Consider the following 72,089-nt stretch of genomic DNA (forward strand, 5'->3'; position numbering starts at 1 on the left):
ATTCCAGGGAACCCTTCACTTATCGGGAATACAGCTTGTTTCGTACGTTTAATCTCTCGATCTATGATTTCGATTGGTTCTTCCATAGGGTTCAGACTTCCATTGATTTCGATCTCATCAAAGAGATTACTAGGGTTTCGTCGGGTAGGCACTTCTTATGAATAAAGACGTGGAATACCGGATGGATGCTGCTAAGTTCTGAAGGTAGTCGGAGTTTGAAGGTTACGGAATCGATCCTAAAGTGGATCTCGAAAGGTCTAATGTACCACAAGTTAAGTGTTCCGCGCTTTCCAAGGTGTACCATGTCTTTCCAGAGTAAGACCTCCAAAAAGAGGGTACATCTTTCTGTGTCAGAATGGTTAGGGTTTTAGCGACTCAGGAAAAGTTCTGGATGAACCTGCAATAGTAGCCAGCGAGACCCAAGAATTGACGGGTTTCTGTGGGTACCTTCGGTGTCGACTAATTCTCTATTGCTTTGACCTTAGGGGGATCCCATATGTATGTCTTCATCGTCTACTACATGACCAAGGAAAATGGTTCGACCGATGGGCATCACTACGAACTTATAGCGATCATATCGAGTCCAGCATACTGTCTATGGAACATCACTCTCATGGATTTGTAGCTGACGGTACATTGACCTAAAGTTTATCTTTGAGAAGTGGCTGGTTCTCTGAAGTGGATCGAAACGGTCATCTATTCAAGGAAAGAGGATATCGGTTTTGACGGTCAACTCATCAAGCTGAATGGATAACTCCTGCATTTCTGCTGGAGCTAGGCGATACGGAGATTTGGTTACTGAGGTAGTTCCAGGAATTAGGTTGATGCGAAATTCAACCTGATGTTTGGAAAGAATTCTCGGAAGCTATATAGGAAATACATCAGGAAAGTCACAGACTTCGGGGACGTTCTCAAGGTCTCTAACTTCCTTTTTCTCGCGGATCACATGGGCTAGGAATGCATGGCACTCCTTTCGGGGAAAACTCTTGAGTTTTGATGCACGAAATGATACGAAGGTTGGAACCGAATTTATCGCCATAGATCATGAGGGTCTGACCAGAGAGGAGATTGGGACGGATGGATTTTTCAATGCAAGGGTATCAGCACAATTGGGACTCAATCCAGTCCATGCCACAGATAATATCAAACCTATTTATGGAAACTGACATAAGATCAATGGATGAAGTATGGTCGTTCAGAGTAAAGGTACAACCTATGGATGTATCGAAAAAGTTCTCTTTCCCACTGTTAGTTGTCTCGATGGTAAATGTTTCATTTACTAGCGAAGGGCTAAGATTAAGAAGATATATGAATGAATAGTTAACAAAATTTTCTTTTAGCACTAGAATCGAAAAGGATTGCAGGCGTAAGAGTTGTTGAGGAGGAATATACCTGAGGCGACGGTGGGACCAGCGGTTGTCTCCTCTCGTCCTATTGCTAGAACTCTTCCGGTGTTGTCAGTCGTTGCTGCCTTGGGGCAGTTTCGCTTAAAATTCCCGACTTCTCCGCAACCATAGCCGGCCTGACCAATTCCCGCTCCGAAAGCCTGATTGGTTGATTGAGTTGGTGTCTTGCAGTTCTTCGCAGTGTGACCCTTTTGCCACAACTGTTGCAAAACACCTCTCGACATGGGCTGGAAGTGAGGTGATGATAGTTGCACTTGTCACAACTAGGGAGGGTTCCAGCATACCTACCGGTAGGTGTTCGAGCTGAGGATCCAACAACAGAAACAGCTACAGGGGTAGTAGCAGCGTGAACTGCCACAGTTTTCTGCCTCTTCGAAGACTCCTGCGATGTCTGACTTTTCTTCTTCTTCCCAATTTTTCTTTTCTCGTCACTCCTCTCTGTCAGCTCAGGAGTGGTAGCTGCTTCCTCAAGGTCATCACTATGGTTGATTAAGGTTTGTGCTAAGCATTTGGCGCTGTCGTATGTATCCGGCCTCACAGCTAAGACGTTTCCTTTTGTTGGCTGGGTCAGCCTCCAGATGAATGTCTCTATCTTCTTACTCTCTGGGGTAACCATTCCCGGGCAGAGTAACGCCAAGTCATCAAACCTGGAAGTGTAAGCGGAAATATCGAAACCTTTCATCTTCAAGTTCCAAAGTTCATGCTCTAATTTCTGCATTTCGTCCCGAGGGCAGTACTCAGCCAGCAGAAGTTCCTTCATGGTTTCCCAACCCATGGCATTGGCTACAGGTAAAGTTAGGGATTTGACTCGGCCGTTCCACCAAGTCAGGGCTTTGTCGATGAAGGTGCAGGCGGCGAACTTTACCTTATCAGATTCTGAATAGGCACAAATTTCAAAGATAGATTCGATTTTCTCGAACCATCGGGTGAGGGAAATGACACCTCCAGTGCCATCAAAGGACGTGGGTTTCGCATTCATAAAGTCCTTATAAGAACACTCCTTCCGGTGTCCCTGACTACCTTCTTGGTTTTGGGGCTGGGGACCACCTCCTGGACCACCGGGGCCAACGGGATTCCTTTGAGACATGGCGGCTACCACTGCGGCAGCAACAGTTGCCCGGAACATTACGGGATCAAATTGGGGAGGAGGTGGTCGCGGAGGGTTGTTGTTCTTTGAACTGGGTCTTTTTCTTGGAGGCATCTTGATCTATAAAGATCAGGAAAGAGAGGATGGTAAGTCCTCTGAATTGAATCAAGAGATATGACAGATATTGAATTCTACTAAGCGATAAACCAGGAATGAGTTATCAAAGTAGATAAATTATCGCTAAAAGAATGATCGAGGAGCAACGTTGGAATGAGGATTTCTCTAACGAAGTTGGCACTAGAAATACTCCCATAGTATTTCATGATTCGCTGTGATGACGGCTCGTTGTTTGGGTATTGGGTATGTTTTAGGCATGCTGAACACCACAGTCACTCCCATGCACATGTTGGCCATGTCTCGAATGAATATAGTTGGCCAGGCTATATTGATCCTAGACACGACTACATAACTGCCCAGGTTTAACCGCAGCGTACAACACCCATTTACTTATGTTTTGTTCTACTTGTAGTTACGGATTTCGACGATTAGGTATACTTGTATACTTTCGAAAATACTTATATTTTAAGGTACACTTTTAGTTTAGAGCACTTAGGCCCCTTTAATGTTTATAGTCTTATACCATGTAAGGTTTGGTATACTTAGTTCACTATAAACAAGGGCTCTGATACCAATCTGTCACACCCCGAAACCCAGGGCGGAAACGTTCCGGGGCGGAGGTGACTTCTTGTTGAATATCATAACCAATGTACATAGTAAGCAAAGTAAACAACCATTACATTACATATGAAAAATTTACATTCGTTTGAAAACCAAGTGTTACAAGTGTTATACATAAGTATATACTAACAAAAGTAAAGACGTGACTTCTAAGCTCCGTCGTCTCCAAAAGATCACAGGTACCTGTCTAATGTGGACCTGAGAATACAAGCAGTTTAAAAATCAGCATAAAGCTGGTGAGTTCATAAGCGGTTTTGTTTTTTTGCAAATGAACAAGTTTCCTTCCGGTTTTCTGAAAAAGTTACGAACCCAAGAAAATCCCATATTTTCTTAAAAGTAAAGTTTACTTACCCGTTTGTTACTCAGTTTGATTAAGAACCGTTTGTTATCTGATTTTTTTTACATACTCTGATTAAGAACAAGTTCAGTTATCCATAGAAAAACCCTTATTTTCCAAAAATGTTTGTGAAGTTTTATCGAATCTGGAAGTAACGTACAAGTATCTACCATACTTAAAGTGTGCGTGTGAAGTTTCCTGAAAGTTTGGTTACCTTTAAATGTACATTAGTTTTAACACGTATATAAAACTAATAAATAAGTATAAAGTTTTCATAATCTTGATTGCGAGTTCCATAACCATACTACAGACTAGATATGACTCGGAACGGGGCCAATACCTGTCCTTCACACTCGTATCTAGGGGGTGTTTTATTAAGGACAATACAAAAGTTCTATGATTTCAAACAGTAAATGTATGAACAATCAATTGCGAAGTATAAAGTCTAACACTATATAATAAGAATTGAAATCGGTTTGAAAAACAACTCTGCAAGTCAAACAGTTTGTTAATATGTTTTCAATTCTTAAAAGTGTACGGATTATGAAACCATTCAAAGGAAATAATGAATTTAAGTAGAAGATATTCTTGTACTTTTTCTTGTATTCCCCCCTTGAAAACATTGACAAACATTGAAAAAAGGGTAGGGGTATGAACTCACCGGACGAGGAGTGTGTCGAGTAGGATGCTAAACGTCGGATCGAGGCTTGAAAACGTGCGAGGTTCCTATGTAATATTAAATGATACACAAATTTATCTAATTAGACTTTGAATCACTAATTAGATATGATTATACACTCCAAGACGTGAAAACACTACAAATCAAGTGTTTGGAGTGACCCGGGTGACATCTACGGACGTATAGGGCTTAGGTAATGAGTTTTCTCTTCAAGAGTCAACTCCTTAGGGAGTTTATGGCCCTAATACTATGACCACATGAGTTCACGGCCGTGAACTCATGGTTGATGGGTTTTAAGGTTTTAAATGGTCAAATATCACTTGGGGAAAGTTGCTAGGATTTAATCTAAGGCATAGGAAGAAGTTAAACCACCAAAGGAATCATCGAAGGGAGTTTACGGCCCTAAACTAGGATTTTACGGCCGTAAGCTCCTATACCTTCCTGATATGAATGATTTGGTTGCCTTAGATCAATCACATGTGATTCAAACTAATTTTACAAGCCTTAGAATGGATTTAGGGCATCATTTGACTTGTGTATCTGAGTTTACGACCCAGGAACCCATCCTTGGGGGGTTTATGGCCATGAACTCCTAAAGGGGAGGTTTTCATCATGTTTAAGGCCCCTAAATTGATTGGGGATGGTTCTAGACTTTAATCCAAGGCTATTGGTGTGTTTAAGTGGCATTTAAACACTTGAAATTGAGTTTACTACCCATGATAATGAGTTTATGGCCCAAGCATGTTCTTGGGTAGTAAACTCAAGTTTACTACCCCAAAAGTTAAGTTCAAGGTGTTCTAAGTCTGTTCCATTAAGTCCTTAAGTCGAATCAAAGCTCCATAAGTGATTTGGGAGGGTTTTTAGGCTCTAAAACCCTACTTATATGTGTTCACGGCCCAAGAGCATTCAAGGGCTGTAAAATCATGTTTATGGTCCTAAATCATAGATTAAACATGGATTTGGAAGCTAGAAAGCTTCTACAACAAGTTAGGAAGGTTACCTTGATGATTTGGAGCTTTAATTTGATGATTTTGGACGTAAAGCTTGGATTTGAGGATAGAGGTTAGAGAGAGAGTAGTGAGAGAGTACAAAAGCTTCAAAATGAAGTCCTTTGGGTTTCAAATATGTTCTAAGTTCGGGACACGGTGGAATTCTACCCGATACTGATGTTATACGATGCTTTTGGTCGCACCCGATAAAGTTGTCGTAACCCGGCGAGAATCGAATCTAAAAATTTTTTAAATAAATAATTTCGGCCTTTTACATGAGTTTCTAAGGAGTTTGGACACTCATGAGATTATAATAAACATATAAATTTAAATAACTTAGCACAAAAACGAAATCGGAACGAATTGCTAAAGACAGGTTTTACGGGCGGAACGGGTTACGATGATAGAACAACTTCGGTTTGTCACAGATTTGTACTTTGATAATATGATACAATGTACTCTTTTGATTATTTTGGTATCAGTTTCTTATGAATTAAATGAATTAAAAACAAAATTTTATCTGTTTTTTGGGGGATGTTACAAGTTCGTATCAGGGCCTTGGTTTGAGGAATTTGGGCAGACTCTCGGGTGTGCCTGGACTCAAATCGAGGGTTTTGTATGTTTTTCACAAAAAGAAACATTTAAATCTAAGGATTTTAATAAATGATAAGGGGTGTGATGCGTGCAATATGCTGAGATCGAGTAATTTTTCCCGAAAATACCCATACAACTTATATGTTTTATGTTATGATATGAGAGTTGCATGCTAGAATAGGGGCTAAGGGTCTACTCAGGATGGCATGATAGAATGATAGGATAGATGACTTTATGTGCCTACTTGTATCAGCTTTTAGACTTTCATGCTAGTATCAGATCTGTTACTTGTTAGGATAGCTTATATATGGTGTGTTTTGAGTTAATTTACCTGATGCTTGAATGTTGCATGCTTTGTGCTCTAGGAAGTCCTGTTGGTACTAAATAGCTAATGGATAAATACATTGGTTTACATATTACTGTGATTGAATAATTTTAGAAGGATAGGTTTAACTCTATTACGCAGCTCTTGCTTGAATTCAACCATTGTAGGGTGGAACCTGTCATTCGAAGAATTATCTGGTACTAGTAGTATGTAATTGCATTCATACAGTAGTTAGGTAGTACCTGTAGAATTTCCTTCTGTAGCTGACATCGTAGAGGGTGAGGAAGGGAGTCTTAGGGAGTCCCTATGAGATGTTTGGTGCATAGGATGCTTTATAGTTGAAAGGGTATTAGTTTGGAAGAGAGACTTGGAGGAGTCAGGGTAGTCCTTGAGGAGGGTCTAAATAGGTGTGGAAGGTAGTATTGGGTCCGTACTACTGAAAGCACATGATTTATATCCGATGCCACGAACACCATGATGAATCGGGGAAACTCGAGAGCCTAAACCTTCTCGTGTGTATGATAATTGTTTATGTGGTTATGTTTTAATAAGGTGATGACACATCATGGTGCATGAGGTTCAGGATCTGGATCTGGATCTGGTTCGGGTACGGGCTCCGGACCAATTGATAAGGGTTTGCGAGAGTTCATTACATCTGAGATTACGAGTGGCATCCTTGATGTGACCCTTGTGACGTTCCAGTTGATCAAGGAAGGTATCAAGGAGTTGATGGAGGATCGTCTTTTGGTCTCCAAGGTCGATCTGGCTACTAGCCAGTTGGGGGCCCACATACTCTCCAATAAGGATTTCAAGGGATGTGAGGCACTAGATTTCTTTGGGGGGGGGGGGGGGAAGGACCCCATCCCAGCCTGACGTTAGATAGACAACATTAAGTGTGCTTAGATGACGAGCTTCTGCCCCGAGGGGTCGAAGGTCAAATGCATTGTAGGATATTTAAGAGAGTGAGATCAGGATTGGTAGGAGGAGGTCGACTATACCTTAGGAGCCCTAACCATTGAGGCCATGAACTGGTCAGACTTTGTTACCAGGTTATGAGTAGAGTTTGCACATGTTGTTGCGGTGCAATAGCTATCCAGGGAGTTTCTTGATATGAGGAAGACGATTGAGACTGTGGCGGAGATCGCCGTCAAGTTTAGAGATAGGGCATTGTTGGTACCCCAATATGCAGCTGATGAAGAGATGAGGAAGATCTGATACCATGATATATTGAGAGACAACTTCAAGGAGTTTGTTAGCTTTTCTGCCTGGCTGACACTGGAAGATATGATAGCCATGGCACGGGAGCGAGAGATTGACCTGGGCACATAGGGAAGAGGAAGGCGAAGCCTAGGCAAACAGTTGGGGTTTCAGTGAAGAAACCCAAGGGTTTCGACTCTTGGTCGAAGGGCCAGCAAGGCTAGAGCTGTTGTGGAAAATGCGGCAGGTCACATGATGGGGTTTGCAGGGAGGGTGGTTGAGGCTGCTACAAGTGCGGAAAGTCAGGGCACTTTAGCAAGGATTGTATTGCTCCTATCCCCACCATCAAGACATCAGACCTGATTTGCATCCATTGCAATTAGAGGGGACACAAAAGGCCAAATGCACAAGTTTAGCAGCGGGAGGACCAGTGACAACACCTACTCCAGCTACCCTACATATCACTGATGGCCGCCAGGGCAAGGCGGATGTGCCAGTAATGAGGACCAGAGCCTTCCAGCGGACTGCTGAGGAGGAACGTGTTGCACCAGATGTTGTGATGGGTATGTATCTTCTCATTAACTCTTTATTTATGTTGATTCCATTGCTAATATTTTGTGTTTTTTGTTTTAGGAATGTTCCTTGCAAATGATATCCCAACTTTGGTATTATTTAATTCGAGGGCTACTCGATCTATCGTATCTCTTGTGCTTAGAAAGAGGTTTGCTAGATCTTCGAGTGAGATAGATCATCCATTATAGGTTGAGATTGCAAATGATCGATCAGTCTATGCATCGAGGACTCATCAGGATTGTGCTTTGGGGATGTGTGGCGAGCGGTATCCAATTGATTTGGTTCCCATTCCTCTATGCGGGAACAAGGTAATAATGGGGATGGACTGGTTGAGCCCCAATGGGGCAATGATTGATTATGAGCTTCAGCTGGTATGTGTTCGGACCACAAGTGGGGGAGACTTGGGGGTCCATGGAGAGGGCGCTCAATGCGGGCCAGTCGTATGGTCAATCGCTAGGGCCAGACACTACCTTAATCAGGGTTTTTCTAGGTTCATTACCAATGTTATGGATACCCGAGTGCAGGATAAGGCTTTGATTGATAATATGTCGGTTGTGTGGGATTAACTGGATGTATTTTCGGAGGATTTGCTTGGAGTGCCTCCGGAGAGGCAGGTGGAGTTTCAAATTGATTTGGTTCCTAGTGCAGCTCCGATAGCCAAACAACCATATTGATTAGCTCCACCAGGTATGCAAGAGTTGTCTACACAGTTGCAGGAGCTGTTAGACAAGGGATTCATCCGGCCAAGGGTCCTGTTTGTGAAGAAGAATGATCAGTCACACCGGATGTGTATTGACTATCGGGAGCTGAATAAGGTAACGGTAAAGAATCGTTATCTACTCCCGAGGATTGATGATCTGTTTGAACAACTTTAGGGTGAATCTTGGTTTTCCAAGATTGATCTTCGTTTGGGTTATCATTAGATGTGGGTCACAGAGGACGATGTGCAGTAGACCATGTGTGTCGACCGATGTTGGATCGGTTCGTAATTATATTCATCGATGTCATCCTGGTCTATTCCAGGACCCGGGAGCAGCATGAGTAGCATTTGTGAGAGGTGTTAGAGACCCTAAGGAGGGAGATTTTTTATGCGAAGTTCTCCAAGTGCAAGTTCTAGTTTCATGAGGTTTAGTTTTTGGGGCACTTTGTCAACCAGAATGGTATTTTGGTCGATTCGGCCAAGGTAGAGGACGTGATGAGATAGGAGGTTCTAAGGTCTCCATCTGAGATTCGGAGTTCCCTTAGGTTGGCAGGATATTATAGGAGATTTATCAAGGATTTTCCCAAAATATTTGTTCCCCTGACCCGACTTTCGAAGAAGACTGCCACTTTTTGTTGGGGGCCTAAGCAGCAGGAAACGTTTGAGACCTTGAGACAGAGATTGTGCGAGACAATGATTCTGACCCTGCCATAGGGTATCGAGGATTTTATGGTTTACTGTGACACGTCTTTCACAGGAGTGGGCGCAATCTTGATGCGGAGGGGTCGCGTTATTGCTTATGCCTCGACGTAGCTGAAGCCTCATGAGGCGAACTATCCGACGCACGATTTGGAGCTGGGGGCTATTGTTTTTGCCCTCAAGATTTCGTGACATTACCTCTATGGTGTCTGATGTACTATTTACACGGATCATAAGATCCTGAGGTACTTGAGGGATCAACCAAATCTAAACATGAGGCAGCGTCGGTGGTTGGATGTGGTGAAGGTTATGATTGCGAGATCCTTTACCATCCGGGGAAGGCCAATGTGGTGGCCGATGCTCTTAACCATAAAGCAGTCGTGACTCTCATCAGGGATATCTTTCTGAGGATGAAAGTGATTACTCTACTTCTGGAGCGGATTTGGGAGGCGCATATTGAGGCTATGAAGGAGGACCACCATGTGAGTGCATTGTGGGCAAGGTGGCTTCCTTTGACTATGATAGTCGAGAATTATTGACTCTCCAATGGAGAGTGTAGGTTCCCTACTGCGGTGGTGTATTCAAGGTTCTGATGGACGAGGCGTACAAGTCGAGATTCTCCATTCATCCCGGGGCGACAAATATGTATAAGAATCTTCGTCTTGATTATTAGTGGCCCTGCATGAAGCAGGATGTAGCTTGGTACGTGGAGAGGTGCTTGAATTGTAGGAAATTCAAGGACGAGCATCAATGACCTTACGGCAAGGTGCAGCCTTTGGATATTCCCGTTTGGAAATGGGAAGAGATTACTATTGACTTCGTTACAAAGTAGCCTCGGACTGCGCGCGGTGTGGATTGATTAACCAAGAGTGTGCATTTTATCCTGATCCAGAAGAGTATCTCTGTTGAGAAGCTGGCTGAGGTATACATCAGGGAGGTCATAGCACGGCATGGGGTGTCGGTTTCTGTGGTTTCTGACACAGATGTCCAGTTTACTTCTAGATTTTGGAACAGATTTCACAACGAGTTGGGTACTCGTTTGCATTTCATCACTGCCTTTTACCCGCAAATGGATGATCAGAGTGAGTGGACTGTCCAGACATTGGAGGATATGTTGTGGGCATGCGTTTTGGATTTCGGTGGTAGTTGGGATATGTATCTTCCATTAGCGGAATTCTCATATAAGAATAGCTACCATGGCAGTATCGATCGACCTCCTTTTGAGATGATCTATGAGTGGAAATATAGGACCCTGATATACGGGGGCGAGGTCGGTTTGCGAGTTATGAGGAGTACCAAGGTGGTACTAAAGATGACCAAGCTGATTTAGCAGGTTCGTAGCTGGCTTTAGACAACTCAGATTTGACAAAAAAATCTATGCTGACAGGCGCATATCAGACTTGGAGTTTTAGGTTAGGCATATGGTTCTCCTAAAGGTTTCACATTGGAAAGGTGTCATCCAATTCAGGAATCGGGACAAGCTGGGCCCTAGGTATATCGGTCCTTTCAGGGTTATAGCTCGGGTGGGCAGGGTGGCGTATCGATTGGACCTTCCGGAGGAGTCAGCCAGATTCATAGTAATTTTCATGTCTCGTAGCTGCGGAAATGTTTTGTTGATGATTCTATAATTGTTCCATTGGAGGACATTCAGGTTGATTACCGCCTGAACTATATTGAGAGACCTATGGCAATCCTTGACAGGAAGACGAAAACCTTGCGGAACAATGTTGTTGATCTGGTTAAGGTGCAATGGCAGCACCACAAGGTTCAGGGTGGACGTAGGAGCCGAAGGATGAGATAAGGGAGCACTATCCAGGATTATTTGGAGTAGAGGACTTCGAGGAAGAAGTCTAATTCAAGTGGGTGAGAATTGTAACATTCGGACCTTGTAAGTTTCCTTTTAACCCTCATTACACAAAATCTTTGCACTGTTGGTCCTCTGGATAGTACATGGGGTGTACTCTATGACTACGCTTAGCGTACTAGCTGGACCTTCATCGCAGACATCGCCCACATATGTTGGGCGTATATGGGGTTGCGCTGGGCGTAATCATGCCATGGACAAACCCTAATTTGGGAAGAAGCAAGGACAAGGATGGAGCTTATAGATCCATAAGTTTGGCACCATTTCTAGCTCTTTGAAGGTATAAAGTTTGAACTTTGTCCATTATAAGAATAGATCTAGGTTTAGGATAGAATATGGCATCATTTGGTCCCATGGTTTGACTTCTTACTTTATGAGCAACTTCAGACCATATGAGTTGTCCTTTAGGACTCTTGGAGGTGTTTTGAGTCATAAAAATCTTATCTTGATGGTTACGTCTCAACCATGCAAGATTTAAGAACCATCCATGTATGCTTATGGACTTAAATCATGGTTTGAGTCCCATCCATGCATGCAAAAGCATAACGTTTACAACTTTATGGCTTAGGACGTTTTTAGGGGCTTGGATCTAAGTATTGGACGTTAGGTCTTAATGGAATAAGTCATTATGGTGATTTTGGGTTGGGAGACCATTACGCTGGGTATACTCCCATGTACAATGCGCGTACTAGGTCAACACCCTGACTTTTGGTCAACACCAATGTATGTTGGGTGTACATGCCAAGTATGCCGCGCGTATGCAGACAGTGGGCAAAAAGGATTATGGGCTCTTGGTTTTGTTGGTCCTTGGAGTTGTTTATGTTGGGCCTCAAGCCTACCTTGTAACGCCCGTAGATTCGTGCTACTCAATTTAGGGATAATAGAGGACGAAAATGACTTTTCAACAAAAGATTATTTAGAAAAAATAATTATAACCAAGTTGTAGAATATGTCTCAAGGGTTCCATACATATAAAGTACGCTGAAATTCGAGTTATAACGAAGAAGTTATGACCCATCAAAGTTTGCGACGGAACCGACACGGCACCGGGAAGCGTAAATAGTAAATTTATGGTAGAGCGCTTTTTAGCCTTAGCGATCTAAACTAAAGTCGTAGAATACATTAAACCAAGAGCGTCCATAAAAAGAACGCCCAAATCTAACTTTATATGAGGAAGTTATGATTTTTCGAAGTTTCGGCTTAGCAAATTATAGCTCGAAATTCGAATATTAGATCAAGCGGTATTTAGCCGACAGATGCTAAACGAGAATCGAAGATCTCATTAATATTAGCGTAACAATAAAAAGATAGATGAAAACGGATGTCTGATGAAGAAGTTATGGATTTTTAACGAACCAATCCTATCCTGGACTGTTAAAAATATAAATTTTAAAAATAAATCAAAATTAGCCAACGGAGTCTAAACGAAAGTTGTTGAGTACATTCCCGCCTACACGTGGATATAAAGAACGTCAAAAATGGAACTCCTATGTGAATGTTATGAATTTTTGAAGCTGGGAAGGAAAATTGCGAAACCTGATGCGAACCGATGACGTGGCCGCATCTTGGCCATTGCTTGCTGAACACGGTCTGACCTTTGGATCTTGACACGTCACATCTCGGACACCCAACGCTCGCATCAGACGCCCCACGTACAAGTACGCCTTGCGTACAAAGTCCCTACGCTGCACGGTCTAGCTTTCCTCGGTACACAAGCCTCCACGTCGCCCCACCGAAGTGTTGCCACCTGTCCGACTTATCCAAAGCTACGCCCTGCATAGCGCTTCTGAACACCCAACGTAGCAAGGCCTCTCGGCCTATAAAAGGGAACCGAGGGCAGCCTCATTTCTTGCACCTTTCCACCTTCTTTCTCTCATTAGTTTCTGTAACACCGTAAAAATTAAAACAATTTTTCGCATTTGAAAAACACATTTTAATTAAAACCATTCAATCATAAATTGTCATAACATCATGTTTTTAAATCACAAATGTCTCCCAAGATCAAAATACATCCAATCCCATATGGTGTACGAATCAAGCCGGCGCCTTCCCGCAGTCATCACTGGTACCTGAAACACATAACACTGAACGCTGACTCCCTTCGATCCTCTCTTGACACATCGAGTACTTCCCTAACTCGATGAGTTCCACCTGGCATGAATCGCGGGGCCACCACGAGTCAACTTGCCGAGTCTCAAGAACAACACGGCGAGTTCCGGCTTGACTCAGCCCCCCTGACTTTCCCTGACTCACTGAGTCGACCCCTCAACTCGACAAGACTACTCGCTGAGTGGTTACGGGCAAACTTCATGCTACTCGCCGAGTCTGTTCTTCAGACTCGATGAGTCCATGCCATGCATAAACTCAAACTCACTTCTGAGGTCAGATCTGTTCCATAAAATCATAGATCTGGCCTCCCCAAGCATGATAATCACGTAAAGTCCAAACCTTGGTGCTCAAACAACAATTATTTGCTCCTAAATGATGTTTTAGCCCCATATCTCATAAATCCAGGTCAATACTCCCATGAATCCTCATAAAGCTTAAGGAATAAAGCTTCTCTGGACCTCTATGGATCTCATCTCAAGCCTCATCACAAATAGGGACGAAATGGACATCAAATCTAACGAACAAAGGGGTCAAGAAACCCTAAACCCTCATGTTCATCATAACAACAGAAAAGGGAGCCAAAATATACCTCCAAAATGATGCTCTGAGCTCCAAAATCGAAGGATGTCCACCTCCCTTGCCTCCTCTTAGCTAGAATCTGCTTTGCCTTGCCAAACAAAGCTTCAAAGGTCAACAATGGCCTCTTCTCTCTCCCAAAATCCTCAAATCTCTTTATGGTTTCTCTCTGGGGTTGGTGGCCGCAAATGACGGCCATAAGCCCCTTTAAATAGGTCTCAAACCCTGGAAATTAGGGTTTCATTAAACAGCATGGACACGTCGAGTCCAGACGCGAACCCGCGCACAAAACCACGATCCTACTCGGCGAGTTTGGACTCCAACTCGTCGAGTCTCCTCACAAATCACCCAAAATAAAAGAATAAAATACTACCTGGGAATCCGGGGTGTTACAATTATCCCCCACTAGAATTAGACTTCGCCCTCGAGGTCTCGCTCTGCAAATAACTCCGGATGTTGCTCACGCATCTCACGCTCCGGCTCCCAAGTTAACTCTAACCCTTTCCGATGCTTCCACTGGACCTGCACCAGTAGCACCTCTTCATTCCTTAAAACCTTAATCTTTCGATCTCTGATCGCTACGGGTCTCTCAGCATAATTCAGGCTCGCATCCACCTGACTATCCTCCAATGGCACTACTGCTGACTCGCCGGCTATGCACTTTCGCAACTGCGACATGTGGAAAGTGTCGTGAATCTGACCCAACTCTGCTGGCAACTCCAAACGATAGGCTACCCTTCCTAACCTCGCGACTACCCTGAATGGACCAATATATCGGGGCCCCAACTTGCCCCTCTTCCTGAATCGAATCACTCCTTTCCAAGGAGAGACCTTCAGGAGCACAAAGTCGCCGACCTGAAACTTAAGCTCAGACTGGCGTCTGTCTGCATAACTCTTCTGACGACTCTGAGCGGTCAACAACCTCTGTCTGACCTGTTGGATCTGCTCTGTCATCTAAAGCACGATCTCAGTACTACCCATAACACGCTGCCCGACCTCTCCCCAGCAAATGGGGGTCCGACACCTCCTCCCATACAACAGCTCAAAGGGTGGCATACCAATGCTCGAATGATGGCTGTTGTTGTAGGAAAACTCTGCCAAGGGCAAATACGTGTCCCAACTCCCCCCGAAATCCAACACACATGCCCGGAGCATGTCCTCGAGTGTCTGAATCGTCCGCTCACTCTGTCCATCAGTCTGGGGGTGATATGCGGTACTAAAATGCAGCCTAGTACCCAAATCCTCGTGAAACTTCTTCCAGAATCTGGAAGTGAAATGCACATCTCGGTCTGAGACAATCGAGATCGGCACTCCATGCCATGATACCACTTCCCTCACGTACATCTCTGCTAACTTCTCTGCGGAAGAGCTCTCACTGATAGCAAGGAAGTGGGCGCTCTTTGTCAACCTGTCCACAATCACCCAAATTGCATCGACTCCCCTAGCAGTCCTTGGCAATTTGGTGATAAAATACACGGTAATCTGCTCCCACTTCCATTCGGGAACCTCCAATGGCTGCAACTTACCATGCGGTCTCTAGTGCTCGGCCTTAACCCTACGGCAGGTTAAGCACCTCTCAACAAACCACGCGACATCCTTCTTCATACAGGGCCACCAATACTCTCTTCTCAGGTCTAAATACATCTTAGTGGCCCCAGGATGGATCGAGAATTTCGACCGATGAGCCTCTTCCATCAAAATGGTACGCGTCCCTACCACAAACGGTACCCAGATACGCCCCTGGAATGACATAAGCCCCCGACCATCGGTAGAACTCCGAAACCAACCCAACAACTCGGTCTTTCTTTTGCATTTCAGGCTGCACAGCCTCAGTCTGTGCCCCACGAATGGTGTCCAACACTGGAGCTATCACAGTCAATCTCAAACATACATCTCGCAACGGGGTGTTCTCCGCCCTGCGGCTCAGTGCATCAGCTACAACATTAGCCTTGCTCGGGTGGTACAGGATCTCACAATCATAATCCTTGACCACATCCAACCACCTCCTCTGTCGCATGTTTAGGTTGGGCTGATCCATCAAATACTTCAGGCTCTTGTGGTCCGTGTATATCGTACACCGAACCCCATACAGATAGTGACGCCAAATCTTGAGGGCGAACACCACTGCCCCCAACTCTAGATCGTGGGTGGGATACCTCGTCTCTTGAGGTTTCAGCTGCCTCGATGCGTATGCTATCACATCCCCTCTCTGCATCAGCACCGCTCCCAACCCCAAGATCGACGCATCACAATACACCACAAAGTCCTCCATCCCCTCTGGGAGGGCTAACACTGGGGCTTCACATAGCCTCTGGCGAAGCGTCTCAAAGGAGGTCTGCTGCTCTCGTCCCCATGAAAAAGCGACACCCTTCCGGGTTAATCTGGTGAGTGGCACAGCGATCTTGGAGAAATCCCAGATAAATCTCTGATAATAGCCTGCCAACCCCAAGAAACTCCTGATCTCGGATGGTGACCTCGGCACCTCCCAACTCATCACTGCCTCCACTTTGGCCAGGTCGACCAAAATCCCCTTCTGGTTAACGAGGTGCCCTAGGAACTGGACCTCTCGCAACCAGAAATCACACTTGGAAAATTTGGCGTAAAGCCTCTCCGATCTCAAAACTCCGAGGATCTCCCTCAAATGCTCCTCATGCTACTCTCTGGATCTCGAATACACCAAAATATCGTCGATGAACACGATCACCGACCGATCCAACATCGGCCTGCACACTCTATTCATGAGATCCATGAACACTGCTGAAACATCCCAAGAATACGACCCGAAAATTTCATTTTTAATTTTACCAAAAATCATAAAACTGAGTATCATATAGTAAAACCATACGCTACTTATCTCAAACCATACTAAAATACTGTGAGAAAACTGAGTCACAACCGTATCAAAACATATCTAAGAAAACTGTATCAACTCCCAGGACAAAAACTGAAGCTGTGGTATGTGTGATGCCATCATCCCGAGCTCTTCCCTTTACTTGCGGAAGTACCTGAAACCAAAACTGAAACCGTAAGCACGAAGCTTAGTGAGCTCCCCCAAACTACCACATACCATACAATACATATAAAGCACATACTGGGCCTTGCCCACTGCATCGGACCGAGGTCCGGACTAACTGGGGCCTTGCCCCCTGCATCGGACCGAAGTCCGGAAACTGACTGGGACCCCGTCCCCTGCATCGGACCGAAGTCCGGACTAACTGGGGCCTTGCCCCCTACATCGTACCGAAGTCCGGAAACTGACTGGGACCCCGTCCCCTGCATCGGACCGAAGTCCTGAATAACTGGCGCCTTGCCCCCTGCATCAGACCGATGTCTGGAACTGACAGAACATAGCATAGCATAACATATCAACTAGCATAAACACATATATTGCATACTGCATCGGGCCGTTGCCCGGAACACATAACGCATAACACATAATCCTGTCTGAGCCACGAAGGCATCAAACATACTAACTACTGCATCGGACCAAAGTCCGGAAACTACTGCTAACTGAATGGGCCGGCATTGTGGCCTTAGACCCGTTCCTACTGGAAGGAAACTCACCTCGTGAACTGGCTGCTGTGTGAATGGCTCTGGAAGCTATCTGCTGCTGCTCTGGTATCTCCCTGGCTACAATTCCATAAACACACTCAACCAAACACTAATCACTGCATTGGGGTAAAATGACTCTTTTACCCCTGGTCCAAGTCAACTCTCCTAGTCAAAGTCAACCTACAGTTGACCTGACTCGCCGAGTTGGGCCGCCAACTCGCCGGGTCTCTATTCTCACTTCTCAACCCTACTCGTGGCTACTCGTCGAGTATGGCATCAACTCGACGAGTTCCCTTTTGATTCTAAAACTCAGGAAATCTGCATCCGACTCGCCGAGTCGTACGAACAACTCGACGAGTTGTTCTTCGAGCTAAGAAGATTGCCTTGGACTCGCCAAGTTGTATGAACAACTCGTCGAGTCCCTCCATTACTGAGTCTGACCTCCAACTCGCTGAGTCCACTCTACTACTCACTGGTCCCCACTCGGCATCACATAAAAGGGGAAAAATCAGGGACTCGCGACTCGACTCGCCGAGTCGTTCTTCCGACTCGCCGAGTCGCTTGCATGTAGCTACTCTAAACTCGATTCTGCTTGAATCCAGCATATAAAACTTATAGATCTGGGCTCCCTTAGCCCGATTAGCACGTAAAGATTCTATCTTTACGTGTCCATAAGCATCCATGAAGATAATAAGGCTCAAAAAGCATGATAAAGGCTAGATCTAGGGTTCTCATGCAAAGCAACTTCAAAAAGGCAATAGATCCGGGCTCTACAACTCTTAAATGAACAGATCTAGGGATATCTCGACCTATTAAGGCATCCATACAACTATAAGGTTTGGAAAATACATCAAACTAGCCCTAGAAGTGTTCTAATGGAGGTTTAAAGCATAAAACAGAAGGAATCCGAGAAATACCTCAATGAACTCTGATTTTGCCCATGGATCTTTGCTCTACACCTCTTCTCTTTGGTTCTTTCTTCTTTTTCTTCTTCAAACCTTCAAGATTCCACACAAAAACACTTTAATCAATCAAGGGATGGATTAGGGTTTCTCACAGCTCTCTGAGGGTGAAGGAGGCGAGTTTGGGGCACATAACACTGCTTAAATAGGGAGCAAACCCGGGGATTTAGGGTTTCTTCCTGGCAGGCAAACTCGCCGAGTCCTAAATATGGACTCGCCGAGTCGCCGACTTACACGTGCTCGAAATCCCGTCCCTACTCGACGATTCGGGATATAGACTCGCCGAGTACCTCTTGAAAACTTCTAAATAAATGTCATGGAAGCAACATCCCAGAGACGGGTCGTCCTCGAAGTCTGCTATGGCTGAATCTACAAATAACTTCGGGTAGTGCTCTCTCATTTCCTCCTCAGCCTCCCACGTCCACTCAGACCCCTTCCGGTGCTGCCACTACACCTTTACTAACTGAATTACCTTGTTCCTCAAGGTCTTTCTCTTCCGGTCCAGAATCGCGACCGGCCTCTCGATATAATTCAGGCTGCTATCAACCTGAATATCTTCTAAGGGAACAACTGCTGACTCATCCACCAAACACTTCCTCAACTGAGACACATGGAAAGTGTTGTGGATCTGGCTAAGCTCTACTGGAAGATCCAACTGATAAGCAACCCGACCCACTCGGGCCAAAACCCTGAAAGGACCAATGAACCTGGGACCCAGCTTGCCCCTCTTCCGAAACCTGATGACACCCTTCCAAGGTGAGACCTTCAGAAGGACCATATCGCCCACTCGGAACTCCAAGTCTGAACACCTCCTGTCGGTGTAGCTCTTCTGCCGACTCTACCCAGTCTGCAGTCTACTACGGACCTGCTGAATCAACTCGGTCGTCTTGAGCACCACCTCTGTGCTCCCAATGACCCGCTGACCAACCTCGCCCCAACAGATCGGGGTCCTACACTTCCTCCCATAAAGCATCTCAAAGGGAGGTCGATCAATGCTCGCATGATAACTGTTGTTATACGAAAATTCCGCTAGCGGAAGGTACGTATCCCAACTGCCACCAAAGTCTAGGACACATGCCCTGAGCATGTCCTCGAGAGTCTGAATCATCCTCTCGCTCTGCCCGTCCGTCTGAGGGTGGAAAGCGGTGCTGAAATGGAGACGAGTACCCATCTCGTCGTGAAACCGCTTCCAGAATCTGGATGTAAAACGGACGTCTCGATCTGACACCACCAATAACGGCACTCCATGACGTGCCACTACCTCACGCATATAGATATCGGCTAATTTTTCCGCCGATATGCTCTCCTGGATCGGTATAAAATGAGCACTCTTCATCAACCGATCCACTACTACCCATATCGAATCTACCCCACGTGCGGTCCTAGGAAGCTTGGTGATAAAATCCATGGTGATGTCCTCCCATTTCCACACGGGGATGTCTAAAAACTGCATCTTGCCATGAGGCCTCTGGTGCTCTGCCTTGACCTTCCTGCAGGTCAGGCACCTCTCAACATACCAGGCGACATCCCACTTCATGCAGGGCCACCAATAATCGGGTCGAAGATCTCTATACATCTTCGTCACCCCTGGGTGGATGGAAAATCGAGACTTATGAGCCTCATCCATCAACACCTGCCGTACTCCGCCCCAGTACGGTACCCACACTCTCCCATGAAGGGTCAGCAATCCCCGACTATCATAATAAAACGAAGCTACTCGGCCCACTATCTTCTCACACTTCTGCCTCTCCTCCTTGAGGCCTTTAACCTGAGCCTCCCAGATCCGTTCCAACAACGGAGTAATCACTGTCATCCTTAGACATAAGTCTCTGATGGGGGCTGCTGTTACCTTGCGGCTTAGGGCGTCGGCCACTACGTTGGCCTTCCCTGGATGGTAAAGGATCTCACAATCATAATCCTTCAGAACATCCAACCACCTCCTTTGTCTCATGTTTAGACTCGGCTGATCCATAAGGTACCTCAAACTCTTGTGATCCGTGTAGATAGTACAACGGACCCCATAAAGATAATGTCTCCAAATCTTGAGGGCAAACACAACCGCCCCCAGCTCTAAATCATGGATAGGATAGTTAGCCTCGTGAGGCTTCAACTGCCTCGAGGCGTAAGCTATCACATGGCCTCGCTGCATCAATACTGCTCCCATACCTGTGATTGAGGCATCACAGTAGACTACAAAGTCCTCTACTCCCTCTGGCAAGGTAAGGATCGGAGCCTCACACAATCTCTGTCTGAGGGTCTCAAACGCAGCCTGCTGCTCAGGCCCCCACCGGAACACCACTGACTTCTTGGTCAGTCGGGTGAGCGGCACTGCTATCTTGGAGAAATCCTTAATGAACCTCCGGTAATACCCTGCCAACCCTAGGAAGCTCCGAATCTCAGATGGAGACTTCGGGACCTCCCACTGCATCACGGCCTCTATCTTGGCCGGATTTACCAAAATACCCTTCTGGTTGACGAGGTGACCAAGGAACTGCACCCTGCGCAACCAGAACTCGCACTTGGAGAACTTCGCGAAAAGTCTCTCCCTCCTCAAAAATTCTAGCACCTCCCTCAGGTGCTCCTCGTGCTGCTCCTGCGTCTTGGAATACACCAAAATATCATCTATGAATACTATCACTGACCGATCCAGCATCGGCCTGCACACGCGATTCATGAGATCCATGAACGCGGTCGGAGCATTGGTGAGCCCAAATGGCATCACCACAAACTCATAATGACCATACCTGGTCCTGAAAGCAGTCTTCTGCACATCCTCATCTCTGACTCGCATCTGATGATACCCGGAACGTAGATCGATCTTGGAAAACCAAGACGCTCCCTGAAGCTGGTCAAACAAATCATCTATCCTCGGGAGTGGGTAACGGTTCTTTACCGTTACCTTATTCAACTCCCGGTAATCTATACACATACGGTGCGACCCATCCTTCTTCCTCACAAACAGGATCGGCGCTCCCCAAGGCGAACTGCTCGGCCGAATGAAACCCTTGTCTAGCCGCTCCTGCAGCTGCGTAGGCAACTCCTGCATCTCAGGGGGAGCTAGGCGGTACGGTGCCTTGGCTATCGGAGCCGCACCAGGAATTAGGTCGATCCTAAACTCGACCTGCCTCTCAGGAGGTATTCCCGGTAAATCCTCAGGAAATACATCCGGGAAGTCTCGCACCACCGGAACCTCGTCAGCTGTTGTCTTGCCCTTCTCCCGGGCATCCAAGACATAAGCTACATAACTGGCGCAACCCTGCTGGAAATAGCGCCTCGCTCTCGCGGCGGAACAAAAGGTTGGTCCGCACTGTGTCCTCTCGCCCTGAATCACTAACTCTCCCCCATTGGAAGTGTAAACCCTCACTAGCTGCAGCTCACAATCAATCACCGCCCCGTTGGGACTCAACCAATCCGTGCCTACTATAACCTTATTCCCTCGCAGGGGAATAGGAACCAGGTCCACCGAAAACTGCTCGTCGAACAACTGAAGAGAACACCCTCTATGCACTCTGGCGACCGTCACGGTCCTGTCATCTTCTGTCTCAACCTCTAGTGGACAATCCAGCTCCCCTGGAGCTCTGCTAAATCTCTTGCTAAGCGCTAGCGATACAAATGATCGGGTAGCCCCCGAATCAAATAATATTGTAGCAGAAATGCCTTTCACAGAGAACGACCCTATATAAAACATATAATCATAAGAAATAATCAATCAATAATAATATAGAGATTAAGGGAAGATACATACCCGTCACCACATCAGGAGTCGCTCGTGCCTCCTCTGCTGTCATCTGAAAAGCCCTACTCTTCGCCACTGGCGCATCGGCTCGGCCCTGCCGGCCATCTGTAATCCTCAAAGTAGCAGGGGCAGGTGCAACCACCTTCCCTACTGCAGCTAAGCTCGGACACTAGGACTTTTTATGTCCCCTCTGATTGTACTGAAAGCAAATAAGATCTGATGCTGCAATGGTAGTAGCAGGGGTCGTACAATCCCTGCTCAAATGCCCAGTCCGACCGCACTTGAAGCAGCCGGAACTCCCTGCCTTGCACACCCCATCATGCATTCTCCCACACTTGCCACATCGACCGTGGCTCTACTGAATCCTGGATCTGTGATCTGAAACCTTGGGCTTTTTGCCCGAACTACCTGTACCCGAAACCGCCTCCGGTTTCCTCTTCTTCTCCATCTCAAGATCAATCTCCCTCTCCCGAGCCCTACCAATCATGTCATCCAGCGTTTTACAGCTGGACCGGCTCACAAACTGGCGGATATCGCTCCGCAACATCTCATGATAATGGGCCTTCTTCATCTCCTCGTCGGCTGCATACTGAGGAACGAGAAGAGCCCTCTCCCTGAACTTGGCGGTGATCTCCACCACGGTCTCTGTAGTCTGGGTGAGGTCCTGAAACTCTCTGGCTAACTGTTGCACCTCAATAACCGGTGCAAACTCCGCCCTGAACCTGGTAGAGAAATCAGCCCATGTCATGGCATCTAGCACTGCATCATCTCCAATGGTATGTCCGACCTCTTCCCACCAATCCCGTGCCCTGTCCTTCAGAAGACAGGACGCCAATCTAACCTTGTGCCCCTCAGGACACCTGCTCGTGCGGAAAGCGTTAGCCACATCCGCCAGCCACCTAGTACTCGCTATGGGGTCCCGCGCCCCGTGATAATCTGGAGCTCCACATGCGCTGAACTCCCTGAACGTAAGTGTGCGCGACCCCATCATGGCCGCCACCTCGGCACGGAAGGTGCCCAACCTCTCATCCATCAGCTCTAGGATACCCTCCTTGATCGAACCGAAGATCACATGAGTCTGCTCCAGTATGATACGAGTAATCTCTGAAGAAAGAAACTCTCTGGTCTGCTCATCCATACACTCGTCCCCCGAGCCTGATCCTGATCCCTCCCTGGCACCTCCATTGCCGGCTGCTGGCCTCGAACGCAAAACCACCATTCTGAAACACATCATAGCAACATCAAAAAACTGAAATATCTCAAGGGATCATTGATACTACTACTAGCTTCCTGGTCTTGTCTCAACTTTCCTTGATTCGAGTATGGATCCTCTGCTTTCAGTAGTACGGGCCCATACTACCTTCCACATCTATCCGTACTTTCCTCAAGAACTGATTTGACTCCATCAAATCACTTCTACTACTACTGATCTCTACTACTCTCATCCTAGGCTTGCCCTAGGGAAATCTCTGACTCCACTCAAACCAGTCCTCAGCTGCTGAAGGCCTCCTTATAATGCTAATTAGCCATCACCTGAATACCATCACATGTGATGAGGCTCAGATAATCCTTCGAGTAAAAAGCTCGTCCCTACAACGGTTGGACTCAAACAAGAGCTACGCAATAGGGCCAAATCCAACACTCTGAGATTATTCAACCCTGATCACATGTGACGTGACGTATTCACCTAATGGCTAACTCCCATCACTCGGAGTCCCACAAAGCACAAAGCAAGCAGCATTCGGACACAAGAAACTACTCAAGCAATTCTATCCTCATAACAAGAAAACTGTACTAGCATACAATGCTAAACTCATACTATCAGGCATAACCTAAACAGGCTATCCTAGTACTGTCTACTCAATACTAGCATGCAATTCTCATAAAGCTGAAACACATATAGCAGGCACATAAGGCATCCTCCTAGATCCTTAGTCCTATACTAGCATGCTGTTCTACTGAAACTGAAACTGAAGCTGGAACTAAAACTGAAACTGGACTAATAAACTTGTATGGGTAATTTGGGAGTACTTACTTGAGCTCGGCTGATCGCATCCACCACACCCTTATCTTGTTTAAAAATTCTTTTCTTTCTAAGTGCTTTTCAAAATTTCCTTCGAAAACATTTTTCCTTTTTTTGCAAATCTTTTATCTTTCCCTTAGTTTGAGTTCAGATACACCCGGAGGTGTATCCGAATCCCTCAAACCAAGGCTCTGATACCAACTTGAAACATCCCAAAAATACGACCCGAAAATTTCATTTTTAACTTAACCAAATATCATAAAACTGAGTATCATATAGTAAAACCATACGCTACGTATCTCAAACCATACTAAAATACTGTGACAAAACTGAGTCACAACTGTATCAAAACATATCTAAGAAAACTGTATCAACTCCCAGGACAAAAACTGAAGTTGTGGTGTGTGCGATGCCATCATCCCGAGCTCTTCCCTTTACTTGCGGAAGTACCTGAAACCAAAACTGAAACCGTAAGCACGAAGCTTAGTGAGCTCCCCAAACTACCACATACCATACAATACATATAAAGCACATACTGGGCCTTGCCCACTGCATCGGACCGAGGTCCGGACTAACTGGGGCCATGCCCCCTGCATCGGACCGAAGTCCGAAAACTGACTGGGACCCCGTCCCCTGCATCGGACCGAAGTCCGGACTAACTGGGGCCTTGCCCCCTACATCGTACCGAAGTCCGGAAACTGACTGGGACCCCGTCCCCTGCATCGGACCGAAGTCCTGACTAACCGGCGCCTTGCCCCCTGCATCAGACCGATGTCTGGAACTGACAGAACATAGCATAGCATAACATATCAACTAGCATAAACACATATATTGCATACTGCATCGGGCCGTTGCCCGGAACACATAACACATAACACATAATCCTGTCTGAGCCACGAAGGCATCAAACATACTAACTACTGCATCGGACCAAAGTCCGGAAACTACTGCTAACTGAACGGGCCGGCATTGTGGCCTTAGACCCGTTCCTACTGGAAGGAAACTCACCTCGTGAACTGGCTGCTGTGTGAATGGCTCTGGAAGCTATCTGCTGCTGCTCTGGTATCTCCCTGGCTACAATTCCATAAACACACTCAATCAAACACTAATCACTGCATTGGGGTAAAATGACTCTTTTACCCCTGGTCCAAGTCAACTCTCCTAGTCAAAGTCAACCTACAGTTGACCTGACTCGCCGAGTTGGGCCGCCAACTCGCCGGGTCTCTATTCTCACTTCTCAACCCTACTCGTGGCTACTCGTCGAGTATGGCATCAACTCGACGAGTTCCCTTTTGATTCTAAAACTCAGGAAATCTGCATCCGACTCGCCGAGTCGTACGAACAACTCGACGAGTTGTTCTTCGAGCTAAGAAGATTGCCTTGGACTCGCCAAGTTGTATGAACAACTCGTCGAGTCCCTCCATTACTGAGTCTGACCTCCAACTCGCTGAGTCCACTCTACTACTCACTGGTCCCCACTCGGCATCACATAAAAGGGGAAAAATCGGGGACTCGCGACTCGACTCGCCGAGTCGTTCTTCCGACTCGCCGAGTCGCTTGCATGCAGCTACTCTAAACTCGATTCTGCTTGAATCCAGCATATAAAACTTATAGATCTGGGCTCCCTTAGCTCGATTAGCACGTAAAGATTCTATCTTTACGTGTCCATAAGCATCCATGAAGATAATAAGGCTCAAAAAGCATGATAAAGGCTAGATCTAGGGTTCTCATGCAAAGCAACTTCAAAAAGGCAATAGATTCGGGCTCTACAACTCTTAAATGAACAGATCTAGGCAATAGCCAAACCCTTGTGCGTAGTAGGGAACATACGCGCGATTAGGACAATTTTTGGCAATGTGTCCAGGTGTTCCACAGTGAAAACATGTCCTTTTCTTCACTGGGGAGTTGTTTCTTCCTGCCCCTGGTGGCGTATCCTTGCCTTGTCTCTAGTTGTTCCCACATGCGCACTTGCCACAAGAACTCTGTTGCGTTGGAATTGGAGGCCTGTATTTACCAACAGTAGGTTGAGCAGAAGCAGCAGATTTAGAGTTCAAGGGGTCGTTGGTTTGTTCAGAAGAACTTTCCTTATTATCATCCTCTGCTACTTTACCTGCACATGTAACAGAAACATCAATATTTTCAACATTAATAACCCCTCCTGACACAAATCCAGCTGGTTTTCCGTATTTAAGATGTGCCTCCCTGTCAATTCCTTCTTGTTTCATAGGGATGGATGTATAGTTATGATTGTAAGGAGGAGGTACACTATCATACCCTAGACCCTTGTGTTGGTTCCTTTTAAATTACATGCTTTGGTCTATCATATTTGCAACCACCTCACTTGAGAAATCATATTTTCTAACATCAAGTTTGGCGGTTTCAAACTTTCTTTTCAAAGATTCAACTTCAGCCACTAGCTCAGCATTTTGTTTGACTGCATAATCATAGTTTTCACATTTGTTACTATAGTCTTCCTGAAGTTTCCTAAAGTCCTTGGTTTTAGCTTCTAACTCAGCCTTCAGGGGTTTCTGTCCTTTCCTGAGTTGATATCCTTCATATCTCAGGTCCTCAACTTCTCTTTTAAATAACTCAATTTGTTCTCGAAGAAATTTAATCGTATCTTCACATGATTGAGAAGATGAAACTTCACATGAATGAGAACATGACACTTCATTGACCGGAAGGTTTACAGCACTCTTTAAAGCGTCAAGCTCTTCAATTACTTCAGCAATACTAAGACGATTGAGATCTTTTGTCTTCTTGATGACAGCTACGTTCATATCCCACAATTTCGGAAGTGAATTTAGCAGCTTTTTGTTTATCTCTGATTTGGACAAGAAGATCCCGGCTATATTCATCTCAGTAGTGAGTGTAGTAAATCTCTGCAATTGAGTTTCGAGGGTTTCTCCAGGGATATAATCGAAAATGTTGAAATTTTGTCTTAACATATCCTGACGACTCTCTTTCATGTTTTAAACTCCCTCGTAGACCTTAAAATCAATTAATTAAAAAAAAAACAACTAGAAGCAAATGTCAAATTTAAAATGCCTTTTTTTTTATTTTTTTTATTTTTAAAAACAACCTTAAAAGTCAAATTTAAAAAATCAAACTCAAAAGTCGAACTTGAAAAGTCAAACTTAAAAGTCAAACCAAAAAGCTAAATTTGAAAATTTAAAAATTAAACGAAAAAGTCAAAGTTTAAAATCAAAGGTCAAACCTGAAAGTCAAAATCAAAATTTGAAATAAAAAGTCAAAAATAAAGGAAAAAAATTAAAAAAAATAAAAATAAAAACAATTTATTATTATTATTATTATTATTATTATTATTATTATTATTATTATTATTATTTTAATTTTGGATGAAAAAGGAATTTTAAAATAAAAGGAAATTGATTTTTGGGTTAAAAGTGTCAAAATTCGAAATTTGGTGCGAAAAAGACGGGTTATATCTTAATTTTCGAAGGAGATGGTTAAGGCGTTGGACTTCTATGGGGGAGACCCGAGTTCGAATCCCGGCACCCCCTTAAATCGTTGCGCGCCATTATTTTTATTGAAGCGTTGTGCGGCTTGCTTAGCCGGCTTCCCTAGCCGAGCCGTTCTTCAAGCCACGCTCCACCGCTTCGATCCGCAAGCCGCCTAGTCGCAAGCCGCTGCCGAGCCGAGCCCATTCTTCAACCCGCTAAGCCGCCGAGCCGAATTCCGAGCCGAGAACTTCCAACTGAGCCGCAAGCTCGGAAACCCTAGCCGCAAACACGAATCCGCCGCCGGCCGTGAACAGTTTCCGGCCGTAAACTCCGGCCGTGAATTGTTTCCGGCAGTAAGCTCCGGCCGAAAACCCTTCAAGATTACGTGAAAAACAACGATTTTTCGACTTTGAAGCTCCAAATAGAGTTTACGGCCCAAGAACTCGGTGTTTACGGCCGTAAGCTTGGATCGTAAACACAGAATATTCGATTTTTGGATGAAACAATAAATCTTTTTGACTGATACAACTTGGATCTGATACCAATTGTAAGTCCCTAAACTGCCCGTGTATCAGTCAGATCCGTTTGATGGTGCGGAATCCCAATCAAACGGATGATGTAAGATCAAAAATAGAAGAGAAGGAGAAGAAGAATTAATATGAATCTTGTATGTATTGATATGATTTATAATCCGGATACAAAAGATTCACACACAAATAAAAGCTCCTGTTTCTCTCTGGCCGAAAACTCCTTAGGGTTCATCAATCTTTACTCCTCACCCTAACACCTCTATTTATACTTGAATATGGGCCGGACACACATGGGCCGTAAATGAGTTTACGGCCGTAAGGTGTTTACGGCCGTAAACTCAGCCGTAAACTAGGCCATAAATTCATAAAATATTACACAAAAATACAATTGCCCAGAAAAGTAAAGTATAAACCATATTTTGACCCAACATGATACTTGGTTTTGTCCGAGGAAAATTGTGTTAAGAGTAACAAAGTGTTGTCTAAGTAACGAGTCACCACCTTTTCAAGTGAGTGCATGGTTCCTTTCATCTTACACATAGATATGAAGTATTTTATATAAACTACATGCTATGTGCGCATATTATCTGAATACTTGTTGTCTTTGCTGGATGAATGATTTTATACATGTTTTAAAATGATTTAAACTGTATATGTATTTTATATCTACAAATATGTTGGGTATGACATGGGTAGATGAATAATGAGAGATAAAAGATGATGTGAGTAAACATTAGTAGCTATAGTCTTAGTGCCTCATAAATAACATCGGCAGCTATGGACTTAGTGCCTATTGGACAAACACTGGTAGCTATGGACTTAATACCTATTAGGTGAACACGGGTGGCTATGGACTTAGTACCTGTTAGGTGTTGGTAGCTATAGGCTTAGTGACTGTTAGATAAACATTGGTAGCTATGGACTTAGTACCTACACTGGTAGCTATGGATTTAGTACCTGATAAATGAACTTTAGTAGCTATGGATTTAGTGCTTTGGCAGCTATGGAATTAGTGCATGTCTTATCAACCCTGGAAGCAAGGGACTTCGAACCAAACGAATGCAGGATAGATGACTCTTAGGGTAGACCCTTAAGAGTAAGGAAGATAATGGGGAATGGGTAATTGGGTTGATTGTTTGATGTTTAAACATAATAATTATACTATTGTGGGTTCAAAACCCTATGTACTCACCAGGTTTCCCAACTTGACCCACTCAGTTTATTTATATCACAGGTGTTGATATGATGTCACATTACACTAAGAGATTAAGAAGATATAAATCACTAGTGATAATGAATGTAAGTTCTGTTTATGCTTATGTTTTTGTATTGACGATGACAGCCCAAATGTTTTAAAATGAATAAAAATGCTTTTTCTTCGGAAATGCCTTGATAACGTATTTATCTTGTTTTACTGGGAACGAATTCCGCAACATTTTTATTAAAAGAAGTACTCTGATTTTTATAAAGCATAAACAAAATCGGTCTATTCTGGCCGTGAAAATGGGGATGTCACACACCTGTTGTAACAAGGCATTTTGAGACTAGGACCATATTAGATGTCTTTGGGCCATATTGGGCCTTAGAAGCCTTTTGTGGGCTTGGATACTTTTGGTTTGTTATAGATTTGGGCCTTAGAGGAAGAAGGCCAAATAAGGCTAAGGTAAAGGAACCTTTTTTTCCTTAAGTCAAGGATTAGGGTGTTGGACCTTCGGGTAAGAATGTGACCTAGTTGCTATTTAGGACTTTATGCTTGTGTGATAGGGAGATGCAAGTCATCCACTAAGTGCGATTTGACACCTACAATCTGAGGTGAGTCTTCCTTCGCAATAGTCGTAGGTCAAAGGCACCAAGGCCGCCCAACTAGTTATGTTATAGCATGATGATTGTCTTTGTGATAATTGTCAGTCATGTTTATCTTTTTTGATGACTCTGTGATTACTGTTATGATATTATGTAATAGTAGTAGGGGTGAAATAGACCCGTTATGTAACATCCCAAAAATACGAGCCAAAATTTTCGTTTTTAATTAAGCGATTTGAAAAGGCGTTTGTAACAAAATATCATACGATCATAATATTTGATAAAACATGTCTCGTGGCCGTAAACCAAAACATAAAACATGAAAATGTTAGAGTACAAAATCCCAGAATGACTCTTGGTGCGGAAATCAAAAGAGCGTGTGTGATGCACTGCTACCGCGCCAACTCCTTCCCCTTGACAGAAGAGCTACCTGAAACAACAACTGAAAATCGTAAGCACGAAGCTTAGTGAGTTCCCCCACTGTACCACATACCATATAATCACATAGCATACATACTGCCAGGAAATTCTGGGGTGCCCGACCTACCCAGTACGGCCATTCTGGGGTGCCGACCTATCCATGTCAAGCCATTCTGGGGTGCTGACTACCCATGTCAAGCTGTTATGGGGTGCTGACTACCCATGTCAAGCCGTTCTGGGGTGCTGACTACCCATGTCAAGCCGTTCTGGGGTGCTGACTACCCTTCGGTCCTAACAACCGAACCTCAGGGACTGCTCCCCTCCTACTACCACTAACACATATAACAAATCATACTGGCATATAAATATATCAACACATACTGTCAGACATAGCTGGGGTGCCTGACCTACCCTTCGGTCCTAACAACCGAACTCTACTACTATCACATATCATGCCATCATATAACGTATCAGGTAGTAGCAAACCTAGATGATATCACAAACACAATCATCTAACATACACCTCCTACTGGTGGGCCGACATTGTGGCCGTTGACCCACCGCTACTGGAAGGTAACTCACCTCGAAAGTAGCTGCTGAAGTCTGCTTGCTAAGCGCCTGACTGCTGAATTGTAAATCCTCCGGCTATAAATCATAAACATAGGTTAGCCTCTCATACACACCCTTAGGTCATATGACTTACCCACCCCTGGTCCAGGGTCAACTCCTTGGTCAAGGTCAACTTCTAGTCGACTAGACTCGCCGAGTCATGGCACCGACTCACCGAGTCCTTCTCCCACTAACCCGGTCCTACACGCCAAGTCCCTCTTCCCACTCACTGAGTCACCCTTAACTCACTACTTGGGACTATAGAACCGACTCGCGATCCGACTCGCCGAGTCCTAGAACAACTCGCCGAGTTTGAAGGACAACTCGTCGATTTCCAGGCCACCTTCATAGAACTCGCCGAGTCTAAGGCCACCTTCATAGAACTCGTCGAGTTCCTCCTTGGGACTCGCCGAGTCCCTATGACCCATTTCCCATACAGACCAAATCTGAGAAATGCAACGCTTCAAAACCATATATCCATGTTCCTTGAGCATGCTTATCACGTAAAGTTGCAAACTTTACGTGCATGCATGGCCCTATAAGCTCAAAAAGGTAAAACCAAGCTCTTAATGAGGTCATACACTCAATGGGGACCTCAATCACTTCAACCACAGAAACTTTATACTTCTAATACGCCCATAAGGTCCAAATCTGGAGTCCTTTCAGAACACAGAGCATTAACACATGGAGCTAGAGGTTTTAGGGCTTGAAAACCACTAATTTGGGACAAAAAGGGTATCCAATGAACTAGTGATCAAGGTAAGAACTTTTCTACTTGAATGGAAGCTCCTCACAGTGTAGATTCCGGATCTATCTCCCCTCCTTGCACACTTCAACCTCTTCCTTCTTCTTCTAAGCTCCAAACCTTCTTCACAAAGCCAAAAACACTCTCAAGAATAATATGGGGCTAAGGTTTCGCTCTACAGCTCTCTGGAAGTGTTAGGGACAAAGGAGGCCAAGTTAGAGCATTTAAATAGGGTGCAAACACCAGGATTAGGGTTTTTGCCCAAACAAGGTCTACTCGCCGAGTCCGGGGACCGACTCGCCGAGTCCAAAGTTCAGTCCCCGCACCTTATCCCACTCCTACTCGGCGAGTTGGCCCATCAACTCGCCGAGTTCAAGGCAAAAATGCATTAATTATGAATTTTAATTACAAGAAATACGTACCGGGAACCAGGTGCTACAAATCTCCCCCACTTATTTTAGACTTCGTCCTCGAAGTCTACTGCTCAATCCTGAAACATTTCGGGGTAGTGCTCTATCATCTCTTCCACCGGCTCCCAAGTCCACTCCGATCCCTTCCGGTGCTGCCATTGCACCTTCACGAGTTCCACCCTTTTGTTCCTCAGATCCTTCGACTTCCTGTCGAGGATTGCCACAGGCCGCTCGATGTAATTCAGGCTATCATCGACCTGAATATCCTCCAAAGGCATCACTGCCGAGTCATCCACCAAACACTTCAACAACTGAGAGACATGGAAAGTGTTGTGGATCTGGCTGAGTTCGGCTGACAGATCCAACCTATATGCCACCTTGCCCACCCGGGCTACCACCCTGAATGGCCCGATGTACCTTGGACCTAACTTTCCCCGCTTTCTGAATCGGATAACGCCTTTCTATGGCGACACTTTCAGAAGAACCATATCCTCGACTTGGAATTCCAAGTCTGAACGGTGCTTGTCAGCGTAACTTTTCTACCGACTCTGAGCAATCTGAAGCCTGCTCTGGACCTGCTGAATCTTCTCTGTCGTCTGGAGCACCACTTCGGTGCTTCCCATGACCCTCTAGCCAACCTCTCCCCAACATATCGGGGTCCTGCATCTCCGTCCGTACAACATCTCGAATGGAGGACGGTCAATACTCGCGTGGTAGCTGTTGTTGTATAAGAACTCAGCTAAAGGAAGATATGTATCCCAACTGCCACCGAAGTCTAGCACGCACGCACGTAACATATCCTCTAGAGTCTGGATGGTCCGCTCGCTCTGACCATCCGTCTACGGGTGAAAGGCGGTGCTAAAATGCAGACGAGTGACCAACTCATCATGAAACTTCTTCCAAAACCTGGAAGTGAACCACACATCTCTGTCTGATATCGCTGACACTGGCACCCCGTGCCGCGCCACTATCTCCCTGATATAGATATCGGCCAACTTTTCGGCCGAGATACTCTCCTGGATTGGAATAAAATGGGCGCTCTTGGTCAATCGATCCACGATGACCCAAATCGAATCTACTCCTCGCGCAGTTCTAGGAAGCTTTGTGATAAAATCCATCGTAAGATCTTCCCATTTCCACAACGGGATATCCAACGGCTGCATCTTGTCGTGCGGTCTCTGATACTCGGCCTTGACCTTCCTGCAGGTCAAGCATCGCTCGACGTACCAAGCCACATCCCGCTTCATGCAGGGCCACCAATAGTCTAGACGAAGATCCCTATACATCTTTGTTGCCCCGGGATGAATGGAGAACCGGGATTTGTGTGCCTCCTCCATCAGAACCTGATGCACACCACCAAGATAAGGGACCCACACCCTATGGTGAAGATTCAATAACCCTCGGCTATCATAGTCGAAGGAGGAAACCTGCCCCACAATCCGTTCACTCTTCCGATGCTCCTCCTTCATAGCCTCCTGCTGAGCCTCCCGAATCCGCTCCAATAGCGGAGTCACTACTGTCATCCATAGACAGATATCTCGGATCGGCGCTGCCTTACAGCTAAGCGCGTCGGCCACCACATTGGCCTTCCCTGGGTGATAAAGGATCTCGCAATCGTAATCCTTTACCACATCCAACCACCGCCGCTGCCTCATGTTTAGATTCGGCTGATCCATGAGGTACCTCAAACTCTTATGGTCCATGTAAATGGTACAGCGAACCCCATAGAGGTAATGACGCCAAATCTTGAGGGCGAACACGACTGCCCCCGGCTCCAAGTCATGTGTTAGGTAATTCGCCTCGCGAGGCTTCAGCTGCCTCGACGTGTAGGTGATCACATGCCCTCTCTACATCAATACTGCGCCCAAACCTGAGATGGACGCATCGTAGTACACAACAAAATCCTCTATACCCTCTGGCAGGGCTAAGATTGGCGCCTCGCACAATCTCTGTCTTAGTGTCTCGAACGCTGCCTGTTGATCAGGCCCCTAATGAAAGACCACGGCCTTCCTTGTTAGCCTGGTCAATGATACGGCTATCTTGGAGAAATCTTGGATGAATCTCCGATAATAGCCTGCTAATCCCAGGAAACTCCGAATATCGGATGAAGACTTCGGAACCTCCCATCTCATCACGGCCTCCACCTTGGCCGGATCTACTGAAATCCCGTCTTGGTTGACTAGGTGCCCCAGAAACTACACCTCGTGCAACCAGAACTCACACTTGGAGAACTTTGCATACAAGCTCTCCCTCCTCAAAGTCTCCAGCACCTCTCGCAGGTGCTCCTCGTGCTCCTCCTACGTCTTGGAGTAAACCAAGATATCATAGATGAAAACTATCACAGACCGATCCAGCATCAGTCTGCACACGCGGTTCATGAGGTCCATGAACGCGGCAGGAGCATTGGTGAGCCCGAACGGCATCACCACGAACTCATAAAGGCCATAACGCGTCCGAAACGCGGTCTTCTGCACATCCTCCTCTCTGACCTTCATCTAATGATAACCTGAACGCAAATTGATCTTGGAGAACCAGGACGCTCCCTGCAACTGATCAAAGAGGTCGTCAATCCTCGGGAGTGGGTAACGGTTCTTCACCATTACCTTGTTCAGCTCCCGGTAATCTATACACATCCGATGCGACCCGTCCTTCTTTTTCACAAATAGGATCGGGGCTCCCTAGGGTGAACTGCTCGGTCTAATGAATCCCTTGTCTAACAGCTCCTTTAGTTGTGTAGACAACTCCTGCATCTCAGGAGGAGCCAACCGATACAGTGCCTTGGCTATCGAAGCCGCACCAGGAACTAGGTCGATCTTGAACTCTAACTGTCGCTCTGGAGGTATTCCAGGAATCTCCTCCGGGAACACATCAGCGTAATCTCACACCACTGGAACCTCGTTCACCGTCGCCTTACTCGCCTCCCGGGTATCCACAACATACGCGACATATCTCGCGCAACCCTACTGAAGGTAGCGCCTGGCTCTCGCTGCTGAACATACTGTGGGTCCACGTTGTGGCCTCTCGCCGTGGATCACCAACTCTCCCCCACTTGGGGTCCTGATTCGCACTAGCTGTTGTGCGCAATCTATCACCGCCCCATTAGGGCTCAACCAATCCATGCCTATAATCACCTTGTTCCCACGCAACGGAATGGGAACCAAATCCACCAAGTAGCGCTCCTCGAATAACCTCATAACACAATCTCTGAACACCGCTGATGCCCGCACCAATCGATCATCGGCGATCTCTACCTCTAAAGGGCAATCCAACATGCCTGAAGACTCAGTAAACTTCTTGCTAAGCGCAAGAGAAACAAACGATCGGGTGGCACCCGAGTCAAACAACACCTGAACAGGGATACCGTTCACATGGAAAGATCCTAAAGCATATACACAGAGCACATATCAATAACATAGCAGCATGAAAATGAAATAGAGGGAGAGAATCATACCCGTCACCACATCGGGTGCGGCGCGTGCCTCCTCGGTAGTCAGCTGAAATGTCCGGCTCCTCACCACTAGAGCCTCTGCCTTGCCCTGCCGGCCATCAGTGATCCGCAGGGTCGCTGGAGCTGGCGCCTTCACTGGCACGGTTGCTTTCAACTGAGGGCAATTGGCCTTCTTGTGGCCCCTCTGGTTGCAGTGAAAACACGGCAACTCAGACGTCTGTATCACAGGTGCAGGGGCAGTACAATCCCTAATGAAATGCCCCGTCTTGCCGCACTTATAGCAGCCCGACGATCCCAGTCTACATGTCCCCTCATCAGGCGTGCCGCATTTCCTGCAGCGGCTCGGTCCTGACTGGCCTTTCGGCCTACCATCTGATCCCTTGGGCTTCTTCCCCATAGCCCCTCCCGTTTGTCCCTCCTCTGTCTTCCTCTTCCGTATGTGCTCCAGATCTATCTCCCTCTCCTTCGCCCTGGCAATCATAGAATCCAGGGTAGGGCAAGCTGAAAAACTGACATGCTCCCGAATATCAGCTCGTAGCATGTCATGATAGCGGGTCCTCCTCATATCCTTATCCCGAATACCAACAACTCCCTTTCCTGGAACTTAGCGGCGATCTCCGCCACAGTCTCCGTCGTCTACCTCATATCCAAAAACTCTCTGGCCAGCTGATGAAGCTCGACAGTTGGTGCAAACTCTGCCCTGAACCTGGTCACAAAGTCCGATCAGGTCATAGCCTCGACAACCGAGGCTCCCAACGAGTCACCAATGGACTCCCACTAATCCCTAGCTCGATCTCGTAAACACCCTGCTGCAAACCTCACCTTCGACCCCTCAGGGCAGAAGCTAGTCAACTGTGCAGACTCAATGTCTGCAATCCATCACCTGGCAGCTATGGGTCCTTTTCCCCATGAAAATCCGGCGCACCACTGCCCCTGAAGTCCTTAAAGGATAGTGTGCGAGATCCCAACTAGCCAGATGTCATGTCGCTCCTGAACGCCCTGAGGCGATCCTCCATCAACTCAACTATCCCCTCCTTGATCGACCCGAAGATGATGGGGGTCGACTCAAGTATGCCTCTGGTGATCTCTGACGCGATGAACTCGCGTAGCCTCTCATCTACTGGCTCAGAACCTGATCCCGAACCCGATCCCTCTCCTAAACTGCCAACTGTCGGCCTCGATCGTAGTACCACCATTCTGCAATACATAAATAACACCCATTAGTGATACTGATACTTCATGAGGGATCACATCTACTACAAGTTCCCTGGTCTTATCTTGGCCTTCCTTGGTTCGGGTACGAATCCTCTGCTTTTTGTAGTACGGGCCCATACTACCTTCCACATCTATCCGTACCTTCTTCAAGGACTGCCTCGACTCCACCAGATCCCCTTCACTACTGATGATCACTGATATACTCATCCTAGGCTTGCCCTCGACTCCACCAGACTCCACCCTACCCGGTCCTCAGCTACTGAAGGCCTCCGTGTAATGTCACCTAGCCATTACCTGAATACCATCACATGTGATGAGGCTCAGATAATCCTTCGAGTAACAGACTCGCCCCTACAACGGTTAGACTCAAACAAGAGCTGCGCAATAGGGCCAAATCCAGCACTCTAAGACTATTCAACCCTGATCACATGTGACGTGACGTATTCACCTAATGGCTAACTCCCATCGCTCAGAGTCCCACGAAGCACAGAGCATGTAGCATTCAGACAAAAGGAAAAAATCTCAAGCAACTCCGCTCTCATAGAGAGAAACTAAACTAGCATACAATGCTAAACTCGTACTATCAGGCATAACCTAAACAGGCTATCCTACTGCTGTCTACTCAATACTAGCATGCAATTCATATAAGCTGTAACACATAAAGCAGGCACATAAGGCATCACTCCTAGATCCTTAGTCCTATTCTAGCATGATGTTCTACTGAAACTGATAAATATAACATAAACTTGTATGGGTACTTTGGGGAATACTTACTTGAGCTCGGCCGGTCGCGCACATCACACACTTTGTTCCTTCTTAAAACTCTTAGAAAGCATTTTTCTTATTTTTCAAAATCTTTTAATCCCTTGATTTGAGTTCAGACACCCCCGAAGGTGTGTCCGAATCCCTCAAACCAGGGCTCTGATACCAACTTGTAACATCCCAAAAATACGGGCCAAAAATTTCGTTTTTAATTAAGCGATTTGAAAAAGCGTTTGTAACAAAATATCATACAACCATAATATTTGATAAAACATGTCTCGTGGCCGTAAACCAAAACATAAAACATGAAAATGTCAGAGTACAAAATCCCAGAATGACTCTTGGTGCGGAAATCAAAAGAGCGTGTGTGATGCGCCGCTACCGCGCCAGCTCCTTCCCCTTGACAGAAGAGGTACCTGAAACAACAACTGAAAACCGTAAGCACGAAGCTTAGTGAGTTCCCCCAGTGTACCACATACCATATAATCACATAGCATACATACTGCCAGGCAATTCTGGGGTGCCCGACCTACCCGGTACGGCCATTCTGGGGTGCCGACCTACCTGTGTCAAGCCATTCTGGGGTGCTGACTACCCATGTCAAGCTGTTATGGGGTGCTGACTACCCATGTCAAGTCGTTCTGGGGTGCTGACTACCCTTCGGTCCTAACAACCGAACCTCAGGGACTGCTCCCCTCCTACTACCACTAACACATATAACAGATCATACTGGCATATAAACATATCAGCACATACTGTCAGACATAGCTGGGGTGCCTGACCTACCCTTCGGTCCTAACGACCGAACTCTACTACTATCACATATCATGCCATCATATAACGTATCAGGTAGTAGAAAACCTAGATGATATCACAAAGACAATCATCTAACATACACCTCCTACTGGTGGCCAGCATTGTGGCCGTTGACCCACCGCTACTGGAAGGTAACTCACCTCGAAAGTAGCTGCTGAAGTCTGCTTGCTAAGCGCCTGACTGTTGAATCACGAATCCTCCGACTATAAATCATAAACATAGGTTAGCCTCTCATACACACCCTTAGGTCAGATGACTGACCCACCCCTGGTCCAGGGTCAACTCCTTGGTCAAGGTCAACTTCCAGTTGACTGGACTCGCCGAGTCATGGCACCGACTTGCCGAGTCCATCTCCCACTAACCCGGTCCTGCACGCCAAGTCCCTCTTCCCACTCACTGAGTCACCCTTAACTCACTACTTGGGAGTATAGAACCGACTAGCGATCCGACTCGCCGAGTCTAAGGCCACTTTCATAGAACTCACCGAGTTCCTCCTTGGGACTCGCCGAGTCCCTATGACCCATTTCCCAGACAGACCAAATCTGAGAAATGCAACGCTTCCAAACCATATATCCATGTTCCTTGAGCATGCTTATCACGTAAAGTTGCAAACTTTACGTGCATGCATGGCCCTATAAGCTCAAAAAGGCAAAACCAAGCTCTTAATGAGGTCATACACTCAATGGGGACCTCAATCACTTCAACCACAGAAACTTTATACTTCTAATACGCCCATAAGGTCCAAATCTGGAGTCCTTTCAGAACATAGAGCATTAACACATGGATCTTGAGGTTTTAGGGCTTGAAAACCACTAAGTTGGGACAAAAAGGGGATCTAATGAACTAGTGATCAAGGTAAGAACTTTTCTACCTGAATGGAAGCTCCTCACAGTGTAGATTCCGGATCTATCTCCCCTCCTTGCACACTTCAACCTCTTCCTTCTTCTTCTAAGCTCCAAACCTTCTTCACAAAGCCAAAAACACTCTCAAGAACAATATGGGGGCTAGGGTTTCGCTCTACAGCTCTCTGGAAGTGTTAGGGACAAAGGAGGCCAAGTTAGAGCGTTTAAATATGGTGTAAACACCCGGATTAGGGTTTTTTCCCAAACAGGGTCTACTCGCCGAGTCCGAGGACCGACTAGCCGAGTCCAAAGTTCAGTCCCCGCGCCTTATCCCACTCCTACTCGGCGAGTTGGCCCATCAACTCGCCGAGTTCAAGGCAAAAATTCATTAATTATGAATTTTAATTACAAGAAATACGTATCGGGAACCAGGTGTTACACGTTATCTGGTTGAAATAGATCGAACGGGTAGTCCAGCACCCATATATGATTGGTAGCATCCGGTTGAGATAGACTGAAGGGGTAGGTCAGCACCCAGATATGCTTGGTAGTATCCGCTTGAAATAGATCGAAGGGGTAAATCAACACCTAGATATGCTTGTCCGTATGTTGTTCAGTATGTTTGTTTAGTATGTGGTATGTTGTGGGGAACTCACTGAGCTTTGTACTTACAGTTTTTAGTTTCTATTTCAGGTACTTCCAGTGCGAAGGGGATGGGCCAGACGTGATTGCACCGTATCGTTCCATGTTTTTCTGCACTTAGTGATTTTGGGATTTATCCTCTTATAATATTATACAATGTGAATCTTTTGAATATTTTGGTATCATTTTCTAATGAATTAAATGAATTTAAAAACAAAATTTTATCTGTATTTTTGGGGATGTTACACAAACAGAGGACAACCCAAGGTCACTTACTACAAGCCATGCAAGGAACTTCCACTCTCACTGCTGGTTGCAAATGATACACAATACAAGATCAAATAGACTGTCGAATGAAAGACTCTGCCCTAGGACCACTACATGACAAGGAACATGAAATAAAGCTAAATCATTCATTCTAGGGCTATATGATCCTAAACGTCTACAATTTTTAAAGCATTCGCTTAACAATTACTAATACCAATACATATTCCCAATCAAGCATAGTATACAATGCTTCCTAGGCTACAAGGTATCACATATCAGGCCAATCCATCATGTAATTCTTGAAGGATCCCTAGCCTTATCCTTGCATGCAAACATTCATATCATATAACATTTCAACATGTATGGGTATTTTAGGAACCACTTACTTGAGCTTGCCCGATTACACGCATCACACCCCCCTTTTTCTTTACAAAAGTCTTTTTAGAAAATTGTTTTCTTTTAAAAGATTACCAATTCATCAGTTTGAGTTCAGTCACACCCTAGAGTGTCCCTAAATTCCTCAAACGAAGGCTCTGATACCAACATGTAACGTCCCTTAAATTATAAGGTAAAATATTCATTTTTAATTCAACCAAAAACAACATTTATCCTTTTCCAATCATTCAAAAGTATATCATAATAAAACAATTATCAGAGTACAAACCCAAAATCATAAAATTAAGGAAACATGGGTGGATATGTTGCGATCAAGTCGGGCCCTTCCCTTTTGAACCGATAGTACCTAAAATTAAAGCCATAAAACCGTAAGCACAAAGCCTAGCGATTTTCCTAAATTTCCACATAACATACATATCATTGGGCCTAGCCCTGCCAAACCAATGTTCCCAGCCCGACATAGAAATTCACGAGTCATAGAGACAACTAGCATCCTACATAACATACAATGGGCCTATTCCTTCTTGATCCATGGGCCTAGCCCAACATACAAATGGTCCTAGCCTGTCATATAGTAGGCCTAGCCTGTCATACAATGGGTCTAGCACAATATACCATGCAATAGTTACAAAGACAACTAGCATAACATATCCTAGTAGGCCAGCATTTTTGCCTTCGACCTATGGCTATAGTGAGGAGACTCACGTCAATCTAGCATAGTATCTAATGCTTCCTAGGCTACAAGGCATCACATATCATGCCAATCTATCATGCAATTCCTGAAAGTATCCATAACCTTATCCTAACATGCAAACATTCATATCATATAACATTTCAACATGTATGGGTACTTTGGGAATCACTTACTTGAGCTCGGTCGATTATATGCATCACACCCCCTTTTTCTTTACAAAAGTCTTTTTAGAAAATTGTTTTCTTTTAAAAGATTACCAATTCATCAGTTTGAGTTTAGTCACACCCAAGAGTGTCCTCGAATCCCTCAAACGAAGGCTCTGATACCAACTTGTAACGTCCCTAAAACTATGAGGTAAAATTTTCATTTTTAATTCAACCAAAAACACCAATTATCCTTTTCCAGTCATTCAAAAGTATATCATAATAAAAAATTATCAAAGTACAAACCCAAAATCATAAAGTTGCGGAAACATGGGTGGATGTGTTGCGATGAAGTCGCGACCTTCCCTTTTGAACCAGAAGTACATGAAATTAAATCCATAAAACTGTAAACACAAAGCTTGGTGAGTTTCTCAAAATACCACATAACATACATATCATTGGGCCTAGCCCTGCCAAACCAATGGTTCCAGCTCGACATACAAATGCAAGAGCCATAGAGACAACTAGCATTCTACATAACATACAATGGACCTAGCCCTTCCTGATCCATGGGCCCAACCCAACATACAAATGGGCTTAGCACGTCATACAGTAGGCCTAGCGTGACAACCCAAAACTTTTATTCTGTACGATTGGTCAATTATATCAATATTAAACTCAATTTTGTCACCTTTTAACAATGTTTAAGTGCTTGTTAAAGTATTCTAAGCCTAGTACAATCAAAGTTTGGGTTATTGATCGAGTAATACCAAGCCATAGTACAACAACCGGGCCATACACCCTCTTTGGAGGAGTTTACGGCCATACACATGGGTGTGCGGCCACACACCCACCCCCATGACCGCACACCCGGGGTGGTGGGTCACCCACCCCTATAAATATGAGGAGACCCCCTCTCTTTCACTCTTTTCTTCATTTGGCTGCCCACTACTACTTTCTCTCTCTAGAATCTTCATCTAAGGACCTTCCAAAGGCTTCAAAAATGTAAGTGACTCATCCCCTAACTAGTTAGATCTTATGATTTTTCATATTTCAGCCTTGTTCTTCATCCTTTAAAGTTGGACGGTCGCACACCTTCATAAGGTGGTCGTACACACCTTAAAAGGCTCTCCAAAGTGAGAGTTTGGCCCCTATCTGCTAGTTGGACTTGGTATTAGCCTTGAAGCACCTCAAAATCGACATCGTGGGCATGAACATGGAGAGTGTACGGCTGCACACCCCTCTATACGGCCGCACACACATCCTCAGGGCCGTACACCCACTTTGATGTTCATATTTGGCCTTAAACTTGCAAAACCACTAAGTATGGGACCTAGAACACTCCTTGGATGCTTGTAGGACCTTGGAAACACCTCAAAAACACTCCCCATCATGAGTGTATGGCCGTACACTCATGGGTCGTACACCCATGCTCGTACACGCCCAAAGGGTGGTCGTACACCTCCCACATTCGATCGTATATGGTTCCGACACTTAGTTCAAACATTTCAAGGTCCTTAGGGTGGTTTCCCGTCATGTTGAGTCATGAAATACCCTAATCTAATACATATATGTGTTACCATATGTTAATAGGATCCACTTGCGTACAAAACATCAGTTGACACTCAGCAACCATACTGATCATACACTCAAATCTTACGTTAAACAGTGAGTTCATACCCCTATGCTTAAGTTTTTATAATGTTTTTTTTTTGGGGGGGGGGGGGGAATATAAGCCAAACATAAAGGTTTTCACAAGTTAAAAACTGATGCAATTACAACAAGGTATACATCAAACATTTAAAAATTGTATCCTTTTTGTATATGCGGAGCATAAAGGACATTTTCTAAACATAATTGCATAGTTTTCAGAATAGTACATGAACACAACTTGCCAGTCAAACTATAATAGGTATAGTTTGGGGAATTCATTACCGGTTTTACAAATTCAAACTACGTACGAAGTCAAACACATAAACTATGACAGATTTAGTTTATCCATTATTACATACAGATAACAGAATAACTCATTAAATAATTATTTTACGTATAATTATTTATATTCTACATCGTATACAAATGATTTCGAACACGAGAACAATAGAACAACACGTAAACTAGTTAATACAGGATTGTGAGACCTTCTTCATAGTACCTTTCGGGGTACTGGTAAATCCTGTACTTTTAGTATAACCTGAGTCTCCTAGAGGGAGAGTGTGAGATTTGTGAATAGATATATTTGGGACCGACAATCCCACACCTGAACTGTTAGCTACAGTTAGGCAGGCATGCATGGGGTGACAAATTATGTAACATCTGACGCCTGAAGAAATGTCATGGAGGTCATCAGTCATATTAACATGGTTATACAAACTCATAATAGTATCAACTAACCTTTGTTCACGGGATTTTCCTTCTTCAATAGTTTTATTTTAATTAATAAGACTACCTACTTACTACACTGGAGGGTATTCCTGGGATACAACCTTTGGTTTTATTTTAAGTAATAAAAATACCTTACAAACTAGTGATAGTCAGGGCTTTCAACAGAACATACATCACTTACTGGTGGTAGCCAGAGTTTTCAAACGTAACACATCTTACTTACTGGTGATTGACCAGGGTTTCGATACAAACAATATTTTACTTATAATGAAAAGAAATCATTTGTACAAATTCAGTGACTAGTTTTCAATACAAAAACATGCTTATGAACTCACTAGCTTTATGCTAATACATTTTCAAAATCGCTTGTATTCTCAAGACAACGATAAACAGATATCCTTTCCAACTTTTGGAGAAGACGGAGCACGTTAGAGTGGCGTCTTTTACTTTTGTTATATACTAATGAGTACATACTATGTTTTCAAACAAATGTAAATTTTCAAATTGTAATGTAATGATAGTGTTTACTTTGATTACTATGATGCAATTATTATGATACTACGCATGACGTCATCAACCCCCAGATGTTTTCGCCGTTTGTTATCACGGTTCGAGGGTGTGACACCTAGCTCGTCATACAATAGGTCTAGCCCAAGATACCATGCAAGAGTCACGAAGACAACTACTTAACAGATCCTAGTAGGCCAACATTGGTGCCTTCGACCCACGGGTATAGTGAGGAGACTCACCTCAATCCAAGATAATTAAAACACTCACGTTGCTGCATCCGAGATCCTCACACTGAACACAACCAGATTACACCGGTCAATAATTTAGACAATTCCCAAAATCCAAGGTCCAATCCATATCCGATCCTTCCAATGGGTAAAATACCATCTTACCCTTCCCACATATGACCCAACATCTCATGGCCCAACCATCAAAAGACCCAAGGCCCAAAAGGCCTATAATGATCTTTCTAGGAGTACGCCATGTGTACCAGATTGGTACGCCACGCGTACTACCTGCTGATGTGCAAAGTACAACTCTTCCATGCTTACAGATAGGGACTCCATGCACTACGCTGAGCGTATACATACGTATGCCGAAAATACTCATCAGATGTCCAATAACTCAACCAAAGGAGCTTAATACGTTAAGACATTAATTTACACACCTCAAATCTATTTCTAACTAAGGTCTTAATCCATAAAGTCGATAGCTTTAAGCCTGAGGCTTCAAGACGTCCAAATTCTAGATTTATCATCATACTTTCACAAAATGGCCAACAACTCATGCATGGGTGAACTTCAACCCCCAAAGATCCGATTTTTATCACATAACAAGCTTCGAAATGCCAAGATATGAAGTCTAAAGGTTTTAGAGTAAATTCTACTCACAAATTCAAGCTCTGGGACCAAAACATGCTTATCAAAACCCATAACTAGATCTACACTAAAGAACCATAAAGTTTGAAGCTTTATACCTCTAGAAGATAGATCAAGATGCACAAAGTCTAGATATACAAGTTTCAAGCTAACCAATACTTCTCTAATGAGCTCCCTCCTCTTCAATGTGTACCAAAAACACTCCAGATCACTTAAAATCCTCAATAATACTCAAATGAATGCTAGGGTTTTGATTTTAGGGTAAAGGTTGATGGAGGATGGAGATAATAGGGTTTGAACATAAGTTAAGGCATTTAAATAGTGTCCAAGACTCTAAATTAGGGTTTGAACCTGATTTGAGTACGCCCATCATACTACAGGTGCGCCAAGCATACTCAATGGCACACTCCGGTCTTCCCTGCCTGGTACGCCTATCATACCCGACTGAGCCAAAATCACTCTATCTTCCAAAGGCCATAACTTCTTCGTCTGATAACCATTTTCGATGATCTTTAGGATCCAAAACACAAACCGAACTCTCGATCACCTAATCTACATTATCTACATCCAAAGGGGTCTAAATCTCTCTTTCCACAAGGCCCAAAGCCTTATGATAACTGATCTTCAGGTCATGGCCCCAAATTATGAAACGATTGGAAAAAGGGAGTTACATGAAGTATTGTAAATATTGAACATTGTGATTAGGAACAAAAGGAATCAAAAACTACAATTATCTCTTATGTACTCCAACTTATGGGCAATTTGGAAACAAAAGAAATGTTATCATTTTTACAATTGAAAGGCGAGCAATTATGATGATGGAGGATGATGTATGTCTGAACACAATTAATTAGATTACGAATAGGTCTAATTTTTGCAAGATTGACTGGTCCATCTGGTGTATGTCTCCCATTTCAAATTTATGGTAATGTGGCTTAACTTGGAGTTTATATCTCGTTCTTGGGGCTTTTGGGGTTTGCTTGGGGTTTACTTGGAATTTTGGAGTTATTTCGTCTCGCAGCAGGTTTATGATTGGTGTGTGTCTTTTGTTTATTTGGGTAGGCATTTCGTCTCACAATAACATTGTTCTTTCAGTTTTGATGAGCTTTTGGAATTGAGTCAAAGGAGAGATAATAGCTCTATAGATATGCTTTTTGGAGTTGTTGTTGCAACGGACGGTCATTCACCCAACTGCCATCAGCTAATTTGGTTTGGGGGGAGACAAAAGGTGAAGGAAGACATGAAAGAGTGTAGTAGCAGGTTGATTCCATCATTTGTTTCTCAATTTCATAATTTTTAGTGTTTTTTAATCTTATTGATTCTGTTCTTTGTGCTTAAGTTTTGAAGACCAGCTGCTCGACAAGATTTCTCAATAAAAAATCCGGTCAAGAGTGTGTTTCTACTTGGGAAACTGTATCATCAATCTCTTCTTCTTGGATTAAGCTTATATTTCTTACAATATGGTAAATACATTAGCAGTTTTGTAGGATAACCCAATCATGTATTTGCTTCCTTTAGGCAAACGGTCGGTGATATGGTGGGGGTTCATTTTGAAATCAGGTTGTTCAAGGCCAATGGCCGACAAATATTTGGAGGTTAGTTATGACTTTTTGCTCACCAATTAATATTTATTCTTTTCTTTTAACAGTTAAATTTGAGTAAGAAGTATTTTATTTATATGTGTTACCACTTACTATAACAATTTAACAAAATAAAACGATAACATCAACTGTCTAAACTTATACTAATTGTTAGTGTATTGTTTTTAATATATATATTTTCATATCTAAAAAAAAGTAACTCAAATATGTACACTTCACCTGGCCTACGTAGATGGGTCCAACCTTGGTTTTATTATTCCTTTTTTTTTAATTTAATTGTTGTTATCAGTCATCATCGATTCCTTTGGCACCGAAAATCAAGAGTTTCGGTGAGCATGTTGCCATGCTTTCACTAAATATCCATTCAAAGAGATTTGTATTTGTAATACCATGTAGTGGTGTACTGACTCGACGGTCGTAAAAATGAAAGATATCCCATGAAAATTAAAATGAAAATCCTTATCATAATGGATTTTTTTTATTTGAAATACAGTTTTTATGTTCAAGTTAGTTGCATTTAGTGATTAATTTCTCATTCTTTTTAGTTGAATCAATCTCTTTTTCTTTTTCTTTTTATTACAGGTATTCATCCGTTTTCTTCAATTCTTCATTTGAGCAACAAACTTTCTACTACTGTCACAAACAATTAGCACACCTTCTGTAAGTGAATTACATTCATTCTTCTTTAATAAATGAGTACAATCTTTATCTGTATATTTATCTCCCATAGGCATTTATATCATATATAAATTTTCCAGGGATCTGGTGTACAGAGAGCTAATACAGCTGAACCTAAGCTAATAGAGCTGAACATATGCCTGGTAGACCGACCAAGTGGCTAGCTATCTTCTATTTATCATGGTGGTGTGTAGGACAATCAGATTTGAAATTTTATTTTAGAATTATCTCACCAATCAAGATATACACTTTACAAATGGCTTGACTTTCTTTTTATTTCTAATCATCATAATCCCATCTCAAAACATGACTTTTTTTTTAATTTTTTATCTTCTAAAACTATATGTAAGCATAAAGTGACCAGAACAAATGGATTGGATTGAAAAAAATAAATGGAGTAATAGTTTCACTCTTAAGTTCCCAATCATCTGAGATGGTAGGTTTCAAAAGGGTATATGTTAAATATCAGGAAATAGCACTGTACTTCACTCTTTTTACCAATATAGGAAACATACTTTATTTACTTACCCATAATAGCAACCAACCTACAACCTACATTTTGATATTGAATGTCATAATTAATCTCAAGGGGTCGAAGCCAATTGTACAACAAAATCTTGGAAAGTTATCCACAAAACATACTTCATATTTCCTTAATTGCACTTAAAAGTTACGGCCATAATAATTCTTGATAAACTTCATAAAACATTTTCTCAGATTTAATATTGAGTATATGTATTTTTTATTAGTATAAATTGCAGGTAAAAAGGTCGTACTTTTAATTTTGATCAATTTGTATTTTAGGAATTTTATGTCGTTTTGATTGATTTTTTAAGTGGATTACAGTCTCTATATTTACTCCAAAATAATATGTAATCTTTTCTATCGATAACAAACAAGAAGTGGCCAAAATGATCGGAACTGTCCAAAACCATCCCCGCAAAACAGGTTCCTCATCTAGTTCTTAAAGAGAAGTTTACAAATTATTTCATTTAGTGAATTTGAGTCCAAGTCAAGTAAGATTTTATTTTTATTATTATTTATCATATAATATTTAAAGAGAGAACATACTAATTGCTTAGCTTGAAATGAATGGTGTCATGGTTGCCATTTATTTTGTCTACTATATCAGCACCACCTAAACATGATCTTATTTTTACAATATTTTTATTATTTCTTGTCATAGGCAAAGATCGGTCACTATGACATGTCACATTTATTTTGTAAATTTATTTAAACAACTTAATTTAATAAAAACTTAGAATTTTATTAGATAAAATAAAAAATATTTAGTAAGAAATTATAAACATAAAAACTTAAAAATACAAAAAAAAATAATAATTAAAATGTTGGTGGACAACTTCACGTTCTCTTTGTATGTATTTTTGTGATTTCGGATGCGAACATACGACTTCATCATGGCTTAAAATATTGAACGTTGTCTTCAACACTTTTAACAACTTCATCATCATTCCTTTATGTCTGTATGAAGATAACATGTTCCCATTCAAGCAAAAGAGAAAAAAAATTCTAGTTTAATTATGTTTTGCAATGACAATTAATAAAACTCATAACAATCAATTCTAAATGTAGGTTTATCTTCCAAAATCGGTTTTCTTGCATGACCAACTTTTTCTGGCATTGTCCAAATGGCCGGATATAGCAATACAAAAATATAAAGAAGTGATGCACGATTACTAATTTACAATCAATCATTTGTTTGTACACATTTGTAAACAATCCTAACTCTTTTTTTCCTTATTGATTTCGTATTTATTAGCATGACTTTTATTGATAAATATTTTGATGTAGTAACTATTTGCGTAAAAGAATTAATCGCCTCTACAAACTAATTTCTGAAAAAAAAAACTATTCGCACCCGTCACTTGGCCAGACCGCTAATATATATATATATATATATATATATATATATATATATATATATATATATATATATATATATATATATATATATATATATATATATATATATATATATATATATATATATATATTTCTTGTTATTGACGAGAATTACATTTAGTCTGTTTTTGTGCTTATGAACAAACTACTTCATTACCTATTCATTTCCTATATATATATATATATATATATATATATATATATATATATATATATATATATATATATATATATATATATATATATTTGAATTCACCATCCTCTTTCCATGGTTTTTCCAATCCATTTCCGTCACCATTTTATAATCACTTTTTGAGGTTACTTCTATGCTCCGTACTCTATTTAAATACATGATTGTTAATAATCAAGGCCACCCATGCATGAGAACATGAAAAAGTCACAACTAAGCTCCTGTGTCTTCCTCTTGGTTCTAACTCTCTCCTTTTCTGTTTCTTGGGAAACCTTTCATTCCCTTGATGTAACACCAGGTTCTGAAAATCTCATGATAAGTTGCATACAATTCAATTCCAACAATGTCACTTCCATCTCTCAACTCATTTTCACTCCTGTCAATACTTCTTTCTTACCCATTTGGCAAGTCGCAGTACAAAACACAAGGTTCATTAAACCCTCAACTCCTAAACCATCAGTCATCGTGACACCAGTGGAAGAGACCCTTATCCAAACAGCTCTATATTGCGCCAAGAAACATGGCTACGAGATCAGAATCAGAAGCGGGGGCCACGACTTCGAGGGCCTCTCGTACACTGCTGATGTTCCCTTTGCTATGATTGATTTCACCAACATGAGGTCTATAGAAGTTGACGTACCAAACAGGCTTGCATGGGTCCAGGCAGGCGCCGTGGTTGGTGATCTCTATTACAGTATTTCTCAAAAGACCGACACCTTGTATTTCCCGGCAGGTGTTTGTCCGACGGTGGGTTTTGGCGGGTACATAGGCGGTGGTGGCTATGGAAACCTAATGAGAAAACATGGTACTGCTGCTGATAATGTTTTGGATGTTCGTTTCATGGATGTCAATGGAAATATTCTTAATAGGATGTCGATGGGTGAAGATTTGTTTTGGGCGATTCGAGGAGGTGGCGCTTCAAGTTTTGGAATAGTTCTTGCATGGAAGCTGCAGTTGGTTCCAGTTCCAGAAAGAGTAACTGTCTTTATACTGAATAAGACTTTGGAAGAAGGCGCAACTGAAATTTTCCATAAATACCAATACGTTGCACCTTCTATTGATAGAAATTTGCACATAAGAACTCAGGTTTTTGGCGAATATATCAGCAACACCACCAAGAAAACTATACGGATTATGTTTGAAGGAATTTATCAGGGAACAATCGACACATTGCTTCCACTGTTGGATCAAAATTTTCCTGAGCTCGGTGTTATACGAGAGATTTGTCAAGAAGTAAAAACCGTTCAGTCAACCCTTATGTTTTAGGGCTTGCCAAGCTCTACATCAACAGAGATTCTCACGAACAGATCTGCCATAGCCAAGCTGGACAACAAAAGTAAATCGGACTATGTTAGGACACCGATCCCCATAAGCGGACTAAAAAAGATATGGAGAAAGCTTTTCGAAAATGATGAATCAGCCCTTCTGATGATCAATCCTCTTGGTGGAAGAATGGCTGATTACTCAGAGACAGCAATTCCGTATCCTCATAGAGTTGGGGTGTTGTACCAAGTGCTCAAGACTGTTAATTTTTTCGATCAATCTTCAGACACAACCCCTATATCTCTCAGTCGGATAGCTTGGCTGGAAAGCTTGGAGAAGTTATTAACGCCTTATGTGTCAAATAACCCGAGGGAGGCGTATGCTAATTATGTGGATCTTGATTTGGGTGTTGGAAGTGATAATTATGAAGAAGCTAGTGTTTGGGGCGAGAGGTACTGGAAAAGGAATAATTTCAAGAAGTTGATTCGAATCAAGGCCAAAGTTGATCCCAAGAATTCCTTTAGGCACCCACAAAGTATACCAGTTTTCTAATAAAAACATTGCGACATGTGAAGCACCTAGCTAGGTTAAAGAATGATCTGAAAACTTTTTCTGTGTTTACTTCGTTTGATTCTTCTATTTCTTAAAAAACTATAGCAATAAATCTATTTTATGTTCGAACTCTTCTATAAGGCTGCTCTGTACGGGCAACCCCGTTGAATGGGTCACATCAACCTAGAGGGAAAAAAAGAGGTGGAGAGAGAAGAAAATGGCGTTACACATCATTGTGGAGGCAACGGTGGGCAAAGAAAACAAAGATAACGGGCGAAAACGAAATAGGGAGGGCGGTGTTTTGGCGTGGTCACGGCGTTTTTGTAATGCCACCTCACAAAAACGAAGGTGGGTGTTGCCCACACCCAACCCTCTAAATGAATATAAGAGCATCTCCGTCAGAGGGGGAAACCTTAAACGACCTAGGGGGCCATGGCCCGTGCGTTTTTTTACCTAATGTTATAGTCTTGACGCTTGACCAAGTAGATTTTCTTTACAAAAATTATATATGTATCATTTACCATTGGCCCCTCGGTAAAAATAATAAGAAAAAAAGATAAAAAGGAGAAGAAACAAACGATCAAAAGATCATTAGCTAAATAAAAGGGAATTATTCTTAAAAGGCGGTAATGTAACCTGTCAAATACTGAAAATGGGATAAAGGAGTAACATAGAAGTAGAACATACGAACGGTATACAAAATAAAGTTAAGGAGGTAGAAAGGAAATCACAAGATTAAAAAAGTTGTGCTATAAATATCCGTCCTTAACCAATTTTATGTTCGAACTCTTCTATAAGGTTGCTCTGTATGGGCAACCCCGTTGAATGGGTCACATCAGCCTAGAGGGAAAAAAGAGGTGGAGAGAGAAGAAAATGGCGTTACACATCGTTGTGGAGGCAACGGTGGGCAAAGAAAACAAAGATAACGGACGAAAACGAAATAGGGAGGGCGGTGTTTTGGCGTGGTCACGGCGTTTTTGTAATGCCACCTCACAAAAACGAAGGTGGGTGTTGCCCACACCCAACCCTCTAAATGAATACAAGAGCATCTCCATCAAAGGGGGAACCCTTAAACGACCTAGGGGGCCATGGCCCGTGCGTTATTTTACCTAATGTTATAGTCTTGACTCTTGACCAAGTAGATTTTCTTTACAAAAATTATATATGTATCATTTACCATTGGCCCCTCGGTAAGAATAATAAAAAAAAAGATAAAAAGGAGAAGAAACAAATGATCAAAAGATCATGGCTAAATAAAAGGGAATTATTCTTAAAAGGCGGTAATGTAACCAGTCAAATACTGAAAATGGGATAAAGGAGTAACATAGAAGTAGAACATACGAACAGTATACAAAATAAAGTTAAGGAGGTAGAAAGGAAATCACAAGATTAAAAAAGTCGTGCTATAAATATAGTAAAAGGTAATGTTAATGTGTTGTTGTATGTGAGTAGTATGATATAGTTATATTTGTTATTTGTTTATATTGTATATTTACAATAATTTTATTACATATCTTATTTAATAATGTTGATTTTTGAAATTAGTTTGATTAACTTATAAACATATTTATCTTTGTTAATCAATATATTATAAAAAAAAATATAAATATACACTTTATTGATTTGTATTAAGTATTTAGGTTAATTATTAAAGTATAAGTTTTTTAATTCATAAACCTAGAAATGAACTTTATTATTTGTTTATTTTTAATTTTATTTTGTGTTTTTAGCATGTTTTTTTGTAAAAAAAAAACAAATTGTTTGATAATATCTATTTGATAATTATTATTTTATTCTACTATATGTTATATATTAGTTAATTTCCTTATATAGTATACATTAACATGAAAAAAATAATTCATAAACATCTTTATATGGTTATTGTTTAAAATTTTGGTTTCGGCCCCTCCAAATTTAATGCTTGTGTTCCGCCCCTAATCTTCATTTTAAAGTTTGTTCAAAAGTCAAAATGATTGTATTTTGTATATTTAAGTGTAGTTTGTATATGTGAAATTACAAAGACACTGTTAGTTCTTATATGATAAACATTATAACAAGATTACATGTATTATTAGAAAGTTACATAGAACTCGCCATATAGGACCTAGTTTCTATTGCTACAACCATATCTTTTAGCCATATAATTATATTAGGGGTGTAAACAAGCTGAGTTGAGCCCGAGCTGGGCTAGTCTAGACTCGGAATCGTTTAAGTTATGAGGGTCTCGAGCTCGAGCTTGGCTCTATTCGACTTTATTGCACTGAGCTTAGCTCGACCTCATGAAGAATTGTACAGGCTCGGCTTGGCATCGAAATCATCTCATTTTTAGTACGATGACCCTAAATAAGTTTAGGCTCGGTTCAAGTTCATTAAAAAGTCTATTTACTAATACTCGCGAGCTCACTGATTGAAGCTTGGCTCAAGCTCGTTTAATAAACGAGACTCATATTTAGACTTGAGCTCGACTCGGGCTCGTTTAATTCGATCTCGAGTTGAACTTTTAACGAGTCGATCCTGAGTAGCACTCGAGCAGCTCGGCTCACTTACACCCTAAAATATATGACCCAGTTTTGCGAATACAATCATGTTCTATGGATATGGGGCACAAATTAGGATATGATAATAGGCATGACACCTGTTTTTTCAACAATTAGGTTTTTTGACATAAGAATTATTACAAGGTTATTGCATGAGTTATGACTAAATAGTTTATTATAGGAATTCAAATTGATGTGCAAACAATATTGAACTTTATATTCAGCAATTTCCATGTATGATTATAATGTATGATTATAATAGCAATGAACTTATTCTCAGTTAAAATATAGCAACTAACATTATTATAAAAAAAATAGCAATGAACTTACTAGCTATAAAAATTGCAATGAACTTATTATCACTGTAACAAACAAAATTAAACATAGAATACAATTGAAATGATTTTTTTTAGAACGGCTGACTTGTAATGACCCAAAATTCCAAGGTAAAATTTTCATTTTTATTATAACCAAAACTCTTTTGAAATTTTGTTTAATACAAGGAAGAACATTTCAATTAAAACAAATATCAGAGTCTAATCTCAAAGATCACATATTGCGGAAAACACGGGTGTATGCGTTGCGATCTGTGACATCCCCAATTTTAGGGCCAGAAAAGACCGATTTGTTTTTGCTTTATTTTATAATCAAAGTATATTTTTACAGAAATATATTGCGGAATTTGTTCCTAGAAAACATGATAAGTATATTATCAAAGCATTTCCAAAAGAAATGTATTTTGTTTATATTAAAACTTTGGGCTGTCATCATCAATATAGAAACATAAGCATAAACAGACATTACATTTAATTACACTAGTGACTTAAATCTCCTTTAATCTCTCAGTGTAATATAGCTTCGTATCGACACCTGTGATACAAATATATTGAGTGGATCAGGTTTGGAAACCTGGTGAGTACATAGGGTTTTCACCCCACAATAATATAATTATTATGTTTAATCATCAAACAATTAACCCAATTACCCATCCCCATTATCTTCATTTAATCTTCCCTAAAGATATTATCCTAAAGGTCATCTCCTATATCATATTTACCTCTCATCTCCTTACATTTCATCTCCTTATATGTTTGTTCCTAAGGACTTTTCCTAAGGATCATCGCCTACATCACATAGAGAGTACTAATTCGGGGATTACTCCCTCAATACGTGTCTAGTAATGGTTAGGGTATCATCGCATGAATACATAGTTACAACATCGCCTGAACTCGTAATTCATAATAGGGGTTAGAGTATCATCACATGAATACGTAGTTACAACATCGCCTGAACTCATAATTCATCGACTACAGGTTATGAGCCTGCTGGTGGTTCCACATGACTGTCTAGAATAGTCTGTGGTCGTCATCTATACTTTGGTAGATGACTACATCGCCACATCGCCGGTCAAGGTTATGATATATCCTCTCATCTTACATCACCTATTTATCATCATCTATCTATCATCACCTAATTATCATCACATTACTACAATCATGTATCTCTCATCACCTAATTATCATCACCTACCTCTCTTTATCTAATTATCATCACCTTTCTATCATCATTTATCTCTCATCACATTATTTCATCACACACCAACTATTTCATCTACCCATGTTTTACCCCAACATATTTGTAGATATAAAATATGTATATAGTTTAAATCATCTAAAACATGTATAAAATGTTCATCCAGCATAAATATCAAGTAAATAGATAATATGCACACATAGCACGTAATATATATAAAATACTTCATATCTATGTGTAAGATGAAAGTAACTATACACTCACCTTATTAGCTTAAGTTGATAGAATCTAACTAAAAATGGTCAACGGTCCGTGATCGTCAGGCTCGGGATGCGAAACACCTTCAGCAAACGAGAAAGAGAGAGAGAAAAGAAATGGTTTAAGGAATGAAAGGGTTGAACTTGCTATTTATAGGCTATTCTTGGCCCATTCATGTCTTGAACATGATAGGTTCACGTCGTGAACTTCCATGAATCATCCCGTAGCTTTAACATGTGTTTTCTAGCCCCGATTAGTGTCCCTGACACATTTCACGTCGTGAACTTCATGTTCATGTCGTGACTTAAGGCGGTAAGGGTTTCTGCATAACTTTTGCATAAGAACTCCGTTTTCGACGTTCTTTATATCCACGTGTAGGTGGAGACGTACTCTACAACTTTCTTTTAGGTCACTAAGGCTAAAAAGTACTTTATCATAAACTCACTTTTTATGATTCCTGGTGTCATGACGGTTTTGTCGTGAAACTTCAACAGGTCATAACTTCTTCGTTATAACTCGGATTTCAGTGTTCTTTATACGTACGGAACCTTTGTGACATATACTAAAACTTAAATAAGATTATTTATTCTAAATAATCCTATATCAAAAAGTCATTTTTGACTCTTATCGTCTCTAAATTGACTAGCCCGAATCTGCGGGCGTAACAGTTATCTCCCCCTTAGGATGATTACGTCCCGGAATCATCAACAAAAACAGGGCTATATAATGACTCATATGTTATCTCTTAATCCTAGGTAATAACCGTAACTTCTATGTTCCTTTGAATGAGTATCTAGCTCTTGGACTTCTTGACTGTAGGCGATGCTCAATCTTGCATCTGCTCCTCATACTATGTTAGACTTTTAATTGTAACCTTCGAGTTACAATCTTGATTCTCATTTGGAAACTCCTTCTTCTTCTTAACGGGCTTAAGATAAGTTATTTCCTTTGATTACCATAATAGATTGATGGACCATATTCTAATGACCTCTCATCGTATGCTGCAACGCTTAGACTCAGGTCTTTTAGAGTCAAATTCCATAATGTAATATACCTTCCTTCATGCTCTAATGTTATATAATCACATTCTAGTATGTAGCACTTCTTGCTATAGACTTAAGTCGGATGCTACATCGATCTCGGTTCTCTAAACCATGTAACATACTCGTCTTTATCGGACTCGATTTGATATGACCACTAGGGTTGGAAAAACAATCATCTTCTTAGTCATTACCGAAACGATGGTAACGACATACTTGAATAAAACGGAATCAATTACTAGCTTCTTGGTAACCTTGTGACTTTCCCTTATCCAAGCGTGAGTCCTGTGTTTCCGGTAGTATATGCCTCTACTACCATTCACACCTACTCATACTCGTCCCAAGTATTGTCTCGTAGTTTTCCAAGTCACCATAGAAGAATTTCACATAGCAACTTAACACATATGATAACAAAACCAAGGTTTATATTATTTCTTGAAACGATTACATAAACGTTTAAGTTCAACCTATACTATGCCTCTAAAAGGCTACACTACATGTCACTATGGCTACTTCATATCTCGGTCTTCGAATATGAAGTCTTCATTCTGGATTCCTTGCATTGTCACCTGCTTAGTCGAGGATCATTTGGAATGTTGTTGCCTTTGGCTTGATGGCGCATTTTTCTTTGCAACTTCGTTATTCATTGGGCAGTTCTTCGACATATTCCCACCATCTCCACATTCGTAACACTTCCTATTGTTGAATGTACAATCTCTGGAATAGTGACTGATCCTACCACACTTATAGCAGGTCACATGCTTAGAATGCGTTGCTAGATCTCTACTCTAGAAAGCTATACAGGCAACAACAAGCGCGGGTTGACCCGGGGCTTACCTTTAATTACTTCTTTCATCCATCGCATCTTCCGAAGTGCTTCTTCTTGCACTTTTCACACCACTTGGCTCCATACTTTAGGTCATCCAGGTTGGGCTTTGAGAATTTCCCTTTCTTATCGGATCTCGAGGATCCTTCAAGCTTCCTCTTTTCGCCAACTTCGGCTCTCTCTAAACCCTTTTCCCTTATCTGGGTCTCAACATTCCTTGCTGCCCAGACGGCGGATTTCAAAGTGGTCGCTTGCTTGACCATCGGACCAAAGTCTGCTGACAATCCATTAGCAAACTTGTTGACCTTGGAGATTTCATTTGGAACCAAATAAGGAACAAGCTTCATTTTCTCTGTGAAAATCGCAGCATACTCTGTGACACTCATTGTTCCCTTCTTCAAGTTCTAGAACTCATTATTGATCTCCAGAAGATCCTGCTCAGAGCAGTACTGCATTTCAGTTGCACCAAAAAGTCTTCCCAAGACATTTTGCTAGCTTCTCCCTTGGGCATCGTATCAAATAGTAGCTTCCACCAGCTCAGTACTCCCGATTTTAACAAGGTAACCACGAAGGCGGTCTTCTGTTTGTTGTTGCAGTCGCAACTCTCAAACATCATCTCCATCTCGGAGATCCAATCCATGACTTCCACCGGTGTTTGGGCTTCCAAAAAGACTTGGTGGTTTGGATGCCATGAAATCCTTATACTTGCATCCATGTCCGTCATTTTCTCCATTGGGTTGATTACATATAACCACCAGTGGCTCAGCTTGACTGACAGTCTGACTATAGTTTCCTTCATCTGACAGTTCAATGTTTAGTTCAGGCTGCATAACAGTCACAATGGGTTCATCCCTATTTTCGTGCAACATCTACCTCATCTCTTCCCTCTGTTCGGCTATTATAGCCCGAATCATGGCTTGTACTCCAGCCATTGTGATTGGCTCAGGTGCAGCTGCTACTACAAGCACTTGCTCAATCACCTGGGGTTGAGACTGTTGATTTTCATTTGCATTGGCATTTCCGACTCCACTTCGGGTTCTTGCCATTTCGATCTATATGCCAAATTCAGACGTTCGGTGTGCAGTGACGAGAATTTAGATAGAGAAAGATTTATTAACATATAAATCTTCTTATCAGTCCAAAAAGTTACATGTCAATTCTAATATCGTAATTAAACATTTAGAAATCTGAACACATAAAATTTCAATTCTTGTCACACCCCCGGACCAGAACGGCGGAAACATCCGGAGGCGGGTGACTTCATTATGTAGTATCATAACAATTGCATATAAATGAAACATAGCAAATCCAAAAAGCATACATAAATATAATAAGCTTACATTTTTTTACATCGTGTTTATGTTTTCAAGTGTACACAAAAGAAACATTAGTAAGCAAATTTCCCAAAATACAGCAAAATAAGCTTAAGTCTGCAATCCATAACCTGCTTATTGATTTCCTGAGAATACAAGTCGTTTGAAAAGTGTCAACATAAAATATGTTGGTGAGCTCATAAGCATTTGCGTATAGAAACTTTAATGATAGTTTAGAAATCCAGAAAATCCAATATTTTCTTATCAAATGGTTGTAATTCTTGATTCAAATCGAGTATAGTTGCATGTGTGTCTTAATTCATCGTTTTCAAAATCATACGAATCGTTTCCCCAAAAAATCCTATATTTTCTTATGTATAAAATAGTAGTTTTTGGTAAAAAGATAACACTTGTGTGGAAAAGTCTCATTGAGGTAGTCAAAAATAGTTGATTTTCAACCAGATATGAAATCTGTATAAATACGTTTCTGATATATTCTTGTGAGTCGTTATAACCATACTAATATGACGGAGTGTCTGTTATGACGTTATTTAGGCATCAGTTTTGTTCAAGACATTTGTCACCCTAGACTGGCCGGTCTAGCTGTAGCGAACAACGAAGGTGCGGGGTGTCAACCCCGTATAGATCAATACAAAAATTCCCGCTCTCCCTCCAGGAGACTCTAGTTATAACTCTTATAGGACTTAGAATGTACAATATTGTATTAATATATGTACTTTGAAGATTTTGTCTGACTAGAATACTAATGATCTTTGAGCAAATCGTGAAATTCATTATTTACTAAATAAATAATAATAATAGTTGTAGTTGTAACTAGATATTTCGTTTCGTTCGTTCGTTTATTGAAATCAATCCGCTTTGAAATATTTATCCAAAATGACCCAAATTTTATCAAAGTCGGCAAATAGCCCCTTTTTCTTTATAACAGAATATGTGTGAATCAAATTATCAGAAAAAGCCTAGTTATGAGTTATATATGTATCTTTGGCTTGTGTAGGTTTATGACATGAAAATTTTTCTGTCATAAAGGCTTCATTTGTGTATTTTCTTGCCGCAAATATGTATATCAAATGTTTTATGAAATACCCCCTAATAGTTTGCAAAAACAATCATTTATGGGCATAAAGTCCAAAACTTTGTAGATCCTAGCAATTGTGTCAACTTATAATTCTATTTCAACAACTTTTTATCTTTGGATATAGAGATGTGATAAGAGGGGTATAAATGGACACATTCAAAATATTGGGAGGCCCTTCTTGTACATAAATTATTCTCTATATGGTGGTTTTGCAAACATTTCTAAGATTTTCATATGAACTGTGAACTCACGTTCATGAAAATTTTGCTATAATATAATAACATCTGAATATACATTCTAAACATATAAATACATGCAATTATCCAAGGATTTAGACAAGATTTGACTTGTATTCTCCCCCAAAAACAATAAAAACTTAGACAAAAGTGGGGTATGAAGCTCACCTTGGTTATCTTTGCTGGGTGATTTTGATGAGTGATGAGGAAGTTTCCAAGCTCCAAAACTTGGAAGATTCTTAAATCTTTAGGGGATTCTAAGAATAATTTTTGTGTGTAAATATAATGAAACCTCGATTTCTTCCACCGGGATCACAAGGGTTTCATCTGATAAGCACTTTTTCAAATTTGATACATGAAACACGGGATGCACGTTGCTGAGCTCGGAAGGTAACTGCAGCTTATAGGTCACTAGACCAATTCGGGCAATAATCTCGAATGGTGCGATGTAGCGCGAGTTTAACTTTCCTCGCCTCCCGAAGAGGATCGTCCCTTTCCATGGAGAGACTTTTAGTAGCACGCGGTCTCCCACTTGGAACTCCAACGGCTTTCGCCTTTTGTCTGTGTAACTTTTCTGTCTATCCCGGGATGCTTGAAGTCATGATCTGATCTGGACGATTTTCTCGGTTGTTTTCCGGATGATCTCAGGCCCGGTGAGAGTGCTATCCGGTAATTGCCCTCTTTCCAGTTGAGTGTCACCTACCTCGGCCCAACAAAGGGGCGATCTGCACTTCCGGCCATACAAGGCCTCGAAGGGGGCGACTCCTATGCTTGTGTGGTAGCTGTTGTAGTATGAAAATTCTACTAGGGGCAAGTGGGTATTCCAGGATTTACCAAAATCTATTACACATGCTCGGAGCATGTCCTCTAGAGTCTGAATTATTCGCTCGCTTTGGCCATCTGTCTAGGGGTGGTAGGCAGTGCTCATATCTAGTCGGGTTCCCAATGCTTTCTGGAGCGACTGCCAAAAACGAGAGGTGAATCTACTATCCTGATCTGAGATGATAGATATGGGGACTCCGTGAAGTCTTACCACCTCCTTCAGGTATATTTGCGTTAGTCTTTCCATCTTGTATGTCTCCTTTATTGGCAGGAAATGGGCGGATTTTGTCAATCGGTCAACGATCACCCAGATAACATCCTGACCGTCTGCCGTCTTGGGTAATTTGGTTATAAAATCCATTGTTATCCTCTCCCACTTCCACTCAGGTATTTCGGGTTGCTGAAGTAGGCCCGAGGGATTCTGATATTCCACTTTAACCTTGGCACAAGTGAGATACTTGCCAACGTAAGTAGCAATCTGTGCTTTCATATTCGGCCACCAATAATGTTGCTTGATATCTAGCTACATCTTGTCAGAAACCGAATGGATAGAGTACCTTGTTTTGTGAGCCTCATTCATTATCACGTCCCGAAATCCACCGAACCTTGGTGTCCAGATTCGGTCCATGAGATAATAGACTCCGTCTTCTTTGACCGTCAGATTCTTCTCCATTCTGCGCAAGGCTTCATTTGCGACGTTTTCTAGCTTCAAGGCTTCCTGTTGAGCCTCCTTGATTTGTGAGGATAGATGGGAACAGATGGTCATTGTCAACGACTTTACTCGGCAACCCGAGTACTCTTTTCGACTTAAGGCATCGGCTAATACATTTGCTTTGCCTGGGTGGTATTTGATTTCGCACTCGTAATCGTTTAGCAGTTCGACCCATCTTCGTTGCCTCATGTTCAATTCCTTTTAACTCGGGATATGTTGGAGGCTCTTGTGGTTTGTGAATATGGTGCACTTGGTACCATAAAGGTAGTGCCTCCAAATCTTTAAAGCGAAGACCACAACTCCCAGTTCGAGGTCGTGGATGGTGTAGTTTACTTCGTGGGTCTTTAGTTGCCTTAAGGCATACGCTATCACTTTTCCTCGTTGCATCAGCATAGAACCTAACCCTTGATTAGAAGCATTGCGCTATACTACGAAGTCCTCCGTTCCTTCTGGCAACGACAGTACTGGAGCACTGCAGAGGGCTTGCTTCAGGGTTTGGAGTGCAGCTTCTTGTTTATCGCTCCAATGGAAAGGCACACCCAGAAGTGGTGAGAGGCTTTGTGATTTTGGAGAAATTTTGGATGAATCTTCGGTAATAACCGGAGAGGCCTAAATATTGTCGAATTTCGGTTGGGGTTCTTGGGTTTGTCCAGCCCTCAATAGCTTGAATCTTGGCAGGGTCCACATGAATTCCCTCTTCGCTGACTATATGACCCAAAAATTCCACTCTACGAATCCAGAATTCGCATTTTGAGAACTTGGCATAAAGCTTTTCCGCTCTCAATGTACTCAAAATTTGTCGTAAATGCTGACTGTGTTCTTCCCTGCTCTTAGAGTAAACGAGTATATCATCGGTGAAAACAATCACGAAGTTATCAAGAAATGGCCGGCAGACTCTATTCATCAAATCCATAAAGGTTGTTGGCGCATTGGTGACACCAAAAGGCATAACTACGAACTCGAAGTGTCCGTAACGGGTTCGAAAAGCGGTCTTTGGAATATCCTCCTCTCGAACTCTTAGTTGATGGTATCCGGATCTCAGATCTATCTTAGAAAAGTAACTGGCTCCTTGGAGTTGATCGAATAGATCATCGATTCGGGGGAATGGGTATCAATTCTTGACGGTGAGCTTATTTAATTCTCGATAATCTATACACATTCTGAAAGATCCATCTTTCTTCTTGACAAATAGAACCGGAGTTCCCCAAGGTGAAAAGTTTGGCCTAATGAATCCTTTGTCGAGAAGCTCACTTAGTTGACTGGATAACTCTTGCATTTCGGCAGGAGCTAATCAGTAGGGGGATTTGGCGATTGGAGTGGCTCCAAGTACAAGATCGATTCGGAACTCGACCTGGTGCTCGGGAGGTATTCTAGGCAATTCCTCAGGAAATACGTCGGGAAAGTCACATACTTCGGGAATATCGTTGATGCTTTTCTCCTCCTTTGTTTTATCCACAATAAGAGCAAGAAAGGCATGATTCTTTTTATGCAGGCACTTTTGTGCTTGGATATAAGAAATGAGTCGGAGGTTTGAGACAGGTTTATCATCGTAAACCATGAGAGTTTCATTGTTGGGTAGGTGAAGGCGAACGGCCTTCTCGTGGCACATAATTTCACCATGGTGGGGGCTTAACCAATCCATGCCAACAATCACATCAAAACTCCTAATATTAATAGGCATCAAACTGATTGGGAAGGAGTGATTATTTAACGTTGGTGTGCACCCTACGTAGACATCGTTGGTTGATTCTGTTTTACTGTTGGCCATCTCGACCGTATAAGTTTCGTTCAATTTATGAGGGTTTTGATTTAATAAGTGCTTGAATTTATGGCTTACGAAGCTTCGTTCGGCACCAATATCAAATAAAACGCACGCATAAGAGTTTTTGAGGGGAAACGTACCAGTCACCACTGTTGGATCTTGGACTGCTTCTCCTTGCTCCATGGTTAAGATCCTTCATGCGTTCTGATTGTTGTTCTTGGGACAGTTGCGTTTAAAATGGCCGGTTTCCCCACATCCATAACATACGCGGCTGGCTCCAGCGTTGTTGTCGTTGGATTGTTTGTTTTGTTGTGGGGGCATCTTGCAACACCGGGCAATATGTCCTTTTTGGTTGCAGTTGGTGCATTGGAAATCCTTACATGACCCGTAGTGGTGATAGTTACATTTTTCACATTTGGGATTTGAACCCGCGTATGACTTTGTTGGTGTTGTTGTGGTTGAAGCGGGGGTGGTTGGGGTTGGTACAGCTGGAGCAGTACCAGAATGGACTGCTACTGTTTGTGGTTTCTTGGATGACCCAGCATCCTGCCATCCCTTTCGCTTGTTTCCCCGATTCTTCTTGTTTCCTCCTCCTTGCTTGCTTTCTCCCCCGGTTGTTTTGGTACTTTTCCTATCACTCTGGTCATAAAGTTTCTTGTCCAAGCGCTTTGCACTGTCGTAGGTCTCGGGTTGTAAGGAAATGACGTTGCCCTGAATAGGAGGCGTCAATCCCCAGATGAATTGTTCGATTTTCTTTCCCTCAGACGTAATCATACCATGACACAACAACACAAGTTCGTTAAACCTTGAGATATATGCATCAATGTCTGAGTTCTGCACTGTAAGGTTCCACAGTTCGTGTTCAAGTTTTTGTACTTCCCCTCGGGGACAGTACTTGGTGATTAACATCTCTTTGAGTTCTTCCCAGGACATAGCATTTGCAATGGGGAGTGTCATGGCCTCAATGTGACCGTCCCACCATGACAATGCCTGATCGATGAAGGTGCAGGCCGCGAACTTGACTTTACTCCCTTCCGTACATTCGCATATCTCGAACACCGACTCTACCTTCTCGATCCATCATGTTAAAGAGATAACTCCTCCAGTTCCGTTGAACGTGCGGGGTCTTGCATTGGTAAATTCCTTGTAAGTACAGGCCCTTGATTCATCCCTTGATGGGAGCTTCCCGTCCCTTGACCATTACCACAGTTGTTTCCGTTTCGGATGTGAGCTAACACCGCTGTTACTGTTGTCGATACTGCCGCTTGAAAGGTCGCAGAGTTCAACTCTTGCAGGGTCGGCAGTAGTGGTACTGTGTTGTTGTTCCTTTGGATCGGTCTCCTCGGCATCTTTTTGTCATGGATCAGAAGGAAAATGAGTACCCCTTGTATTTTGTTTCACGATTTATCGATTATAGGATAGTATCGGTGATTGGGTGCTTACAAGCAAGTGTGTGTATAAATTCAACATGGAATAATAACAATAGAGCACACAATAGGTAATATATATTTGTTTTTCATTGTTAATAACCTTCTGAGTACATGGAAAAATTGTTGGGTTTTGAGTATTCTAACACTCCTATGGTGTACATGCAACCCTATAAACCTTGGATCTATGTTTTCTCTATTATACATGCAAATAAGAACTTTCCAAGGCTTTAATCCTAACTAGCATATTATGAAGCTCTTATACTACAAAGTACTAGTTAGATGACATACCTTTTGATGTAGCTTGATGTCTTCAAGATTTAAGAGCTTAACCCCAATAGTGTGGAAGCCTCAAGTGGAATCACAAATCACCAAAACACCTTGGAAGACTTTAGAGAATATGGATACTTGGTTCTCTCTAGTGAAATCGGTTAGCCCTTCTTAGTGTACCCACACTTAGTTCCCACTTCACCAACCGATGACATCTTTATATAGTTTGGAGACTAGGGTTAAACCCATGACCTTTCATTTCATATGATCCATGGGTTAAACACTCCATGGACTATCCATGAAAGCTTAGCCCAACCTAAATGAATATAGCCCATTCCATATATATAAGAGTCCATATTTAATAAGTTCATTTTGATCACTTAATTAATTATAAATTAATTCTTGATCAATACTACTTGGTTCTCTCTAGTGAAATCGGCTAGCCCTTCTTAGTGTACCCACACTTAGTGCCCACTTCACCAACCAATGACATCTTTATATAGTTTGGAGACTAGGGTTAAACCCATGACCTTTCATTTCATATGATCCATGGGTTAAACACTCCATGGACTATCCATGAAAGCTTAGCCCAACCTAAATGAATATGGCCCATTCCATATATATAAGAGTCCATATTTAATAAGTTCATTTTGATCACTTAATTAATTATAAATTAATTCTTGATCAATACTAATTAAATAATATGATTATATATCAATATATTAGAACTTATAATATATTAATATAAATCATAAATATACTATTCTTAAGAGACTATCCATATAAATTGTGTCGGTGAAGTGCAACCCAAATGGACCATGCCGGGTCGAGTCAAGTACATATAAAATATAGTTATGGACTTAGACATTAATCCAACAGTCTCCCACTTGGATAAGTCTAAAACTATTATTGAGTATGACTTCAAAACCTAACTGGCAATCGTAGCTCTTAAAGCCGTTGTCAAGTCGCTGTCGAACTCTGACCTTGTAAATGACTTGTCCATTAGATAAAGGATCATATATTCCTCCATTCTAGATATCATATGGATTGAGACATGGATTATAATCATTCTCTCTGTCTATTTTTTGTTTCCCGGTTTCCGATTCATGACGACTGACTGATTGAACAAATCAAATCAGTCCTGGCTTGGCCAAGCACTCACATGTGTCATCATTAAATCATCGAGGGTCCCACAGATATCGCTTTTATCCCGAAGGTAAAAGGAATGGATAAACTTCGACTCATATGGCTTGTTCTACTACTTGTTGAATCATACACAAAGGCACGTTTTATAACATCGAGTTACCAATGCGTTTTCGTGCAATCAATGTACTATCAACTCATAGTAACAACTCATATCTCTAGGTTTGAAGAATATAAGATATTATCGTCTCATGGTCACTCGTGATAAAATCCATGAAGTGATTCAAATGAGCACGGGTTGAATCCAATACTCAGAACTTATGAGCACTCATGAGTGTTGTAGCACAACTTTTTCCACCAACTTGGACCTCTACAAGCCAACCCATGACAGTCTTGATTCATATCTACTTCCAACATATGACCGACTGTGCATGGTTTGAATAACTTAGTCATTCCGGAAGAATAACCTAGTTTATTCTAGAAGTCAAAACATGCAAAGTGAAACACAAGAATAAATGAATCAAATATGGTATCAAACCCTATGAATATAAATAAACACGTTTATTTATCAGCATACAGATTACTCATTATTCATTGTTTCGGTTTTATCAACTTTATACTTGAATTAAAAATACTAGTTGTCCCATGCTCCAAGCATGTACACTATGTTTTTCTTAAACAATAGCTTTTCCATACACCAAGTATGCACTCTATGTTTGTCTATGATTCTTACTTTGTGAACTCGATCGATTGAACATAACTCCAATGATCATCTTTTCACAGTCCCAAACCCTTACTGCAAATGCAAGAATTCCAAATTCATGCCATTTACTGAAATCTGTTAGATTCTAAACTTATATGCATTGATCCTCTTGTAATGATTATGCTCAAATTCACTTGGCAACAATCATTACAAAGTATTCCAAAGAAGATCAACTCCATGGAAACATCCTTCTTGCATAAAGTTTCTTAATCTTACACAAATTTATTGAACAACTTCCACCTATGGGATCATTTCCATATTCCCCTTTTGACTATCACTTCTGAACAAGAGTTGCCACTTTCCAGAATATGTCAATATGGTCCTTCCAACAATTAACACTATACTTCCAACTGTCCTTGAGCAACCAATCTTTGGTAAACCTTAGATTGTCCTCGACAATTGCTTAATCATTTTAGTCATATCAATTTCTAGACCTTTTTCCCTTCTTAATGCCCCAGGCATTTGGAAAAACTTAGAAAGAATGAATATAGCACATGTAATTGATCTTATATCCGAAGCATATGGGACACGATTCATGATGTCTCACATAAAGACTAAACCAGTCTTTTGCTATAATATTTCCATTTCTATTTTCCAAGTTCTCATAATTCAGATTATGAAAAGGGATGTCGTAATCATAATCGAATTTTAGAAGGCAAATAATGAACCCATATATAGAATTTCCTTATGTTGAGCCATTCCAACATGAAATTCATATATATTCTTGACTAAATACGATTAAGACCTCAATCTAAGCTTTTAGATTTGAGATGAAGTATAATTTCCTCTCCCTTAATTATAGCAAAACAACTTTTTCCCAATTGAGACCTTTTGTTTTCTATAATTAACATTGCTAACTTGCAACCTTTATCATAATTATCATGCTCCCACTAACATGATGATTAATAGCATAACACTTATGCTCCCACTAGCTTTGACATGTACCCAGAAATCAACTGGACTTCTAGAAATCAATAATTTATTGACTTTCTTACAAAAGTTTAGATTTCTAATACTAGATTGCCTTGATAAGACTTTATCAAAATCATACACCTCTCTTAGATAGCTCACAAGTGTGTCTAAACAATTTCAGAACTATGAAAAGGGATGTCGTAATCATAGTCTCAATTGTTTAGACTTTTTGTCATTTCCACAATTGCTATCTACTCAAAATCTACTTGGTGAAAGGGTTTCCTTACCATCATTTTCATGAATCGAAGAGAAACCTTATGAAACTTAGATTTTATGGTGTAAGTGTTCCTATCCATGTGAATTTGTCAAAACCATAATCACGAGACTAGGTTAGTGACAAATCCTAACTCATATGGATTGAACTTGTGCAATCTTAACTTCTTGCCACCTGGTAGCTCAAGCGCCTGCCATTGCTTCCAAGTAGCTATCCAAACAACTGAGAACAAGTAGAACTCAAATGTATAGCCAACTTAACTGGAATGGGCACAGAAATGTCAGCATGATATATTATAAACCTCTAGTTGTGTGCTAGCGATGAAATACAGGTTTTATTCTTGATTACTTCTTGAAACCCTTTCAGGATCTTTTAGAATCCCACTGTCTCCTTGACCTATAAGACTTTATTGCCAAATATTCAAGAGATAGTGTGGATTCTAATCAAGACAGACACTTAACACAATTAGCCTTACTTGGTCTTTGTTTTATCCAAAACATCACAACTTAACAATTTCAAATGTACAAGAGTAGAAAACTTTTACTCTTACATTTGACAAGTGTTTTAAACCTTCTTTAAGACATGTCACTCAAGTTACAATCTTAGAGTATAACTCTATGAATTGTTTTGGAATGAAGTATGAACCATCTTCTTGATTTAACCACTTCAACAATTCATAACTCCTCTTCTTAACTATCAGAATGTACTTAGAGGATGAATTGTGATAAGGTCTCAAAATCATTAAGATGATCTTAAAACATGATACTAAAGTACTCTCCCATCTTTTCAGATTTGAGAAACTTTTATCCTTCTGCCTAATTTGATTCTTCTTATTCGTTCTGTCATACATTGAAAATTTTCCAATGCTTCAGAATTATACTTAAGCTTGTAAGTATAATCATATTTACTAAACCTTAGTAAATCATGACAAATAGTCTTATCCATCTTTTGTGGTGGACTTTGACAAGTGTACAAGAAAGTGTACTTTATCCCTTAGTCCTTCTCTTGACTCACACATCCATGTGAACAAGCAGTTAGTCTTAATTTTCCAATGCTCGAAAGTTCTCATTCATCATACTATACAACTTGCATGATTCCAAGTTTCTATCCAACTGAAACTTGGGTGATGAGAATCTTTCCTTATTTGGTAACTTTAGACACTACCACAAATGAAAGAATCAAATTCATATTTCCAATATTGCTATCAATGGAATCATATAAGCAACATCTTTTTTTCCAAAATGTCATTGTAAGGATATTTTAAAATAAATAAAATTAAAAACTTTTCTTTTATTTTAAAACTTTGTGGAAAAACTAATCCTTACAATGCAAATGTATATGAAAACTTGTTGTCATTTATTCCTAAGCAATCTATCATAACTCTTAAGCACCTGCTCAAAATTCTGATCACTGAACCATGCGATTGAAATCCATCTTCGCGATCAGAATCAGCATATACTTCCTTTAAGTTTCTTTACTTTTCTTTGATTCTTAAAACATCAACATGTGACCCAGCCACATCATGTAATAAGAATCTCCAAGTAGGAACTTAATAGAGTTAGACAATGGACTTTACCTGAAATAAAGTCAAACTTATTGACTTTACTATCCTTAGGTAAGTTTAGCAGCTTCGTAACCAAAGCCCCTTCCTTTGGCAATAGAAACATATGGACCCTTAGGTAATAGTACATGGGACTATCTCAGACTTAGCTTTTCTCTTTACCACTTGGTCAACCAATTTGACTATGGCCAATCCCTTTCCATTGGGAAGAGAATGCATTTCTGGATTTCCTGTGTCACTATTGTCCCTGTCCATAAAGTTTTGGGAAGTTGATCTCCTAATCAAATTTGCTTTACTAGTACACTAAATCATTTCTGATTTAGCAGCACCAAGCAAATAGATAAGATCATTAAGGGTCTTGTCATAGTCTATTTCATAGGAGTCCCAAAGGAACTCACTATGTGACTTAGAAAGTGATTGAACCACTAACTTTCTCAAGACTTTGACACTCAACTCTCCCGGCTTGACAATATGTGACTTCATCTCCAAGATGTGATCACACCTAGATCTTGCCTTGTCAATAGGGCTTGAGTGACCTTGAACTTGTGGGTTAGGGAGAATAATTGGAGGAGGTGGAGGAAGTGAAGTTCCAAGATATTTGGGAAGATCATAGATGTCTGAACTAGACATCTTTTGGGAGATATTCAAGATAGTTGATTTAAAGTCCTTAATATAACACCCAATATGAAATATTAAGGCTAGGACCCAACAAACTATTTTATAACTTGGAAGAGGGATGTCGTAATCCAAGTTATAGAATATTTGAAGGTAGGTGAATGACGATTCACCAATTTCCACCATGAAAAACGAAATAATTTATTAGGTTTTAATTGGTTTTGAAACTCCTAGATCTTTGAGATTCATTGAACTTTCAATGGCATATTTCAATCTCGAGTGTGCCCTTCAGGTTTTGTGACTAGGATGCCAAGGATCACAAAACAAGGTGTGAAGTGACCATGCAAATTACTTGGTACCCTTAAGTGTTTACCCATCAATCGATGTGCCGGTTAACCACACACGCTCCATCGATACTATGATAAACATTAAGTTACCCTTTGCCTACCTTGTTAAATACGAGTTAGTGTGCCGGTTAACCACACATGCTCCACTAACCGACTTAAACAAAGTGCAAAGTGTAATTTCATGGATTAGCACCTTATTCACATTTTCCTAAGTAACTAAGATTGGGTATTTATAAAAGGTTTAGTTACTTAGTATTTATCATTAATACTTTTAATGAAGGGAGAATTATAGTCCTTGTCTTACCCGTTCGGCTAACGACCCTCCACCGGTCAAGGAAGCGGTGGGTGAGAGTGGACACCCATTAAACTGTCATTTTATAGGCAGTAACCTTATACCCCTCTTATAGACCGGCTTCATAAATGAGGCCTACTAACGGTAAGACTGACTTGCTCTTATACATATATATTATTAACTTATAATATTATAAAGTATAAGGGTTGAATTTTAACTTTTTAAAATTCTAAGGGCTAAACTTGGAATTAAAGTATTCATAAGAGAAAACTTTTCAAATTCCAAAACTTGAGGGCAAGTTTTGTAACTTTCAAAACTTTTCTATTCCATAACTTATGTGTTTAAAGTAGTTTTAATTAAAAAAAACTCTTTAAGTTCCATAACTTGAGGACAAGTTATGGAAGACTTTAAACGAATTAAGAAAGTGACTCTTCATAATTCATAACTTATGGAAGTTTTATAAGTTAACTAAGGTTACACATATTTTATTTAATGAAGAGACTCTTGAACCTCCACAACTTGAGGACAAGTTATGGAGTCATAAAACCATTTAATAAGAACAAGACTCTTCATTTTGTAACCTATGACAACTTTTATGAGTTTTAAGAAACTTAAATGTGACTTTTCATGTAACTTGAGGACAAGTTACACAAACACATTTTAGAATCAACTTTTAGATTAAAATTGATTGAAAACAACTATTCAATTAACTTTTCTATTAATCTTAAGCAACTCATATGAACAAAGATAATACACATCAAACTTTTTCATGTAATTAGCATAACTTTTAAACGAATACAAAACATGAATCTATTGACAATTATCTTTGAAATTGGATTAGCATGAACATTACCACATCAAAAACAAGTTTATAAGTCCAAAAACATCTTAGGGTAATGTTCCTAGTCCAATTCCAGCCAAAACAGTCGAATTTATGTTGTCTGGGGGTCCAACTCGTCGAGTGCATGAACCAACTTGGCGAGTTGGATCGTTTTGATCACTTTTTAGGCATGGA

At 41.7% G+C, this 72,089-nt stretch overlaps 1 pseudogene; it reads left to right on the forward strand.

Annotated features, from left to right (window-relative positions):
* The first annotated feature begins 49,715 nt into the window (after nt 1-49,715).
* Nucleotides 49,716-51,332, forward strand: LOC145090360 (tetrahydroberberine oxidase pseudogene; annotated as a pseudogene).
* Nucleotides 51,333-72,089: the final 20,757 nt, after the last annotated feature.

The sequence above is a fragment of the Lactuca serriola genome, chromosome 2, assembly GCF_051521515.1.
Source record: "Lactuca serriola cultivar US96UC23 chromosome 2, Lser_US96UC23_V15, whole genome shotgun sequence".
Lineage (NCBI taxonomy): Eukaryota > Viridiplantae > Streptophyta > Magnoliopsida > Asterales > Asteraceae > Lactuca > Lactuca serriola.